The sequence below is a fragment of the Dromiciops gliroides genome, chromosome 2, assembly GCF_019393635.1.
Source record: "Dromiciops gliroides isolate mDroGli1 chromosome 2, mDroGli1.pri, whole genome shotgun sequence".
In the NCBI taxonomy this organism is placed as follows: Eukaryota; Metazoa; Chordata; class Mammalia; order Microbiotheria; family Microbiotheriidae; genus Dromiciops; species Dromiciops gliroides.
This window is the reverse complement of record NC_057862.1, coordinates 188164062-188218476: the sequence shown is the minus strand read 5'-3', so window position 1 is coordinate 188218476 and position 54415 is coordinate 188164062. Positions and strand designations below refer to the sequence as shown.

At 39.6% G+C, this 54415-nt stretch overlaps 1 protein-coding gene across 1 annotated transcript; it reads right to left on the bottom strand.

The window, feature by feature from the left end:
• Nucleotides 1-2394: 2394 nt before the first annotated feature.
• Nucleotides 2395-32045, bottom strand: FAM98B (family with sequence similarity 98 member B). The gene is given in 14 exon segments (XM_043988840.1): nucleotides 2395-3169; nucleotides 10483-10650; nucleotides 14801-14917; nucleotides 15615-15673; nucleotides 15676-15699; nucleotides 15702-15714; nucleotides 22150-22328; nucleotides 22911-23045; nucleotides 29726-29737; nucleotides 29740-29772; nucleotides 29775-29822; nucleotides 29825-29871; nucleotides 31973-32027; nucleotides 32030-32045. Coding segments are annotated over 14 exon segments (1344 nt in total). The 3' UTR covers nucleotides 2395-2731.
• Nucleotides 32046-54415: the final 22370 nt, after the last annotated feature.

Sequence of the window (54415 nt, the reverse complement as noted above, 5' to 3'; positions counted from 1 at the left end):
GTCAGGTCTGGAGGATGCTGTTTTAGGGGGAAAGGGACACAGATGACAAAAATGTCACCAGAATAAGGCTTTAGTGGAGTTATAATTTTATATACCTTTAATGCCCTGAAGCTAGGGTATTATACTTATTAACAAGGGTTTGAAGAGGTCGAGGGAAAGATATAAATGGGGGAAAAAACTTTTCCAGGATTTGGGCATGTTAGCGGTTAAAGAAACAACTTCCTTTTGGTTTTGTGTCCCCAGCATAGCACTTTAGACATAATAGCTGTTTAATGAAGTGATTGATCAAGAATAGCTAATGACATCAATTTCCCTTTTCCTTCCAATCCTATTCCAACCGCAGTTTAACTACACTGGTAAGAGAATGGCAGAGGTTATCTCGATCACTCATATTTATACTTACTCTGAACAGACACACTTAATAAACTGGAAATTTTACACCTGTAAAATCCATTAAAGAGCTGGAAGGGACCATAGGAGATTATCTAATCCAAGTTTGTCATTTCACAGATAAAGAAACCTGAGTCTCAAAGGAGTGAGTGATTTGTTCACACTAGTAAGCAAGCTAAGTACCACAGCACCCATGTCATTCACTCTCCATGCTTCCTTACCCCAGGCAGGCTTTTGATACGAAGATCTAAATTAGGCTCAACACAATTTTACACTCTCCCAGACAAACCTCAGAAAGAAGGTGTTTTAAAACTATTTGAGGGGGTGGGGCTGAGGATATTATTTAGTGATCAAAGTAACTGATTTTTTTTAAGTTATTTTTATTTTTTTTCAAGTGGTCCTTTCTGTTTTACTCAGGGTAGGTGACAACCATTTGGTACAGAGGAATTTGTCAGATTCTATAAAAATAACACAAGCGAAACTTAAAACAGTATTTTATTCAGTATTCACAGCTGTGCTAGAAGAGGTTTTCTTAAATATGGAAAGGATTTTTTCTATTGTCACAAATGAGAACTTAAGCGGTTTTGTCCATTAAATGTAAACATACAAAAAATACACTAAACAAATGCTCACAAATAACAATCAAAAAAATTCTATGTTTCCCTTTCCTCTGGAAAGTATCTTGTCTTAGAGGGTTGGCTTGAAAATATATTTTCAAGACTGCAGCATACAGAATTATCCCCTTTTGGATGTTATTACATTTCCTACCCCATTGCTTTTTTTGAAAAATCGTTCAACAAGCAATCACATCACTTCTCTGGTTAACAATACATGTTTATGCATCTATTGAATTAGAGACTTTAAAGTTGTTCTGCATATGCTAGGACACGAGTTCTACAACCTGCCTGAGAAAAACTTGTGTAGCCCAACCACATTTCTAAGGAGTGATTTATCATTCACCATTGCTCATCTTCTAGAATTGTGCCAGAAGAATTTACATTATTTTACTAATGTTCACATATTTTGAAGCAAGTAGCATGGTGTTATCATCCCCATATGATACATGGGAGATTTCTTTCTAACATATGGAGCATTTGCTCTACCCCCTCACACCCTCCAGTAAATAGTGCCAAGATTAGAACTCTGGATTCTGGATTCGGAATTCCCAGGCCATTGTTTTAACCATCAATCCAGAGGTGCCACGCTAGCACCCTGGTTAGCCATTCCAACTTGCTACAGCACCCAAACACTACAGAAAACAGTCAAGCGAGATCGTTCCTTCAGGAAGTGACACTACCCATGAAACCAAAGCAGTCCATTTGTGGTGAATCTACCGATTGGTAAATCTAATTTTTAGCTTATTTATCAACAGATAACAGTAATTTGGCCTAGAGGCCCAGCCCAATGTCTTAACTTTAAAATGTGAGGGACAGCTTGGCTTGTCTTTATATATATTCTAAGGCTAACAGTGGGGCAAAAAATGATTATTTTCTTCAAAGGCTTGTTCCCTTTCTCCCAAAGAAAGATATTTCATACTTTTATGCAGACAGTACATGTAAACTTTTGTGGATTTAAGATGATTTTCACTTGAATCTTCAACTTTGTTTTGTTAGTGAGATAAGAAGATTCCAAAGCTTTTAAACTCAAATCAGAAAATGATTTTAAAATGCTAGAGGAATTTTATGGAGAGAAAAAAACCTATTTTTTTCATATGTACAAAGTTTGGACTATAGAGAAGGAACCCTAGCAAAAATATAGATGAATGGAGTCCCTCCTGTAAAGAAGCAAAACTAGACAAACGCATTTTGGACCCCTTGACTACTTATTCCTAGGCCAAAAAAGGGGGGGGGGGAATTAACAAATACAAAGGATGTACAAAAAATACTAATGAAGCCAACAATCTATAGCTTCATGGGAAGTGGGGTCAGTTCTATGAAACAAACTTAAATAAAATATAGGAGTCTAAACTCTTATCAGGAAAATACTACAATGCTTCCCTCTTCCCATGTTCTAAGATTAGTGGTAATAAATATTTACATTTTTAAAAAGATTTTTGTTGTATTTTCTCATCGTTTTTTGTTTTTTTTTTGAAAAAAAGCTCCAACATGCTCAAAGATACATGGAGTATAGGGACCACTTCCCCTAAGAGATCAAAATCCAATATAAAAACAATGCTCTTATATATTAACCAGATTCAATAGTGATGCTATCAGGTGGTCTAAAGTGTGTATACTTCATAGAGCATATTCAAATCTGTTATTTAAAATACTATGCCTAAAAGTACCGAACACATCCTTCTACTAGAAAACAGGCATCATCTAATTTATCTATAATGGAATTTTTAATATCTCCTATATCCACCCCCACCTCCCCCTCCTCCTCCATATGGATCTCCATAACCCCCTCTGCCACCATAACCCCCTCTGCCACCATAGCCCCCTCTGCCACCATAATCCCCTCTGCCACCATAATCTCCCCTCCCTTGAAAACCTCCACCTCTACCCCCACTCCCACCACCTCCCCAACCCCCACCTCCTCCTCCTCCACCCCCACCACTGGCTCCCCAGCCCCCACCCCCACCCCCACCTCCTCTTCCACCTCCACCTCCTCCCCAACCACCCCGGCCACCCCCACCCCCACCTCCTCTTCCACCTCCACCTCCACCCCAGCCACCCCTCCCTCCGCCTTCTTGTCTCTTCTGCCAAGGAGGCATTTCAGGAGGCGGTGGTTCAATTTCAGTTGGCCTTCCTCCTCTGTCTGGAACCCTTCCCATCAGCACCTGCATGCAATTTATGATGAAAAAAAAGGAAAAAAAAATTAAACTTCTTAAGTATTCAAATATTCTGGAAGTTTTCAGTTTTAATGACACAGAAATAAAAGGCAAATATTTAAGAATATGTAGATTATGCTGAAACTTGAAGCAATATAAATTAACACTATTAAACACACAAATATGACTTCATAAATCTCAGTACAGTTTTATTTCTAAATTGTCACTTAATTATTATTTTTTTTTGTAGGGCAATGGAGGTTAAGTGACTTGCCCAGGGTCACACAGCTAATAAGTGTCAAGTGTCTGAGGCTGGATTTGAACTCAGGTACTCCTGACTCCAGGGCAGGTGCTTTATCCACTGTGCCACCTTTATTTCTAAATTGTCAAACAGAATAATTGGGAAAAATGTCTCCATTATTTAAGATACTCTACTTATTTCCTTTTCATTTCCCATTTTTTTACTGTCTCTCAAAAATGAATATTCTTATATAGTCCCTCAAGTAAGGGAGTTGGAATTGATTTCATTATGCAACCAAAAGCAAGAAAAAAAACATTTCATGGGACTTTGGGTTATTGGTTATCATAAACAAAAACTATGAAAAGCACAAGCAAAAATATAACTATGAAGATAAATGCAGCTTATGGGCCAACATCTATGATAGAGAATAAAGAGGTAGAAGAGAACTCCTAAGAGGGACCAAGTAAACAGATAGATCAATACTCTGTGACTTTAACACAAAGATGGGCACAAAAGAGGTTGATGAAAATTGGTGGAAAATATGCTTCAAGATTAAGAAACAAGAGACCAAATGTTTATAAACTACTTGAAAGCCTCATACCTTGTATCATGAAAACTTTAAGAATAAAGTCTAAAGGTACAGAACTTGGTTAGTAATGAACATCACTACAAAAAATGAAGAGGACTCTATCTTAGCAGACAAGAAATCACGTTTTATAAGTGCAAGAGTTATTTGCTAATCAACTATCTGTCTGACCAACAGTTCATTAAAACAAAGGTCAAAGTCAACACTAAGAAACTAATGATTAGTGACAGTGGAACCATCCAAAGGTGATTCAAACACCAATCTATAACCAGCATGCTATATATGAAAAATTGGAAATGAAATTAAAAACACTAAAAACCAGCTAGATTAGATAAAAGAAAAAGAGTAGAAATGCATGCTGGAGATGACAATTCTGAAAGCACTGAGAAGGATGAATTTTCAAGACATCGAAAGAGGCAAAGATATCAATTAGGAAAAAAATCCACAGTATTACTCTCCCAAAAAAGGTGACCAAGAGGACTTCGTTAACTACAGATCTATATGACTACTTTGTCATATCTATAAAAGCTTTGAAGATAATCTATACACATTCAAGAATACCTGTATAGGTAACAAGGTTTATACACATAAAGATAAGAGAAGGTACAGAAAGGTTTTTATAAATGATTTTTTTTTTGGTGTCAAGTGTCTGAGGCCATATTTGAACTCAGGGCCTCCTGAACCCAGGGCCGGTGCTCTATCCACTGTGCCACCCAGCTGCCCCTATAAATGATTTTTAAAAGCAGACCACAATTTTAAAGATGCACAACTGAATTAAAAGTGTGGAAGCCCACTTTTTTGTTATTGTTTAATAAAAAGTTTGATTCAGAAGAAGAAATGAATCCTGAATGGTGGTTCCCTCAACAAGTGTCCCCCATGCATATGTCAGGACCCTACATGAAGATGTCTTGATAGATACAATCACAAAGATAATTCTGTTCAATGATCTTCTATTAATATCAAGCAACGCATAAGACAAGGAGATTTGTGTCACAAAGTCTGTAAGAAGGATTTCACATGAAGAATACAAATGAAAAAAGGATCCTTTATAGAAAAACAGGTTCTCCAGAGGCTCCTGTTTGCAGAAGGCATGGTATAGTGATTAGACTTCAAAATACTACAGAAACTCCTCAATGATATCCACATCCATTCACAAAAGATCAGCCTAATAATCCATACAGAAAAAAAAATCAACAAAGAATGCCTATTGTCCAGGTCTACGATACCCAAGTTGGAGGGGTAGCCTACTGAAACAGTCCATCAGACATATATCTTAGACAGAACTACAAAACGATAATGAACTGCATCAAGAACCAGAAAAAAGGAAAAAAAGCTGGCTGGATTGCACTTAGGAAATTTCACAAATGAGTTTTCAACAATTCCAAGCTACTCTCCTGACAAAGAAGCCAATCTTTCTGACAATCTACAGCTGTTAATCCATGAATAAAAACTTCAGGTGACCCCAAACAACCACAGAATTAAGATGAGCTGCAGCATAATGACAATGATAACTTGAACAAAAGACCTGATATGTGCCTGGAACATAGTAGGTGCTTGTTAAATGATTAGTAAGATTTATCACCCAAGAAATGTATGATTGGAAAAGAGGGCAAGTCATAAAATAAGAATGAAGGATGACAGATGGACAGGGATAGTTCTAGTGCTTCCCTAACAAAACAGAATAGTCATAGTCAATGAACATTTATTAAGTACCTACTATGTGTCAGGCACTGTGCTAAGCACAGGATTTACAAAGTGCTTTACAAGCATCTTATTTTATCCTCACAACAACCCTAGGAGATAGGTGCTATTATCTTCACTTTATTGATGAGGCAGACAGGTTAAGTGACTTTCCTAGTCACCCAACTAGTAAGTGTCAAAGGTGAGACCTGAACTCAGGTCTTTATGACTCCAAGTCCAGCACTCTATGCCCCAGGCTACCTAGCTGCCTCAGTATGGAGAATGATAGAAGATCCCCAGATGTGCGGGGTAGATTCTATAATGAGAATTTATGAGAAGACATGGATTTGAACTGCATAGAATAAGAACACATGGATAAGTTATGATCTGCATCATGGAAGGGAGTGCTCACATGGATGAGAACAAATCTATTAAAATAATAAAATAAAAAGAGCCTTTTGGATAGTTGATAGTTGTCCTTCAAATTCCTACCCTTGGGTGGAACCTCTTCTCTTTGTGTCTAGTCTCCCTTTGTTGATCTCATCTATGATGTCTTCAATTATCACCTTTATGCATTAAAGTTCAAACGCTCATTTCCAGACTGCAAACTTTTCCAGAGCTGTTTCTATATTTCCAATGACCTGCCAGCTATCTCCGCCTAGAATGTGCTACTATATCTTTTCCCCAAAAGATGTCTTTCCCCTTAACTTCTCTATCATGGAAACACCATTCTTTCAGTCACAAGTACTCATAACCTTTGAGTCAACTTTTACTCTTCATTATCCCTTACTATAACATTCAATTAGCTGCCAAATCTTGATGATCCTGTCTCTTGAATCTGTCCCTCTTTTTCATTTCCTAGTTAAGGTTAGGCTTTATTTCTTGCTTAAACCAAAATAAAAGCCTCCTAATTAGTCTTTCTGCCTCTATCCTAATCCCCCTCTCTAATACCTAATAGTGTTACAGTGCTATTTCTTTTTTCCCCCTCTTTAAAAAAAAAAAAACAAAAAAAACCCCTTTATCTAGATTCTTCAAATGAGAGGGGCTATGCAGCTCTGAAGACATGGGGAGTGCTGGGCTGAGGGAGGGGTGACATGGTCAGTGGTGGGTAGCTGGCTGGATGCCTGGACAGGGCTTCCAATTGTAATTCTGCTCCATATGCTCAAGGCCTAAAGTCAATCTCAACTCTGGGAGGGAGTATCTCCCATCTTTGTGTCAAACTCTGCCATACTCTGGGCAAACGGGGCAGCAGAGTCGAGCAGGTCCCAGAGATCCTGGTAGATCAGGTTCCCCTCGGGCCCCTGGCCCATCCTTTGGCACAAATCAAGGAGATCTGCTGGGATGGAAATCTCTGGGATGGAGACAGGTCTCAGATGGGCAGCTGTCTCCACCTGGTTTCCAAGAGACTGTCAGGAAAATTTGGGGTGCATGGATGGCTTTGGCTGGGCACTCTGTCTTTTCTCTTCCTTGGAGGCCTCCTCAGGCAGCCTGTTGGCCTCAGGCTTGCCTGTGAGAACAGTGATCAGTTAGAGTTTCTCCCTCAGCTGGGAGTCCTGAGAGTCTTGGCTGTTTTCTTTCATGTCACTACGGGAGGGTCTTGATGGTTTTCTTGTGTTCATCAACTGTTTTCGCACAGCCTCCACACCAAGACAGATATTGTTTAAGGTGCTCCTGATGGAGGCTACGCTCTTCTCAAGACCCTCAACGGATGCAGGCAGGCTGATCAAATCCGAAGCCAATCTGAGGTTGGCTTTGAGGTGGTTCACCATGGAAGTCAACAAAGCAATCTGTTTGGCCATTTCTGTGATGTTTATCCAGATTTTGCTCAAGCCCAGGTCTCCAGATTCAATCTTCTCCAGCTGCTTTTGTTTGCAGAGGAATTCTTCATTTAGTTTGGGGATCTCTTGGAATGAACTTTTCTGATTAGAATCCAGGATCCTGAACTGCTCCTTGAGGGCATACCCTGCATTCACATCAGGCCCATGCAGGCCACCACACACTTGGCCAGAATCGCAAATGCACACGGGGTAGTAGTAGACCTTGCAGCAGCAGAAGTAGTCTCCTCTGGCAAAGCCTGCGGGTGCCTCCCCAGCCACTGCTGCCTGCTCTTCCTCATCTTCGTCGTTGTCATCTTTGTCCTCCGAGCTGGACAGCTTGGTGCACAGCAGCTGGCAGCCCATGGCACCATTCCAGGCCCGGCAGCTGCAGCTGCGCCCATCACCAGGGCCCAGGCATTCAGCTCCTTGCGCTTCTTCATCTTCGTGGACGTCGTGAGGGGGCTGCCCAGGGCCAAAAAGCCAGCTGCCGGGTTCCAGTGCACATTGTAGTGGGCCTTGAATGTCACATCGAGGCATTAGTCAGAAGCCAATGAAGTTTATAAGTAGAAGAGTGACATAATCAGAACAATAATTAGAAATAGCAGGTCAGGGGTGGAGCCTGAGGCCGGCCGAGACCAAACCAGAGCCAGAGCCCGAGGCACCGGGGGAGCAGAGCGGCTGAGCAGCCCATGCCATCCCTCCATGTCCCCATCTGTGCCCACATTCCCCCGGCCAGGCTGCACTAGCCAGGCATATCTCACACTCTCCTTTATACCATATTACAGCAAGTCAGTATCAATCTCTGTCCCATTCCTATCCTGTCCTCTTCTACCTCCACGTTTTTTACTAATATTGCACATCCTATAACAGTCTCTCTTCCAACTCCATCTACTAAAGTCCTTTCCTTCCTTCAAAGCTCAGATGAGGTACCACCTCTTCTGCAATGACTTTCCTAATAATCCCAATTTAGTCCTGGGTGAAAGACTAAGGATCTCTGAGTTGGAAGGAACCTCAGAAAGTATCTAAATGTACCATATTCCTAACAAAGAATTCTCTTTATAATATACATAAGTTGTCAACTATCCTCAACTTGAAGAGTCCACCAGACCCTGTCACAGCCCATTCTATTTTTCACCAGCTCTGATTGTTAGAAAGTTTTACCTTTAAACAAACAAACAAAAACAACCTAAATTTGCCTCTCTATAGTGGTTATATGGCCCTCAAGTCTTCTTCCTCAAGCTAAATATTCCCAATTACAACAAATCCTCATTGTATGGTGTCTAGTACATGACAAATGACTTCACACCATTCACTGTATCACCTTTATTTACGTACATTATCTCTTCTATCATATTATAATCTCCTTATTTTGTCATATTTACCACTGTATTTCTAGCCAATAGCATAGAGGCTTGGCTTAACAAATACTGAAATTGGGGGCAGCTAGGTGGCGCAGTAGATAGAGCACCGGCCCTGGAGTCAGGAGTACCTGAGTTCAAATCCAGCCTCAGACACTTAACACTTACTAGCTGTGTGACCCTGGGCAAGTCACTTAACCCCAACTGCCTCACTAAAAAAAAACAAAAAAAAACCCAAATACTGAAATTACATAAAAGAATTCTAGATTATTTTAAGTAGTTAACTTTGGATGAACCATGGTAATGAATTCAATTCAAGATATTTATTAACTCTATACACAGAGCACTCTAAGAACTGATGGAGACATACAAAATTTAGATGAGATTCCTATCTTTATGGTCTAGCAGGTGGAAATGAGACAAAGTCCTAGATCACTAAAAACAAACAGAAGACCCATTCTGTTATTACAGAATAGTTCCTGATGCTTGTGGATATAACAGATCAGAAAAACAAGAATAGTGACCATGAACACCTACACGCCTGCCTCTTTGCCTTTGCTTAAACCTTTCCCTGAATCTGGAATAAATTCTCTCCTCCTTTCCCCCATATAAGGTGTATACATCTTTGTATACCAATTTGAAAACCAATCTGAAGTTCTATTTTCTCTGTGAATACTCCCTTGACCAGCCTAATATCTGAAACATTTGCTACCTAAAGTACACTGCCTGTATGTGTTAATTATCTTTTTAATGTGTATTTACCTTGCTTTCTCCTAGACTTTAAGTTCATTGAGGGCAAGGCCCCTGTCTTGTAAGCCTTTGTATCTCCCACAATTCTTAACAGTGTCTTACATGCCTTATACATGGCAAATATAAAAATATTTGTTGAAAAATAAAAAAATTCTAACCATAAAAATTTATTTTTAAAAAGTCTGAATCAGAAAAGAAGGAATAAATTTAGACGAATTCCTTTTCCACTAAGATAAAAAGCATATCATCAACATTAAGAAACATTAAAGAAAAACAAATTATAATAATTTTATTTCTGATTTAGCCATAAGGGTAAAGTAAAATAAATTATTTAAAATTAAATTAATTTCAAAATTATTTTAAGTTACTCTAAAACTTATGCATTAAAGTATCATTAACACAACAAAAAAGTAGTAATTTCTTAACCATTTTCCTATATCAATAGCTTTTAAAAAGGAATAAAATCTCCATTGTGAATGCATTAAGGAATGCTCATTAATTATGTTTATCACAATATCTATGAATTCTTAATCATGAGACAATTCAATAAATGCTAAGCTATTATAAAAATAATTGTTTTCTTGACCATAATGCCAAAAGAATGGAAAAGATCACTGAAGTTCCATCTGCTTCTGCCACCACTACTCAATCTCTTAGGGAGAGAGAGAAGGCCATAACTGGAAAAGTATCAGCAACTCTTTAGTGACACACAACTGATCAGAAAACATTTCTATCCAAGCATAGATGTGATGAAGCACTTTCTTTTCCGGAGTCAAAAGTGGGCTTTGAATAAAGAAGAAAATTTGTGAACATAACAAAAGGACAAAAACTTCCCTCAAACACCTGCAGTCTAGAGTCTACATTCAGCAAATCTCAACTGAAAAGCAAACCTTATTGATAGCGCATGTGGTCTTCTCCCGGGTAGAACCACTGCTTGTTCGTATAATCTTAGACAGATCTTCACGAGCAGCAAGAAGATGAGCCAGTGTAATTGTTGTTTTGGGTGACAATGCATAACGCTTAGGCTGGTATATTCTTGCTATATCATCTGTTTTTACCTAAATGACAAATGTTAGAAAAAAAAATGTCAACCAAATCAAAATAATACAATTATCAAATAAGAAAATTTATATTAAAGGAAATGGAAAAAAAAGTAGAAAAATGCTTGGGAACAACTAAATCTGAGATAAATTAAGAGGTGCTAAAGGAAAAAAAAAAAAACCACACACACACACAACCAAAATAAACGATCTAATTTCCAAAGAACTTTACCATTTGCAAAGCAATTTTCTCCTAACAACCCTATGAGGCAGGTAGGACAACTATGGGCTTACAAAGGAGAAATCTGAAGATCAGCATGATTAAGAGACTTAGTCCAATAAACAGCACAGTTAGTAAATGTCAGATCTTAGGATTATAACTGATGCTTCCTGACTCCACCCAGAGCTTTCTGCTGCTGCTGTTGTTGTTTGCCCTTCATTCAAGCTAGGCTTGAACATCCCTCAACAATTCCTTCACCTGAATTGCTGAGCAGATCGTTAATATTTATTAAGTGACCACTATGTGCCAGGCACATTCAGAAGCCTCAGTTCTACCTCTGGCACACAGCCAAGCATTAGTAAGTAAATTCCACAGAGCTGAAAGAATTTCCAAATTTTGTGCAATTTTGATAGAAGCTCTTAAACCTGAGAGTTATTTGGAAACTGATTCTACTTTTAAAAAGTGAAACAAGTGGGACAGCTAGGTGGCGCAGTGGATAGAGCACCGGCCCTAGAGTCAGGAGTATCTGAGTTCAAATCCGGCTTCAGACACTTAACACTTACTAGCTGTGTGACCCTGGGCAAGTCACTTAACCCCAATTGCCTCACTTAAAAAAAAAAAAGTGAAACAAGTTATACGTAAGATACAAAAAGTATGAAGGATGTGGGAACCAAGCTATCTTTTTTCTTTTTCCAAATACAAGATCATGGTCATTAGATTATTTTAATTTACACCAGTTCTACTATTATTTTTGGTAATTATTTACAGGTAAAGTTTTGATGCATTTGTTCAGTAAAAATAGAATTTTCATGTTTTTAACTATATGTTACAGAATTAAAAAGTAAATTTCAAATGCCATCAAATTCTCTTAACATTCAGATCTGATAGAGCATTTATTAAGAAGTATTTACGGGGCAGCTAGGTGGCTCAGTGGATACAGCACTGGCCCTGGATTCAGGAGGACCTGAGTTCAAATCTGGCCTCAGACACTTGACACTTACTAGCTGTGTGACCCTGGGCAAGTCACTTAACCCCAATTGCCTCACCAAAAAAAAAAAAAAAAAAAAAAAAAAAGAAGTATTTACTATGTGCCAGATAGTGTGCTAAGTAAAAGAAATACATATGGCAGTGAAGGGGGAGAAGGCAGTCTGAATGGGGGAAGGAAGCTATCCAAGAAGGAAGGTCCAGAGAATTGCATTTTAAGTGAAATGAAGCTTTATTTTAATTCCCCATATATTTTGGATATCAGACTATTACAAGACATCTGACACCAAGTTGTTTTTTCCCCAATTGATTTCCTATCTTATTCCAGCTGCCCTAACTTTATGGAAAAGCTATTCAATTTCATATAACAAATTATTTTATGCTTTATGATGATGTTCTTCATACTTGGTTAAGAATTCTCTCTCTAGCCATAATTATGAAATGTAGTTGTTCTTGTTTCTCTTCTAATTCTTTTATGGTCTAGCTTTTATACTCTAATAGTCACATATCTCTTTTAAAGCTCTATCCTAGCCTTTCTTCCATAGCACTGATTTCTTTACCAATTTTTTCTAGCACTCTCTATTTCACTTATACAAACATTTAAAAAAACTTTTTAATTCTTGTTTCATCTCTCCCAGGATTTGTAACTGAATTTGTGCTCAATCTGTTTGTTTTGAGACATTCTTTAAAGATACTTTGGAGTCATTTTCTTCTGGATTTGTCTTCAGTGTTCCTGTTACCATAATGGCTCTTTATGGTGTAATTATTTTTTTATTTCCTCATTCTTCCAGTCTACTTCCTTACTCTGGACTTTATGCCAGGGCCAGGCTGTGTGGACTTTTGGAGGGAACATCTGGGTTAAACTTGTTTAATCTTGAATCCTGATGCTGCTTTCTTGGGACACTGAGTGTTGTTATTCCAGAATCTCAGGGACAACACAAACTGGTAACCTGCAAGCTTTAAGTGTGCCCAAAATGATCTAATCTGGGGCAAAAAGGTCTGATTGTAGCCCTCTAGGTCTGATGTCTGCAAGTTCCTGACCTGGATTGAGGTCTGAACAACACATTTGTGACCTCTTCTCTGTTAGAGCTCCGTTAAAATTGTTTCTGGACTCAGCCACTATCAGATTCAGAGTGATAAAACTATAGGCTCCCCTTTGTTCTGGGATTCCTGTCTTGGTTATTCTGCTGTAGGTTTCAAACTAGACTAGAAACTGGAACTGAGATCATACTCTGTTCCTAAAGTCAGTCACACAGCTATTGCTTGTGTCTAAATCTGCTCTGTACACAGCCTAGTGCTCATGACAATTCTTCATTGTAGAACTCTACTGCTGAGGTACAGGTCTCCTCTCCTCAGCCCACCCTGCATCTGTGATCCAGAAGTAGGGATGAGCAATTAAGCTGCCAATTGGTACCTGTTCTTGTACCCTAAATAGTCAGGAACCCATGTTTGGGTCTGAGACCTCTTCTTGACCTCATGTACAAGCTCTATCATCTTTTGGTTTCTGTACTGGTAGGCTCTCTGCATGCCACTCCTAGCTAGACCCCATTCCCAATGTCTGCAGATATGTCTGTTTTCCTTAAGATGACCCAAGTTGGAAAAAAGAACTCAGCATGATTTTTTTTCTTTCTGATTTCCTAATCAGGAGTTGGCCAAATGTGTTTTCTAGATCTTTTTGAAGTAGTTGTAGGGGAGAGAATGAACATATTTCCTGCTAGTCCATTTCTGATTTTCCCTTGTCTAGTCTATTCCCCATATCTTCTATTTTTAAATCAACAACAAATGGTCTGATGACTGCTACTTTATAACTTAGTTTATTATCTAGATTCCTGTTCAACTTTCATTCCCTACTTTTTCAATATTCCCTTGATATTCTAGATCTTTTGTTTTCTCCAAATGATATCATTTTATCAAGATCTGTAAAGCATCCATTTAATAGTCTTATTTTGTACAGCATTAAAATTATAAATTGACATTGGCAATATTGTAATGTTCCTTCCTTCCCTCAGCAATAGGTTCTCTTTTCCCCTCTAGCTGAGTGCCCCCAATGCTGGCTGTCTACATCTTCTGTCCTTATCTAATTACTCTACCTTTCCTTTGTGGTGGTTGAACAGAACCAGTGTCTGCCACCTCTGGCGGAGTAAAGGATGGTTCCAGGTGAAGTAACTGTATGGGATGACTGGGAGAAACTTCCACAGCTGGACCTTTTAGCACAGCCTATGAGACTGTTTGTACTGTCTAGATATGGAAAACAAAGTACGTTTGAGGGGGAGAGGGAGGGGAAATACAATCTCTTAAGAATTTGTTCTCCAAAGTTATTTTGTGTTATTCCAAATTACCTTGTACAGGGTTGGGGAGGCAGAGGGGTGCAGTGAAAAGAATGCTGGATTTGAATCAAAGGAATTAGGTGTGGATCCTGGCTCTGCCAATAGTACATTATGGCCATGGCCATGGCCAAGTCACTTAACTCTTCTACAATCATAGAAGCATCTTTAATATATGAATTCATCTTTAGTTATTCTATCTTACATATATTCATCTCACCTTTTAGAATTTTTTTTTTGTAATTAGGTTTTTGTTTTTGAGCAGGGTGAAGAAAACAACTACTTCAAAACACAATCCTCTGGGGGGTAGCTAGGTGGCACAGTAATAAGGCACTGCCCTGGATTCAGGAGGACCTGAGTTCAATCCAGCCTCAGACACTTGATACTTACTAGCTGTGGGACCCTGGGCAAGCCACTTAACCTTCATTGCCCCACAAAAAAACAAAAAACAAAACAAAAAAAACAGTCAAAAACAAAAATAAAAGGCAATCATCATAGGATTTAAGAGTCTGGCCAGCTGGTGAATACAAGCCAATTTTGTTAGCCTTTCAATGAAATTACACATAGACCTTACATGTGACTGCTTAGAGAACTGTTACAGGTTGCCACCATACAGGGTACTTTGAGAAAACATTGTTACCTTGGCTCTATCAGACCATCCAAAGGACTGAACTGTCACATCTAATCGCTTCATTAACATCCGCCGCCGGCATTCATATTCACGGCAGAGAGCAGCATTGATACTTTCCAATCGTTCCTAAAATATTTAATTATAAAAATGACAAGTTTTAAATGGGAATAAGTAAGAAATTGTAAGAAACAATTCTGGACTGATTCACCTCACTTTATGTCCTGCTTAATGCCCTTCTCTAATGCCATCAAATAAGCCTTGAAGATAAATCACTTAACTAAGTTGTATATAAAGCATCCTGGCTTTGGGGTCACAGGACTTGGGCTCAGATCCCATCACTCATGCAGACTGCCTGTATAACCATGAGTGTCCCTTATCCTCCCGGGGTCTCACACTCCTCATTTGTAAAATGAGATTAAGATTAGATAGCCCTGAGGTCCCTCCAGGTCTAGATTTATGATCCTATAACCTAAGGACTGTGCAAACTATTTCTTTTCACTGGTGTTAAATCTATCTTTGGTCAAAGGTCTTAAGGCATGCAAAAACTGGCTTCCTATGTAATCTACAGAAAGAGCGAAAGCAAAGGCATTTTTTTTTGTTTGTGTTCATATAGTGTAATACCAGTACTATAACTTTAGGAACTATAAAAATGCTTCAAGGACAAGGTGTTTTAACTAACAATTGACCTCATGAATAAAATCCACTACTTGAAGTCTCTCGATTTAATTTTTACTCACCAAAGTCATATAAACATGTAACACTTTAAAATTTGGTTGACTATTTGGAAAATTACACTATATGTACTTATTTAATTTGCATAAACCCAAGAGGAAAGGGACTTACCGCCTTGTTCTGGACTTAAATCCGCTTTCAGCAATGGTTTCCTATGTGGTTATTTTGAACTTTGAGAGAATATCCTTCATCTGAAATATACAAAAACAAGTTCATTGTGAAAAATAAGTCCTTACAATTCATAATGATTTTGTTCTTATTTCATGGTCTTCTTCTGAAATTAGACAAGTTTAATAAAATGTAAATTAAAAGTCTGCTTAACTAGAGGAACATTAAAAGGGTGCTTTTAAATTTTATGAAAACTTATCACTGTAATATAATGTGCTTCCTTCAAAGAAATGCTAATTTATTTTAAGACTACAGGCTGTCATCTCCTCTATATAAAAAGAGATCATTTATATATACAACTATAGAAACACCTGAGGGAACAGACGATGGCAATGTATAAAATTATAGAGTTTATAAGGGTCATTAATTAAGATCATTATTTTGGATTTTTTAAGTTTTTAAAATCATATACTTTACATAATACTTGAATCCCAAGTGTTTACAGAAACTTCTGACAAGTAACCTTTCCTCCCTCACTAAACATAATCATATACATCAAACATTCAGCTTTCACATTTCAATAAAAGGAATATAGAATTTTAACCACATGGGGGAGCCCTGCATATTGACTGTAGTCTTTCGGCCTATATGTTAGTTGTTTTTGCCTGGGGTCACTGAATACATGTTAGAATTTTGTTTTCGAAACTATAAAACGCCAAAGAGGTCTTATAGCCACTGATTCAAACTATGGGTGCATTTTCAGTTTGGCAAAACAGGAAATTAGGCACTCATTTTCCTTTAGCAACACTAGGGGATGCGCATAGCAATCATAATTCACATAAAGAAACATGGCATTGACAAATGACAGCCTCTGCAGGGGCTCCCCCTCCTTTTAATTGTAGACTTTGAACATCTAAGGGAAACCAGTGTTTCCAAAGCTGCAAGAAATGTTTACAGCCAGTTAGTGTACCCAGTTTGCAAGGATACTAGAGAAGAAAGTGGTCCAATTATCAAATTATCACTGGAATGAATGAACGCTATCCTCTGTGCTTAGCTTCCCATTTTGTAAAGCTACTCCTACTCTTTGAGGAGGGAAAACTACCTCCCATTCTTATCTCATAATATCACAGCTGACTAAAAATGTTAAATGGAAGGGGGACTGCAGCACACCTACTTATTTTCCTATAAGTAACACATTGGGTTTTGGTTCTCCTCAAGAACTCAGTTATGACTTCCAATTAACATACATTTAGATCTCTATTTGGTTCAATGTTGTAAAGTACTGTAGTTTCTGTTTATTACAAGAGAAGAAGCAATTGTGGTATAAGAAAGACCATTCTATTAATATTCAGATATAAAGGCTATAGTTTATGACCACTCTTCATATCAATTAACAAACCTATATTAAGCATCTACATATGCCAGGCACTGGGTACATGGGCAACAATGACAAAAGTGAAAAAGTTCCTGCCCTCAAGAAGCTTACATTCTAGAAACCACATATGTATATATGTATGTGTGTATATACACATATGTGTGTATAAAGCTGATTAATTATTAATGAATCAATTGTTTGAATCCAAGGTGATTTTGTAAGTCACTAGCAGTCAAGGAGATCAGCAACAGCTTCATGTGAAAGGTGGCTTTAACAGAGGGGCAATTAGGTAGTGCAGTGGATAGAGCACTGCCCCTGAAGTTGGTAGAATCTGAGTTCAAATCTCACCTCAGACACTTACTAGCTCTATGAGCCTGGACAATTCACTTAACCCCAATTGCCTTAAACATGTGGGGCCATCTCCAGTCATCCTGATATATATCTTGCCACTGGACCCAGATGGCTCCGGAGGAGACAGTGAGGTTAGTGACCTTCACAGCCCTCCCTCACTTAAATCCAATTCAGTGCAAACCATGACATCTAACCCCGATGTCCATGGTCCTCTTCGGGAACAAGGACAAGCTAAACAGCCCTAACAGAAGGTTCACTGAACAAATTGAGGCCATTTGATGAGATCTCTCGCTTCTCTGTCCCCCTCATCTTACATTAATCAGATGATTTCCTTATTTCCTGTCCCAAAGGAAGAGGTGGCCTTTTTCCTGTGCCAATGGTAACCTTTTGGGGGCAGCTAGGTGGCGCAGTGGATAAAGCACTGGCCCTGGATTCAGGAGGACCTGAGTTCAAATCAGGCCTCAGACACTTGACACTTACTAGCTGTGTGACCCTGGGCAAGTCACTTAACCCCCATTGCCCCGTCAAAAACAAAACAAATACAAAAAAAACCCCACTATGGTAACCCTTTTACATGAGACCTCAATCCCATTTCATCTTGGCTTTTCAACAAATTGTTCCTCTCAATCACCCCCACTCTGTCACTAATTTTCAATCTCAGTATCTACTGGCTGCTTCCCTATTGCCTACAAACACATGCATGTTCCCCATCCTGAAAAAGCCCTTGCTTGGTCCAACCATCCCCACGCAACCAGCCACTGTCCTCTATTTCTCTTCCCCTTTAAGACTAAATTCCTTTGGAGGTCATCCCACCATTGGTGGCTAAACTGTACTCCTCTTATTCTCTGCAGTCTGACCTCTACTGAACCGGCTCTTCCCCATGACAGAGGTGCTTTTAACGGCCGGATCCAACAGCCATCTCTCAGCTCTCCTTTTCTGATCTCTGCACACTGTCTGACACTGTCATCACCCTCTTCTTGACTCTTTTCCCCTCTAGGTTTTCATGGCCCTCCTCTTTCCTTGTTCAAGTCAAGTCAACAGTCATTCATTAAGTGCCTACTATGTGCCAGGCCCTAAGCTGACTTTTGGGAACACAAAAGGCAAAAGACATGCTCTTGAGTCGCTCACTGTCTCTGAGGAGAGAGAGAGAGAGACAACATGAAAAGAACTACATACAAACATACAGGCAGGATAAATTGGGAGCAGTTTCCATGGGAAGGCACAAAGATTCAGGAAAAGCTTCTTCTAGAAGGTGGGACTTGAGATTTGAAGAAAGCCAAGAGGAGGAGCTGAGGAGGGAAAGAGTTCCAGGCATAAAGCAGAGTCAGTGCAGAAGCCCAGGGCTAGAAGATGGAGAATTTTATATGAAGAACAGCCCAGGAGATCTCAGAGTATGTGGTGAGGAACAAGATGTAAGATAAGAAGACTAGCAAAGTAAAAAAGGACCCAGGCTAGGAAGGGTTTTAGAAGCTAAGCAGAGGATTTCGTATTTTATCCAAGAGGCAATTGCAAGCTACAATGACTTAATGAAAGGGGAGGAGGTAACACGGTAAGGTTTGCGATTAAGGATGATCAATTTGACAGCTAAGTAAAGGACACACTGGAATGGAGGTCTCTAGAGAAGCACTCTAGAGAGTGCCACCAGCACACTATTGCAATTGCCCCGGCCTGAGGTGATGAGAGTCTGTACCAAGATGGTGGCAGTGTCAGAGAGAAAGGGGCAGATGAGATGTTGCTAAGGCAGAACTGACAGGACTCGACAAGTGATTGGATATAGAAAGTGAAAAAGCATAAGAAGTCAGGGCAGCTAGGTGGTGCAGTGAATAAAGCACTGGCCCTGGATTCAGGAGGACCCGAGTTCAAATCCAGCTTCAGACACTTGACATTTACTAGCTGTATAACCTAAGGCAGGATATGAACTCAGGTCTATGTTCAATCCACTGCACCACAGGCCCTGCTCCTGACATAGCCCCCACCCTGAGTACATTATCATTTCCTGTCTCAATTATTTTTCATGGGCTTCTATTTAGTCTTGCTGCTCAAGTCTCTCTCTATACCAATCCATGCTCTGCTCAGCTGCCAAATTGATCTTCCTAAAGTGCAGGTCAGATCATAGTACATCAACCTTTGTGCCCCCCAGCAAATTCAAATGGTTCCATGGCACTTTGAGGACCAAATATAAAATCTTATGTTTGGCACTGAAAGTTCCTCATGACCTCGCCTCTTACTTTCTGATTTTATTACCCCTTCTCCCCACTTCTCCACAATCCAGCAACACTTGTCTCCTTACTGTTGGTTCTCCCAAGACACTCCATCTGCAGACTATTCCTTTTCACTGGCTGTCCTCACTGCCTGAACAAATATTTTAATGTACATGGCTATTTGCATGTAGTCTCCCCCATCAGAATGTGAGCTCCTTGAAAGGCAAGGATTCTGCCTGTCCCTAGAGTTAGCATAACATCTGGCTCTTGGTAAGCATTTAGTAAATGCTTGTTGATTTGACTTAAATTGGAGGGCCAGAGGGAAGCACTCAATGAGGGAACATCAGTGTTTTTCAAGAGCTGAAAAATACCAAGTCATATGGTTATAACCATCTTTAGGCATTGCCCTGGGGCCACCTCCGGTACCTGGTCCAAGCAACACCACCCACCTCTCACTTCCTGGCCTCAGAAGCTTTCTCCATTGCCAGTCTGTCCCAGGACAAGATCCCTCTGCCTTCTGTATGGATTCCTCTTCCTGCCTGCAGTGAGACAGTCCTCCTGAGGTTTCACAGGGCACATCGCCATCTGCCATGAAGCTAGACTTCAAACAATATAACCACACATGTGTCTCAATGACCTTTCTCCAATCAGGAATAAACTTCTTGGGTTCACTCTTGTATGGTTAGTGTATTCAAATGCCTGTATCTTTTCATCCTAGTGATTTTGAACCCCCTCATTCCCACTGCTGATATATACCAAAGTCATTCCCCATCCCAACTATACATCCTCTTCCTCCCTACCTCCACACTGTCCTACTCCTAATCTGTTTGCCCCTTCCACTGCACCTTCTGGAATGACTGCTTTATAAATGACAAAGTTCCTTTCCTCTTAACCCTCTTCCTTTTTCACTCTCTCCATCTTCTGTGCAAGTTGGCTCCCTCTGATGACACTGCATCCCTGGCCATCCTTTCCAGGACTATCTATCTTACTCCCTGGCCCATCAAGAAATAATGGGGGAACTGAAATAATCTTTGTTCCCTACTGCCATTTCCAGCTTCTCCCTCTACCACAACTGCTCAGCAGCTTCTCCCCATCTGAGGTTCACACTATCCACACTGTTTACCCAATTCCTACTCTGATTCAATTTTCTATTGGAGCCCCAGAATTTTCTTCTTCCTCTCATCCTCCAGTTTATGCCCTTATACTCAGGCACTTCAATATATGTATTGATGCTCTTTCAAATACTCTAATTTCCCAGTCCCTGAGTCAATTTAATTCCCATGACCCACTCCTCAACACCACCTCAGCTACACAGAGATGGTCATACCCTTGATCTTGCCATCACCCACAAGTCTTTTACTTCCATAGCCATGAACTCCAAAATTCTTTCCTCTAATCACAATCTTTCCCTCTACCTTATGCTCCTACAACTTTTCTTCAACCTCATTATGACCTCATCTCCCTTAGTTATTTTCTGGCTTCCCTGCACTGAGCTACACTCTTCTCTCCTCCCTATATGGACCCTTTAGGGAACACCATGTCCAGTCTACACTATCCCGTGCTCTTGGATCACCTGCCCCCTTGTCCTACTGCTAATCATACTTAGTCAAAGCCCAATCATGGATTACATCTATCTCCTTGGCTCCTATTTATGTACTGTTGAACAGAGCTGGAAGAAATCAGGAAAGTCTCCATTATAGCAAGGCAGTCATTCTATTCCTCTCCCATTAACGGATTGTCCCATTCATCCCAGTGACTTTTCCAAAACTTTTCATTCCTCCCCAAGCCTCCCACGGCACCTTCTTCCTCCACCCTTTAAACTGAGAACCTTGTTTCCTACTTCACTGAAAGCTCTCCTTTTCATTGTTTCACATCACTCAGACATACTCCCCCACTCTCTCCTCTATCACTACAGGGACGGTAAATAGAAAGCCCTCTGTTTTGACATTTAAATCCCTTCATTCATTCCCAAGCTCCTTCCCACCTTTACATCCTTCTTACACTTTACTCCTCTTTATACACTCTACAAACCAAGGACATTGGACTGCTTGCTGTTCTCTTATCTCCTTTCTCCATGGCTTTGTATTGGCTGTCTCTCGTGCCTAGAATGCTCTTCTTCCATCTTCAGAGGCCTTTTAGCTTTCAAGACTTGGATTAAACCCATTTCTCCCAGCTGTTAGTGCCTTTCCCTCTAAGATTATTTTCTATGTATTCTCTATATATCTTTTATGTGTTGTCTTCCCACGTTAGAATGTAAGCTCCTTGAGAATGAGAACTATATTTTGTGCATACATTTGTAATTCTAGTGCTTTGCACAATACCTGACACATAGTAAATACTTTATAAATACTCATTAAGTTATCTATCTAAATGAATTTGTATAAACTTACAGGGAAAGTAATGTAGGGGAAAAAAATACTGGTTTGAAAATTCCATAGTCACAGTAGAAGAAATGATTATTAAGAAAGAAATCAACAGAGATGAGATCTCTATCGGTAAATCTCTTATCAAACTATATAAAATGAAATTTTAAATATAAATAGTTGGATTTGCCCCCCTAAAAACTTAAGAGAACTACTTAAAATTAATACCTTTGATTCCACATGACTTAGCACAACAGGAATGTCAGAAGTGGTTGATTTTGGTAAGCACAGGGTATCACAGATAGCTTGTACTTCCTGGTAAATTTCATTGTTTTTGTCCAATTGTGAACCTTTGAGCTTCTTCTTCTGCAAAATCCTTAAAGCTTGAAGTTCTGTACTCAAAAATACTAAAAGGAAAACATAAAAATGTGAACTTTCTGTTCCTTAAAAATATTTTACTTGAGGTGGAAAATTTTCTCAAGGGGATCAAAGAGTAATCCCAAAGACATTTGACTACTTTGGAAACAGAGTAACTTATTTAAGACATAAAATTTTGAAATGAAATTATTGCTATTATATTGTTGTTGTTGTTTGTCCTTCATTCTTGAAGAGGACCATTACATTGAGAAGTGATATCCTGACTTGCAGTGATACCAACACATACATATATCCATAAATGTTTTAAGGATCTATGATATCATCTGTGGGGGTAATGTTTTCCACCAAAACAGACCACAACTCTTCTATAACTTTCACCATTTGGTAGTTCACCTTTTGGCTTAAACTCTATCCTTGGACAACATACAGTAAGTCCATCTCTGGCCTGTACTCAAATGCCCTCCTGTAAACCCTTTAAGAAATACAATCACTTCTATACCACTTAACATATGTCTGTAAGTGAAAAGACACAAAAAATGCATGTACACATATAATTAATAGGTTAAAAACAATACAGATTGATCAAATACATCAAGCAAGATATAACTTACATAAGAGTTTCAAACAATCATCTTTCTTTTTTAAACGATCTTTAATGTCTCCTGAGATCAGTGTTGAATAGGGACAGGACAATTCTTTCAGAAAACCACTTATCTCAAGCTGGAAGCTCTCTATATCTTCACTTCCTTTAAAGAAAAAAAAAAGGATATAAAAACAATTCATCAAACACAGAGAACCACTGCTCTTTATTTAAGCAAGAGGACTGACATGCTCAGACACATACTTTAAGAAAATGTATGTGGCAGATGCGTATGTGGAAGATAGAATGGAGAAGGGAGAAATGAGGGAAGAAGACCAATAATCTAAGCAAAAGATCAGATGAGAGACTGGACTAAAGTAGTAGCTGTTTGAACAGAAAGAAGAGGTCAGACACAAGAAATGTAAGACTTGTTAATCATATATTGGGAAAGTATGAGGGAGAGTTGAGTCAAGGAAGACTTGAGTTACAGACCTTAGCAACTAAAAGAGCAGTGGTACCCTTGAGTAAAATAGGCAAGTTCATAAGATCTGTGGGTTAGGGAACTGTTTTGCACATGTGACTTTCAGATATGTATGGGACATCCAGTTTGAAATGATTAACAGGTAGCTGGTGATACAGGGCTCAAGCTCAAGAGAGAGCAAGGGCTGGATAAAGAAATCAGGGGAGACATTTGAATAGAGATGAAGGTTAAATCCATAGGAGCCACAGTCACTCTATAGAGAGAAAGGGGCCCAGGACAGAACCTAGGGGAGATACACAATTACAGGTAATGACATGGATGATGAGGCTAGCAAAGGAGACTAAAGAGGAGTTAAGGAAGAGAACCAGCAAAGAACAGTGTCAGAAAAACCTAGAAAGGGAGAAACTATCTAGGAAGACCAAGTAGTTAATGTCAAATGCTACAGGGAAGTCAGCAAAGGATTGGGAAATGATCCATTATACTTGGCAATTAAGAGATCACTGGGTAACTATGGAGGTACAAGGTAAGGGCTATGGAGATAGCTGGAGGACATAGTAATGGGGCCTCTGAGGTTTTTTTGAGAGAGACTTCATATGTTTTTTGAAGGCAGGGACATTGAAAATTGTTGTGGGGGAGTGTGGGAGGAGATCAGGGTTGAAGCAGGGAGTTCAGTCTTTATTTTCTTTCAAAGCCATCTCTTTATCATACACTGAAATAAAGGACAATGGAATAAGATGATTATCGAGAGGTTTTGAGATTTAGAGGGAAAAGAGAGCTTTAAAAAGACCTCTATTTTCTCAGTAAAGGATAAAACAAGGACCTCTGCTGAGAGGGCTGGGGAAGAGGCAGTGTGGGAAGCTTGAAGAAAAAAAAGAAGGTTTAGAATAGCTGCTGTTGGGAGTAGATGTAAAAGTATTGGCTCACTGCACCAAGGTACCAGCTGAGATTAGATAACCAATATGTAGTACACCTGGACAAGACAGTTTTAAACATGATTTCCTGTAAAATCTTTCAGCAATACCATAAAAGTAGAAGCAGAAGAATTAGACAGTGGGAATAATCTAATATTAAGACCTGACAAGAGATAAGAGGGGCTAAGATAAGTAATTCAAAAATAGTGGACTACTTTACAGTTGAACTGGTTAACTGTAGTGTCAAGTTTGGGAGGAAAGGTAAGTGAAGCAGGAACAAGGATGAAAAATGTTCTGGAGAGATACTAAGGGCTGGAGGGACTTGATACCATAAAAAGTATACAAAGATTTAGGAGTACGGCAGGGGATTATGACCGGATAAAGGATTTTGGATTCTTGGCCATGGAAACGGAACTATCCTGCAGATGGTATAGCATTCAAGGACATGGCTACTCATGTGGGGTGAGGATGAATAAAAGACAGGATTATGGTATTAAGAAACTGATGAACTTGGCCCTAGGACTCACCAAACACAAGTATTCTACTCTAAGAACAAGAATTTTGATGCATGTAAACAAGAAAAAAGGGTTGAGGTGGAGAAAACAGCGAGGCAAGTACTCGACTACTTTGCTTCTGTCAGGGAATACTTGGTTCCTGACACATATACAATGTTTAATAAATATTTTTTGGCTGGTTGAAACAGGAAGGAGAATGACCTGGGAGCCAAAAGACAAACACATAACATACTGCCTGCTTCATATACTGCAAATGGGTTCCCCAGGTAGGCTTTACCCCCAAGGGTGTGGCAGGTCTCTTGGCTTTTTGTGCTGAAAATTTAAAACATTTGGAAGTAAGAACTGCAGTAATGCAGCATTTCATTCTACTAGTAAATTCTTTTGTCAATAATGTAACTTAGAAAGAACACTGAACTGGGAACTAGGAGACCTGTTCCAGATTCTATTCTACAACTAACTCACTTTGTAACCAAGGGCAAATCAGGCAGGCCTCTCTAGCCTGAGTTTCATCATCTGTAAAAAGAAAAGGTTGGGCTAGATAAGTTTTAAGTTTCTACCAGCTCTAACATTCTATGATAATGAATAAAAGTAGTATAACTTAAAAAAAAATTTTTTTAAGTGAGAAGTCCCACCATAATCCAGGCCCAGTAATACCACATCTAAATATTGTGTTCATTTTTGAGAATCACTGACAGACACGAACATGTTCAGAAGACAACTAGGGGTTTAGAAGCACATCATGAGAATGAGCTGAAGCTACTAGTGGCTGTTTCCCCAGGAGCAGAAAAGATCTACTGATGCCCAGCTATTTTCATGTATTTGAAAGGTTATCATGTGGATAAGAGATCAGACTGCTTTCAGTTTCACTCCTGAGGACAAAACCAGGTACAATGAAGGGCAGAAGCTATAGAAACAAATGTCCAAGAAGTAAATACACTGCCTAAGAGAGGGAGTTCCCCATCTCCCGAGGTCTTCAAGATGAGAGTTGGATATGATCCCTGTGTCAGGGATACTAAAAAGGGAATTCCTTTCAGACTGGGAATGGACTAGACTTAGTTCCCTTCAAATTCCTGAAAATTTTTCATAAACATAAGGCAGCTATTACCTATGAAATGTAAAGATAGTGTCAGAATGCTTAGCTCAAAAAGAGTTTGAGGTTGAGAAGGGAAGCAACTTAAAGAAAACCTGGAAGAAAAATGAAGTCAAAGAAGGGGTTAGGTCCTTTGCTTAGGGTGGACACAGGGGGAAAAAAAAGAGATGCTGAATATTTACTTTGTTTCTTAGGCAAAAAAATGACTCATACTGAAAAGGGCATTACAAAAATGACTGAGAGAGCTGATACCCAAGATGAGTAAGGACATAGTAAGAGAGCACCTAGCTATCCATGATTAAATTCAAGTCATTTGGCGCAGATGAACTACATTCTCAGGTCCAAAAAGAGGTGGCAAACATGACTGCTGAGCCACTGTAAGTGATAGCTAACTCATCACAGACACAGAAATGGTACCATAGATTGGAGAAGTTCTAATTTCCAAAAAGTGGAAAGAGAACAGCCTGCAAACTATAGGCCATTAAGCATGACTGATTCCTGGAAAATTCGAGAAGGGATCATTAAAGGGATGGTTAGTAAATATAGGGAAGTAGTGATTACTAAGAGGAAAGAAAGGTTCACCAAAACTAGTAATGCCAAACTTAACTTAGTTCCTTTAAGACAGGATTACTAAATTAGCAGAAGGGAATGCTGTTCAAGATAGTTTACCGAGATTTTTTAAAAAGCTTTGTGAGATTTAAAATTGATATACGAGCATTAAACTCCCCCTTTAACTTTCCCCTTATATATCTCCCAGACCACTAAGAAAAAGAAGCCTCAAACTTCCGTTTTTTTACCACAGCTTTTGATAAATATCTCATATTATTCTTGTAGATATCTATCATCCATCCATCTATCTATCTATCTATCTATCTATCTATCTATCTATCTATCTATCTATCTATCTATCTACCTACCTACCTACCTACCTACCTACCTACCTATCTTGTAGAAAGATATAGATCAAACAATAATACAGGGAAATACATTCAGGATTGATTGAATGGTCAAAGAGGAGCTTTTAATGTTTGAACATCAACTTGGCAGGAGGACTCCAGTGGAGAACTCCAGGGATCTGGGCTTGGTCTTCTGCTGTTGAACATTTTTATCTATGATTTGGGAAAATGTATAGATGACCTACGCTCACAAAATCTTCAAACAACACTAAGCAGGGAAGGCGTAGCTAACATACTGCATGACAGAGTAAGGGACAGGCATTAGGCTGAATCTAAAAAAATGAAATTCAAAGGAATAAATATAAAGTATTGCACTTAAGTACCAAAAAAAAAAAAAAATCCAGTTAACAAGCATAAGAATGAGGAGGCATGATTAGATAACAGTTTTTCTGAAAAAGATGTGGGAGTCTTGGTGTACCACAGACTCAGTAAGTCAGCAATGTTATGGAGCAGCCAAAAGAGCTAACTCAATCTTGGGCTGCAATAAGAGAAGCAATGAAGAAAGATGATAGTTTTCCTGTACCCTGTCCTGTCAGACTTTAACTGGGGTATTTTCCAATTCAGGATTAGCTGGAGTGTATCCAGAAGAAGACAACCAGCATAGTTGAAGGGCCTTGAGAAACTGGGGCTTTTTAGCTAAGAGAAGACTCAAGGAAGAACATGATAGCAGGTTTCCAATAATCTGAAGGGCTGTACTGTACAGGAGGAATTAGATTATTCTGTTTGACTCCAGAGGGAAAAATATAGAGCAATAGGTAAGAAGGTCACAACAATCAAGATTAGGCTGTGATGCCAGGAAAAGATTACTAATTTTTTGTGTCATTACAGTCATGTCTGACTTTTTGTGACCCTTTTTGGGGTTTTCTTGGCAGATACTACAGTGGTTTGGCCATTTCCTTCTCCAGCTCATTTACAGTTGAGGAAACTAAGGCAAACAGGGTTGAGTGAATTGCCCAGGGTCCACACAGCTAGTTCCTGAGGCCATATTTGAACTCAGGTCTTCCTGAATCCAGGTCCAGTGCTTTATCTACCATGACACCTACATACCTGCTAAACTAATTAAAGCAGTCCAAAAACAGAATAGATTGCTTCAAAGGATGATGCGTTCCCTCCCTCCTTGGAGGTCTCCAGGCAGAAGCCAGATGACCATGTGCCTTTGCTTCTTATAGTGAAGATTTGGGGATGGGGTCAGTCTAGAGCAGGTCTCTTAAACTTTTTCCACTCACAACCCCCTTTTTTACCTGAGAAATTTTTACCAGGTATACATGTATATAAAACAGGTATACATATTCTTTTACTGTTGCCAAATTTTTCAAGACCCCCACATTCAGTTATCCACAATTTTAAGAACTAGACTCTAGATGGCTGCTGGAGTGTCTCCCAAGTCTCAAATTCTGTGAGTCCTGAAAGAAGCCTCATATTTAATTCCAAATTATTAACTTGCATTTTTTCCCCCGTTTTCAGTTATATCCTCATGTGCATGTATGTATGTGTAAATACATACATACATATATATATATCTATATATATATATATATATATATACAGCATACATACCTATTATATATGCCACCCAAGATTAGGTAAAAGCAACTGAAAATTTTAAAGTTTTTTATCTCTTTTTAAAAATGACTAGCCCTACTAACCTGGGCAAGTTACTTAACCCCAACTGACTCACCAAAAAAAAAAAAAATGACTAGCCACTTATCTTGAGACAATTTAAACAAAGGACATTAATTTGATATGTCAAAGCTAATGAACATTTTTGATAATTAAATCACTAATTTTTTTAAACATGCAGCAAACTTTTCTGTATAAAAGATGATTTGAAAATTTTGTCTGTCACCATGTTACATAAAACCAGGCATGACTGCCATCACCTATTCACTGGACTTTACAACAAATTAACACTTCCATCCTATCTGTGTGTATATTCAGTTGGGAACAATTCTTGTCAAATAGCTTTTATCCTGTGGTTATATGATAGCAGACTGTTTTGCTGCCAGTAGTACTTTAAATTCAAGGTTGATTCAGAAAGCTTTCTACATGTAATCAAGAGAATAGACTCTCTAGACATGTGATTCAATTCTATATACAAACAGTCCTTCTATTAAACATGATATATACAGAGCCATGGTAGATGCTGTTCCCACTGTCACTGAAACTTGGAACTTTACTGAACACATGAGTTCAAGAGGCAATGAAGTATAAAAAGTTCAAACAAGCTAGCAATCTGATCCCTGGGAAAGACTGGCCAAAGTGTCAAAAATGTTACAAAATTTTCATTTTATATTGTCTAAAATTTAGAGATTCCAAACCAATCAAATTTTTTAAAAAGGATTAGGGAAGGGGCAGCTAGTGGCACAGGTGGATAAAGCGCCAGCCCCTGGATTCAGGAGTACCTGAGTTCAAATTTGGCCTCAGACACTTGATGTTTACTAGCTGTGTGACTCTGGGCCAATCACTTAACCCCCAGTGCCCCACAAAAAAAAAAAAATTAAAAATTATTAAAAAGGGACTAGGGAAAAAAAAGACTTTGAATTAACATGTTCAGATCATGTCCCTTTTAAAAAATTAAAGATCAAAAATGACATCTAAGATATCTGAAAAACATTACTTTGAATTATAAACTATAATGAATTTTGGATAAATTTAAATTAGATTAACATAATTTTGATGTAATTTTTTAAAACCAAAACACCATCATAATCAATAGTTAAGCTTCTTCACATTTTCCAATCAACTAAATTTATTCCAAATCACCCAAATGCTAAAAATATTAAATAATGACTTCTTGATATATCAAGAATAAAGCTAAGGAAACAATTTTTTAAAAGGTTTTAACTACATATTACAATTGAACATAAAGGTAAATGAAGTTCAATGGAAATACCAGCTGTTGAAGGATGCTTTCTTCTAAGTCACATAATGGTTTTATCTAGATCCTAACCAAATGCAGAGCTCTGAAAATTCAGGTGAGGATAGGCCACTTCTACTGCTTTGCTAAGTGCTTGTTCTTCTAAGAGAGGACCATCGTACCTGAAATAAAAGAATAAAAAAAAGTAAAAACTAGAGCAACATCATTCTGTGTGATTAATACTTGCCTTGACTTTTCTTACAAGTCTGCATTCAGCATAACTTGAGGAATCAGGTACGGTTAGGCCTGGTTTCTTATTAATGGCCTTATTTCAGTTACAAATATATTCCCACACCTAGTGTACTGATAGAAGGATTGAGAGAGCATTTATCAAGGCTTTACACTGTACCAGGATGCGTACATAGCTGGGGAATACAAACATAAGCAAACAAGACAGTTCTTGCCTTCAAGAAGGTACTTTTTTTTGGGGGGGGGGGGGGAAGCAAATGAGGGTAGTGACTTGGCCCAGGGTCACAACAGCTAGTACATGTCAAGTGTCTGAGGCCAGATTTGAACTCAGGTCCTCCTGAATCCAGGGCTTGTGAATCCCCAGCCAGCGGTTCAGGTCGACAAAAGGCTCCCTGCAAAGACCCAGAGAGAAAAAGGCAAAGCAGAGCTTTTCCCCAAGGGGAAAGTTCCCAAACACCACTGTGCCACCTAGCTGCCCCCAAGAAGCTTACATTCTAACAGGAAGAAAACAAATTAAGGAAACTGTAAAGGGGTGCCAGATAGTAGGAAGAGAACCAACAGGAGAAGCAGGTATGAATACTGTCACCAAACCTTGGGAGGAAAGAATGTACAAAAGATAAAAGTAATCGAGAGCATCAAAAGTTGAAGACCAGGGTCAAGAAGGATGAGGACTGAGAAAGGGCAATTAGACTTGGCAATTAAGAGATAATGGATGGGGGCAGCTAGATGGCAAAGTGTTAAAGCACAAATCCGGCCTCAGACACTTGACACTTACTAGCTGTGTGACCCTGGGCAAGTCACTTAAACCCTCATTGCCCCCACCAAAAAAAAAAGAAAAAAGAAAAGATAGCTAGAGGTGGTTAAAACCAGGGGTTTTTTTTAAGGAAGGGGGAGACATGATATGTTTGTAGGGCAGCAGGGGAAAACCCAGTAGATAGGAATGTTTGAATATGAGTGGAGAAGACAGTAGAGACAATTTCTAAAGAAGCCAAAAGGCATAGGATCAAAGGTGCTAAGTGTCAGTTATTACCATTATTGTTATTATTGGTTGAGTCTTTTTTGGAATTGTAGATGGAGGGCTGGCATACTGTTCTGGAAGACTTGGGGATGAAGTCCCAACTTCTATGTAACGTACAGCATGTCTTTACGTTAACAAAAAAAAACATTGGTACAAGGAGTTTCCTCATCTAACCTTCCTATACCAATGAAATTACAGGCTCAAACCCTCCTCAAGTAAACTAAAGGCCTCCCTAAAATTTCAACCATTTGCTCCTGCAGCTATGTACTAAATTGTTCATCTTCTACTACTTCCCAAACGAGTGCATCCTCTGTGACCCAGGTGAAGGGACCCGACCAGGTCCCTCAGCTTGTAGCTCTGAGGCTGGGTTCGAACTCGAGTCTTGGGGACTCCAGGCCCAGCGCTTTATCCGCTGGCGCCACCTAGCGGCCTCGGGAAAGTTTCCACTGGACCGTCCTTCGCAGGGCCCAGAGGAGGGGGAAAGCGTAGCGGGTTATTCCGCAAAACCCTGACCTCCCGCAAATCCCCCCCACCGCCCACCGGAAAGTCTCCGGCGGGAGGCGTTCCTGCTGCCCACTCCGCCCTTGCGCAGAGGGGGCCGCTAGGCCGCGGGCTCCCGGTATGACCCTATCGTCCCCGTTGGACAAGGCGGCTGCTCGCGGCGGCCGGACAATGGGGTCGTAAAGAAGGACGGACGAGAAAAGCGGGAGACCCGGGGAGGAGGGGTGTCAGAGGCGTTCGGGATCTGCCCCCCTCCCCTCAAAAGAAGAAACACACCCCCGTACACACAACAATGCTCCTCCCAGCCTCGGTCTCGGCCTCAGCCTCACTCTGGACCCCGGGGGGGCCGCCGGGACCCCTCCCCCCTCCCCATTTAAAACCCCCGTCGACGCTGTTTCCCGCTCAGGTCCGCAGCGTTCAACCCCCGGCAGCGGTTCAGACAAAAAGCTCCCTGCAAAGACCCGGAGAAAAAGGCATGCGAGCTTTTCCCCGAGGGGAAAGTTCCCCAAACACACTCACCCCAGGCCTCAAGCGTATCCAGCACATCCCCCTCCATGCTCAGCTCCGGCCTGGCTCCGGCCTTCTCATGGTCCCGCCGGCTCCGGTCGGTGCACCGTTCTGAAAGGCCCGGCCGGAGCCGGCGACTGCACTCTCGGGTTCCGGGTTCCGGGTTCCGGCCCATCCCACAGTCCTCAGAGTGATCGCTAAGGAAGACGCTACTCTGGCTAAGGATTTGAAGTATTCCTTAACGCGCCTGGACGCTGTACATGATTCCCTCCACACTACAACAATAATCGTGAAAGGACTTGTCTTGTCTTAGTGACGCTGTAAGTTCAAAGCACGTCAAATGATTGCAATCTGTTCGAACTCCACAAACTTTTGGGTTTAAAGCAGGAAAGGACTTCTCTTATTCCCCTCATTTTACAAATGAGGAAACAGGCTGAGAAAAAGCCCATGGTCACAACTAGTAAACAGGGCTTTCAATCTGTCTAGGGACTACTCACACCCATGAATCATGGATCATACAAAGTTTTTGAGTATGGCCTTGCTGAAGACAGTACAACAACCCAAAAGAATGGTAGGAAATTCAGGTATCGGGGCAAGTAGATGAATTTATATCGAGGTATATTTTTTTGTAGGGGCAGCTGGGTGGTGAAATGAATAGAGCACTGGCCCTGGAGTCAGGGGACCAGAGTTCAATATGAACATAAGGTTTTCTTTTCCCAGGCCTGAATGGTGGTAACGATTCTCTCTATCCATAGTCCAAATGATGTTTTATGTAGCTGATAATTTTTATTGTTAGTGAGCTTAAGTAATGGAATGGACACGGCTATTGGACTAGGTTCCTTCTCAACAAAATACTTGTTATGCAAAAGACACAGATAATTAATAATTAGTAAAACTATTCATCCAAGCAGATAGCAAACAAAAATCAGAGAAGTTATACAGATTATAATATACCATACAAACAAATAGTGTGAATGATCTAACAAGTGAGAATGGGACATTTCAGTTCAACATGGAGACAGAATCCCTAATCCACCCCAACAAGAAATCTCCAAAATCTCTGTTGGAAGTATGATAGGACTAATAACTGCCAGGGTTCTCTCTTCCCCTCACAGTGGGGTTAGGCTGGTTTTTCCCTAAAAGGCAAAGTTGGATTTGATTGGCTTTGGGGGTGAGGAAAAAGCTCAAGCTGGTATTTCCCTTAATGCAGCTTCTTGGGTAGCCTCTGGCCATATTGATTGGCTTCCTGATCACCTAAAGATATAAAAGGTCCACTCTTGTGGGGTGAGGGCCTTTCAGGACTTGAAGGATATCCCAAGGCCACAAGAGTCACCACACTATGCCTTGCTGACTAGATGCATTTCCAAATGGAGATGTTCTACCTGAGCTAAGTGCCAATTATCCTTGTTTGAATATCCTTTACTATGTTAGCACTAAGTAAACCTTTTTCAAAAAAGGAAAAAAAAACAACTTCAATGACCTACAAGTTAACTCATTCCATATCAGTATCAAAGCTGGTATGGGAATGAGTCAGGCCAGCTCCTAAAAGGAGGCAAGTTGGAAATCAGGAACTAGTTAAGGCACTGAGTCCTTTACATGTCTTTTTAATCTTTCTTTCCTGGTTTCTCCCTGAAAAGGATCTAGAACTATGTTTGTCCTTTCTCAAAAGAGAAAGGAAGTTCTTTCCTCCCAAGCTCTTGAGTCAACTCTGCCTCTCACACAGGCACAGTATTGAATCATTCTCTCCACCAAGAGAAGAATCTTACATAAATGCTCCCAGCCTAAACCTAGGGTTACATATCATAGAATCGTAGAATCTCAGAGTTGGAAGAGAAATCCTAGGCCATCGTTTACAACAACCTCAATAAATAGACATTTAACCTTTTGTTTGAAGGCTTACACTGAGGGGGAACCTACTATATTCTTTTGGGGGGGGAGGGGGAGCGGGACAATGAGGGTTAAGTGACTTGCCCAGGGTCACACAGCTATTAAGTGTTAAGTATCTGAGTCCAGATTTGAACTCAGGTCCTCCTGAATCCAGTGCTTTATCCACTGTACCACCTACCAGCTCCCAATCCTCCTGTATTCTAATGCAGCCTATCCCACATTTGGATAATCCTTATAAAGTTTTTCTCATATCAAGCCTACATTTATGTCTTTACAATTTCTAACCCCCTGCTCATATTTCTATACTCTAGGGTCAAACAACATGTCAGATCACTTCCAGGTAACAGAAGACACACTTCTCCCAAGTATACTCTTTTACAGTCTAAATTTCCCTAAGTCTTTCAGCTGATGGCATGAACTTGAAGTCTTTCACCATCTCACTTCTCTTGAATGCTTCCAACTAATCAATGTCCTTTCTAATATGTGGGCCCCAGAAATAAAATACTCTAGATGTGATTCTGGCCAGAAGAAAATACAATAAATAGCAAATTTGTTCTTGATAGCATGCCTCTCTCTCCTTAGCTCCAGTACTTCTGATGATTTTCCTTTGGAGGTGGTTCCTTTCTCATAAGTTTCGGGAAAGTATTAAAATTTTCCCCTGACAAGGAGAAAGAGAGGACTTTGATCTTGATGGCAGTGGAGATGAGGGACACTATCTTTCCATTCGTTCATTCATTCATTCATTCATTCATTTTCACTCACTCATTCATTTGTGGGAACCAAGAAATCAGTCTCAGTTGATCAAATTAAGAGGAAAGGCCAATGCTGGTGAAAATGAATCTCAAATCAAGCAATCTCGTAATACTGGACTTCTTGCTGTTTCTTACATAAAACATTCCATCTCCAGACTCCAAGCTTTTTTCAATCACTGTCCCTCTTACCTAGAACTCTTTTCCTCATCATCTCTGCCTCCTAGCTTCCTTCAATTCTCATCTAAATTTTCACCTTCATCAGAAGCCTTTACTAATCATTAATCTTAATTCCTTACCTCTGAGACTACTCCCAATCCAGGCGATTAATTGGATAGAGCACCAGGCCTGGAGTCAGAAAAACCCGAGTTCAAATAGCTCTCAGACACTTACTAGCTGGGTGACACTGGCAACTCATTTGACCACTGTTTACCTATCCACTGAAGAAGTAATGGTAAACCACTTCAATATCTTTGCCAAGAAAAACCCCATGGACAGTAATGGCATGCATGTTCCACAGGTTACAAAGAGTCAGATACAACAAGAAATTGCTCATTTTGATCCAGTTTACCCTTCAACAACCGTTTCTTTGATCCTTTTTATTTCCATTAGTCAAAATTTATTGTGGTTTACAGACTCCAAATAAGGTACCAAACATCTAAAACCATCCACATAGTCCATGAACACTAGCATCACCATTTTTCTGCTTCTGAATTCTCTGATCCTTTACCCTGGTCCTCACTCATACAGAAACTGCTTATTGCTATTTGCTATTTACTAAGTGCTTTGGTATATTTGGTGCTACTTAGCATACAATGTATTATTATGACCACAAGCCTATTTCTGCTTTCCTTCAATATTGTTATTCCTTGCATTTTTTCCGGTAATAGAAAATTCACTCATGCAAAATTGTATAACTGTTGTCCCCTTTAGGCCCTTTGATAAAAATGTGTCTATCTTATTAGCAATCCTAACATGCATTAAAAAACAAAAGAAACTCTCAGAATTATTAGTATCTGATTGAACCCCTTGTCTCAGAAGGAAAAAAATGTGGTTATCTTGGTGAAAATAATGCCTGTAACTTTTACTTTTGAGTTTTTTGAAAGCATGCTTGCTTTACACTCACAACTTGAAGGCCTTTCACTGTTCTTTCAGACTTTGGACGATGGCTATTGAAACTGTTGCTCTGACAAAGACACAGAAGCTAATTTTCCCAAGGGAGTATGCTCCGTGAAACCTCCCTGAATATTTTCTCAGTATGAGCAGATGCTGTAAGTACACCCCGGGTGCCCGCATCAATTCCTCTTGCTTAATCAATGTTGGAATCTGGTTATGGCTCTCCTTTTGTTTTCCTGCTTAATCAGGGCCTGAAACCACTCATTATCTGGCCCCATCCTGAGAATCATCACAAGTCTTCTCTGGCTGCCCAGAGATTGCTGACATAAACTGGCAGAGTGGCTGACAGATTGGTCTTTCTCCTTTTCCTTAATCAGTGCTTTATTAAGAACGAGGCAGACTTGTCCCGAAATGAAAAGGCATTGTAGCCCCTTACAACAAAAAGCCAGTGTCAGGTCTCAGATTATTCTACAGACCCTGACCTTCACTTTTGTAAATTCCCAATTGGAGTTGGTAGGAGTTTAACTCAACCCTTTGACAGAATCATTTTACTAGGGCTCTTCCAATTTGGTGTGGGTATAAATATTCAGATGACCCAAAATTTCTGCTATATTTCTCAGGTATGAGAGATGGGCTCCTTCTAAGAGCTGCATCATCCAGGGATGAATCCAAGAAAAAAGGATCCCTCCTTTCCCACATTGGTATTCCTAGGCCAACTAGGCTACCTGCCCACCTGAATTCAATAACCTGAATTCTAGGTAGCAGATATGGTTTCCCCTTCCGGGTCATGCTAGTAATTGTTTAATAACCAGCTCTTAAAAAAGAAAAAAAACTATGCACAACACACTTTTAGTGTTAATCTACATTGATAACATTTTCCTCCATAACTTTAAATCTAGATCGTAAAAAAAAATCAGTGACAATATATCAAGCTTTCAGTGTTTGCCAATTTCTGAAGTGTACATGCTCGCACAGAAAAATTACAATCAGCTCACCCCACTGGAGCTGGCTCCAGCACATCCCTGTGCCTTCCCTCAACTCCCTATTTCAACAACTCCAACCTCCAACCTAGCAGGGGAATTGATGGCCTCTATCTTCCTACTCAGGGTCTCTAGCCATGTTGGGAAGGCCAACATTGTCCCTTACCTTACCAGATAGGAAGAGTGACCACTTCAGTATCCAGCCCAGCTGTGGCCCATAGCATCTCATCTCTTGGTCTCCTTTCTCTAGCACCTAAATAAAAGATTATTTTATTCTAATTGTATGTGTGTGGTAGGGTGTAATTTTTTTTTTGGTGAGCAATTGGGGTTAAGTGACTTGCCCAGGTCACACAGCTAATAAGTGTTAAGTATCTGAGGGCCACATTTGAACTCAAATTCTCCTGACTCCAGGGCTGGTACTTTATCCACTGTACCACCTAGCTGCCCCTGACCCCATTCAATTTAGTCCCCTACTTAGCTACCCTAGGCTCTAACTGCTTGTGGATCAGAATCCTCTTTGGATCCTTTTTCACAAGTGCCCATCCATGTGTTTTACTTTCACTAGTCAACTATAGGGTATGCTTATCTCTAACAAAGACATTTTAATTAAATAGTGTTAAGGGCTAAAATTCTAGCTAGTCTGTCTAAAATATCTAATGAGTGGTCGCCAATAAATTATAAGGCTTTAGCAAGAGTTAGACTTTTAAGCATTTGTTAAGTGAGAATAAGATTTGGTAAAGAGAGAGAGAAAGGCCTACATTCATCTATCTATTAAAGGGAGGGTGTATTCTAGCTTCCTTCTCCATCAGAGTCCACAGGAAAGAGCCCAAGTCAGAGCACCAGGCTCTCCCCTTCTCCCTCCCACAAGCAAACATCACTTTCTGACGCCAAAGAAAAGACTCCTGGTCTTGCCTCAAAGACCTTCACATCGTGGCGGAGCTTTTCTACAGTAAGTCTCCAGCAGTGGTGTCATTCCAATCGTTAACAATAGCAGTATAAAATAAAGTAAATGATAAGAGTTCTTCCTCTCAATTCTATACTCCAAAACAAATCCCCTAAAATCATCCCCTCCACACTCTCTCCTCCTTTGCTCTAGTTTCAGAGGAAGGCCCTTTTCCTTGCAAATGACAGGAGTTTCACTTGTGACCTTGATTCCTTTCCCTCCTGTGGTTTCTGCGAAGCATGCCATCTGCTCTTCCCCTGACTATCATATGCCCTCTTCTCTCCACCAGGAGAGAGACTATTCCCCCACCCCTAACCCCCTTCCCTAGAGAATTAATTCATTCAGGTATAGGACTCTTCCTTGACACTGAGTTGTTGTAAATGGTGAGTGAATGAGTAAGCGAAATCTCATTTAATCCATTATACCTAGTTGGCCCCCTGATCATTCACATCATCTTCCAACCATCTGCCAATGAACCTGGGCCTCATCTACACTTATGGTGACCTAAATTTAAGCTTACTCCTCCCACAGAAGCTGTATTTGTGGAAGAAGCAAACTAGGTTCTTAGGAGAACATTTTGTATTAAACTGTCTTTACCATGTATCTGAGAGTAGTAGTCACTGCCCCTCTGGTGTTCTCCCTTCCCTCCTTTTCCTTTTTATTTATTTTATTAATTTTTTTCCCCAAGAAGCTGGGACAATTTACTTTTGTCCTGTGTGGTTTTCATTTTTGATTTCTGGAAATATAATATTTTAAATGGAGCTACTTCCACTCCATTTTAAAACCCAGATCACTCTGACTTTCATTGAATAGCCAATAATAGTTCCAAACCAAACTTCTGTGACTCATTTTTTAGGTTTTCCATGGCTTAGAATGAGTGTAAATAGTAATTGTTTTCTATTCTGGCCAGAAATTCTGAGGGTCTTCCCTCTCAGACTGATATTTTTGTGATGTAAATTAAGCTACTTTGGTAGCTCTTAACCCAGCCCTCAGTTACTGAATGGGAGTGGCCTCAGACAAACTGAGACCTGGGAAAGTCCTTAATTTAGAAAGCCAGGTCACTCACTGCATCCTGGGCCATTGCCAGTCTTCTTGACCTTTGTCTTCTTACTAGACTTTGATAATTTGGAGGAGAAAGGAAGGCTGATGACTTGCACAGCTCTACCCACTTCATATCCAAGTCATGCCCAAGACATCTCTCTCATGAATCCAAACAACAACAATTAAGTGCTTAATATGTGCCAGGCACTATTTGGGTTGCATTCCATTATTAGAATATATGTTCCTCAAGTAACTTACTTTTGTATTTGGGGTTCTCAGTTCAACTGTCACCTAACAGTCAAAAACCAATTTTAATTTTAGGTCTTATCATACCCCCTGACTGAGGAAAATCTCACCAGGCCTCTGTTTTCTGAAACTGAAAGGAATTGAGAGACATTAAGGTAGAGAAACTTTTGAATTTATCCCAGCAGTCCCTCTGTTTTATGTGTCATGGGGAAAAATAGGGTAGGAGGTTTGGGAAGGGGATAGGGATCTGGGAAAGGGGTTGGGGGTTTGGGGTCCTTAGAAATTCCTCTTAAAGAATTACACCCTCTTGCACACAAAAGCAGTTAGAATAAGATAGTGATTTATTTAGAGGAAGGGAGGGGAAACCATAAAAGAAATCTTTGGATTTCTCATGGGGAGAAAGGCATGGCAGAGTGTGGCTCTGAGATACCAATCTCCTCGAGCAGGAGACTGGCAGGTACTTTTTCTTTTTTTTGGTGAGGCAATTGGGGTTAAGTTACTTGCCCAGGGTCACACAGCTAGTAAGTATTAAGTGTTTGAGGCCAGATTTGAACTCAGGTCCTCCTGACTCCAGGGCTGGCACTCTATCCACTGTGCCACCTAGCTGCCCCCTGGCAGGTACTTTTATAGACGACTGATAGGGGTGACCATCTGACTGTGAAAAGTTCCTTTAGTGAGGGAGGACCATCCCCCACTGGTGGTGGCTGGAGGAATTGGGTGAGGGGTAGCTGCAGACCTCTCAAGCCATCTCCTCAGGACACAAAGGAAGTGGCCTCACATAATCTTATCGCCCCAGGGTTGAGGGAGACTAGAATGAAGGGTGGGGGTCCCAGAGCTAGCTCAGTCTGATTTGGTTCCACTTATCTCTCTAGGCGTGTCTATCCTCTGGTTTAGTTTCTCAAGGAGAAGGTTCTTTGATGTACCCCAGAGAACTTCTAGGGTGCTATGAGGCCATAACATATGCATATATCAACTGCTTATCTGGTTAGAACAGGGTTTCTTAAACTTTTTCCACTCTCAACCCCTTTTCACCCAATACATTTTTACATGACCCTGAGTATATAGGTACATAAAATAAGTATGCATAACCTTTTACTGTTGCAGATTTTTTTTACTTGACCCCATATGGGGTCTCGACCCACAGTTTAAGAGGCTAAGCATTAGAGAATTTCTGATAGGCTGTTGACCTTTATCCTACCTTCCTACCACTGAAACATCTAAGTCTTTTCCCTCTTCCTTCTTTTCTACACTAAGAATATGGTATAACACCAGGAACATTTTATTTTTTATGCATCTCTCTCTAAAGATTCTCTCCCTCATAAAAACAGCAAGATTTGCCCCCCCCCCCAAAAAAAAGAATGAAGGAAGGGAAGGGAAGGGAAGGAAAGGAGAAGGGGAGGGGACAGAAGGGAAGAAAACAGTTTTACTAATAATGAAAGGGGTGGGGGGACAGACAGAAGCAGCTCTCTTGTTCAGTAAACTCACTTCTCCCCAAGGCTTTGGAACTATTCCAGACTTATTTCTGTAAGGGAGGTGATATGTGAACTCTCTTCCCCACCCCACCCCCCAAACTGAGTTGCTATAGTCACAAGATTTAGTCATAGACAATGAAGTTTCAATGTGTTAACAAAGCATTAAACTACTGTAAAGTTGCAGGTATACTATTATGAAATATGAATAAAACCTTTGAGTGAATCAGAAGGAGTAATATGATTGGTTGGGCAGAAAACTGGTTATACCTCTGAGGGCCATTAAAAAACTGAGTTCCTAGTTTTGTAGACCTTTCTAAGCCAAGAACCAGAAGTGAAGGAAAAACTGACCCCTGAAAAAGGAATAGCTCTTGGGTAGAAGACAGGTTTTCTCTCTCATATTCACTCCCTTAACTCCTTATTGGCTATATTGCTTTGAAACAGGGCTACTGACTAGTAGGAGACATTGTATCCATCAAGGAGCAGAGATAAATTCTAGATAAACACTTGTACATAGAGGCAATCACTTGAGAAAGCAAGCAGCTTCAAGGAATATGACCCCTGGCAGCATAGAAGAGAGCTGGCTGCAGATAGAAGCAGATTCTGGGAACCCAGCTGAGCAATTCTCATAGCAAAGACCCAGTGAGATTTGTGATATCTGTGAAGATAAAAGACTTACACTATCCTGCCAAAAGTAACATTCACCTTTGTGCATTTAGCTAGCTGCAGTTCCCAACTTCAAAATCTGTTCCTACTACCACCAACATCCCTGAAGGGAGATAAAGTAGGATAGGTTAAAAAAAAAAAAAGCAAAGGGGAGAATTTGCTAAAGTATATAGGAAGAATCAGCAATACTATCCTGATTATTCTGGGAGGGAAGAGAAATGACAACAAAAACAGAGTAAAAGAAGTGACAAGTAGGAATTAATTTTTTTAAAACCTAGAGGCAAAGATTTGTAGAAATAGCAACCCAATTTAATTCAATAATCATCTCTTTAAAAGTAGACCTTCAGTGCTTCATAGTGTTCCTTGGAAATAAAAGCGAGGGGGGCAGCTAGGTGGTGCAGTGGATAGAGGATAGTGGATAGGCCCTGGATTCAGGAGGACCTGGGTTCAAATCTGGCCTCAGACACTTAACACTAGCTGTGTGACCCTGGGCAAGTCACTTAACACCAATTACCTCACCAATTAATTAATTAATTAAAACAAGAGGAAACAATCCTATTCAACAGATTATGAAAACATCAAAGAAAAACTAGGGCACAACAAAAAAATTTTGCAGTATAAAAAAACATCTAAAGGATAAAGTATCTTCAGAAATGCATGATGAAATATCCCTAAAGAAGATGCAAGAAATACAAGTGGTTAAAATAAAATTGATAAATAAATGAACTTTAAAAGACTTTAATCCATCTCCTCCCATTCCCTCCAAAAAAAAAAAAGTGCAGGAGATAAAAAAACACCAACTAACAAAAAAGCAAAATAATATAGAAGAACTAAAAATGTCAGTTTTTAGTGGAATAATTGCTCTTTTGAAGATCAAAGGAAAAATATTCATAGCTTTTGAACCAAGCAATTCTACTCCTGGACCTATACTCCTAAGCAAATAAAGATAGAAAAAAAGTGTCCAATATATAGCAAAATATTTATTCTTGCATTCCTTGTGAAAGTAAAGAACTAGAAACAAAGTAGATGCTGATCAATTGTGGAATGTCTGGGGAAAAAACTGGAATATGAATGTAATCAAGTATAATTATATCAGAAGAAATGACGAATATGAGGAATTCAGAGAAACATGAGAAAATTTGTATAAACTGATACAGAGTGAAATAAACAGGACCAAAAGAACAGTATTTACAATGATATTATGAAAAGCTTACTAAAAGGCAGTTAACTCCTGAGCACTGAAAAACTATTAATGGTCCATGTGAAGAAGAAATGAAACATATACCTCCCTCCTTATGGCAGGGAGGCAGGGGACTATTAGGGCAGAATGTCATATACATTGTCAGCTTATCAGGTGTTTTTGCTTCTTTTTCTTTGCTAAATGAAAGGGATCAGTCTAGAGAGAGGAAAATGATGAATGTTGGCTGAAATGACTGTGATATAAAAATATGAGGCACCAATAAAACTTTTTAAACAATCAATGAATAGCAAATATAAAAATTAACAAGGCTATCTGCCTATTCCTGTCTACTTTGGCAATTTTTGTCCAATTAATTCCCTGATTCTAGATTCATAACTTTATTTATTTATTTATTTAGCTTTGGTAATAGCATCAGAGATCTCAATTAATCTGGGTTCCAACTTCTTTATTTTCCAGGACTATTACATTCTTTTGTATATCCATTAATTCCCTTTTAAGTATTGTTACAATTTGGGTTTATTAATAAAAGGAATAATCATTTGGCCATCTTTCTCTTGGACCAAAGAAGTATCATGGTAGTGGGCTCACAGTTTATAAGCCCTTGAAAGAGGGTGTTCCTGAGGGTACCAATCAACTCTGATTAGTTAACAATTAATGAGAAGAATGAATATTACAATCAGAGGTGGACCCATTCTAATGAAGAGCTAGGGCATGTTCTAAATTTTCCAGCTTTAAGCAATCTAATCAAATAATTTATCCCCATCCAAACCTATTGTGATAGGCTTCCCCACCTTAGATTAAATTCCTTGTAAGGTTGGGTGGGTCTAAACAAGGTTGAGGAGAGTTAATTCAATCTCATTATCAGTAATGTCCTCCAGAGACTTTTTTTTTTTAATTTTTTATTTTTTAGTGAGGCAATTGGGGTTAAGTGACTTGCCCAGGGTCACACAGCTAGTAAGTGTTAAGTGTCTGAGGCCAGATTTGAACTCAGGTCCTCCTGAATCCAGGGCCAGTGCTCTATCCACTGCGCCACTTAGCTGCCCCCTTCAGAGACTTTTAAATGAGGACTGTAAAAAAAGGGGGAACTCTGGATCTCCTCAAATCATTGGTTATTAACGATCATTTCTCTCACTAGTTAACAAGGCTAGTGCTCTAACTCCTAAGCTATGGAGACTCTACCTAAAGACATTATTTCTATCTTCAAGCATCTGAAAAGCTATCACCAGGAAGATTGATTTCATTTTTTTCCCCTGCTAGGCCCTAGTTGGTAGAATTAGGGGTAGTGGGTAGAAGGGGAAAAGAGTCAGATTTAGACTTCAGGTAAGGAAAAAACCCATAACAATTAGAGCTATACAAAAGTAAGATGGGCTAGCTCAGGAGGTGATGGGTTGATCCTCACTGAATATCTTTAAAAAAAATATGCTTCAGTCTACATTCAGACTTCATCAGTTCTTTCTCTGGATATGGACAGCATTTTTCATGAGTCCTTGTAATTATCTTAGATCATTGTATTGCTGAAAATAGTTGATCGTCATATAATATAGATGTTACTGTGTACAATGTTCTCCTAGTTCTGCTCCCTTCATTCTTCATCAGTTCATGTAAGTCTTTCCAGGTTTTTCTGAAAGCATCCTTGCTCATCATCACTTATATCACAATAATATTCCATCACAATCATATACCACAACTTATTCAGCCATTTGCCAATTGATGGATATCCCTTCATTTTCAGTTCTTTGCCACCACAAAAAGCTGCTATATCTCTGTACATATATGTCCTTTTCTTTCCTCTTTAATCTCTTTGGGATACAAACCTAGTAATGGTATTTCTGGGTCAATGTTTTATAGCCCTTTGGGCATAGTTCCAAACTGCTTTCCAGAATGGTTGGATCAGTCCACAATTACACCAATAGTACATGTGTCCCAATTTTCCCACATCCCCTCCAACATTTGCCATTTTCCCTTTCTGTCATATTAGCCAACCTGATACACATGAATTGCCATTATCGGAGTTATTTTCATTTGTATGTCTCTAATCAATGGTGATTTAGAACATTTTTTTAATATGATTATAGATAGCTTTGATTTCTTCATCCAAAATGAAAATTGCCTGTTCATATCATTTGGCCATTTGTCAATTTGGAAATGACATGTATTCTTATAAATTTAACTTAGTTCTCTATATATTTAAGAAATGAAGCTTTTATTTGAAAACCTTGCTGTAAAGAGTTTTTCTCCAATTTTCTGCTTTCCTTCTAATCTTGACTATATTGGGTTTTTTTGACATGCAAATCCTTTTTCATTTGGCATAATTAAACTATATATTTTACATCTAATAAAGCTCTCTATCTCTTGTTTAGTCATTAAATTCTCCCCTTATCCATAGATCCGAGAGGCAAACTATTCTATGCACTGAATATCTTTTAACAAAGGCCACATGTCAGGTATCTTGAGTATGTTGAGTAAGACATAGGTGGGCTTAAATGACCTCTAAGGCCACCTTCAGTGCTGTGATTCTATGCTTCTCATAGCCATTTGTAGGCAGGTTCAGGTCCGTGGTGAAGCTAAAACAGCATGGGGCAGGGCTAGTGAGTAGTTGCTGCAAAAGAACACTGTCTTGTAAAGGGAGCACCTGTATGATACAAATGATCATTTTGTGCACACTTCATGTTTCTCCCTTTTGTGGAGCTTTCCCTGACACATACTCTATGCATAATTCTCCTTTCCTCACTCTCAATTTTGAGCAATGGCTACAAACTCCATCAGGATTCCTGCTTAGCCCTTTGGACTCATCTACCCCTGTAAACTCCAATTTGACTCACAGTTTACCCTCTTGGACTTGTGGTAAAAAGTTTCCTATCAGTCAGTTAGTGAATACGGAAAGACACCAGTTTTTTAAAGGACCACCCTTTCGGGGAGGAGACCCGACGGCCAGCCCGGCTGTTAAGCACTCCACTTCCGGGGTGCGAGCTTAAAAGGCAAGGAGAGAACAGAAGTGGGATCTCTTGCCTGCTCTCCTGGTCCAATGACTGGCGAGACACACAGACAGACGCGGACTGGAGTTGGATGCGGCCCGGCTCGCCTAGCAGCACGTGCTTGACTCGGTCTCTCTCTCTCTCCAAAGGTGGCCTTGGGCTTTTGGTGAGTTTTATATGGAATATAGACTAAGCTTAGACTTAAGACTATTTGTTTTGTATTTCTACTTTCCTATCCCTCTAATCAACATCACCTGGCAACTACCACACAATAAAAGCTCTAACTAGAGACCAGAAGTTTCTTCCATTTACTAGTCTGGGAGATAAATTAAGGGAAAGGTTAAAGAGGGGAAATTAATGCTCTAGTAACCAATTTTAAATCTCACAGTTTACAACTTAGTCCATGTACTTTCCCCTCAAGAAAATTTTTCTCTCTCTTGGACCCTGCTAACCACTCTTGAATACATTGGCCTGAAGACATTGGACCCATTCCTATAGTAGAAGTGGATCTGACAAATGGGCTTGAAGTGGGCATGGATTTAGTTGATCAAATTGATCATCAGGTGTCCCAAAGAATTACAAGACTCAGTGACTCAGTTTCCTAAGTTTTATTAGAGGACTGTGAATCACCCAAAGGAGAAAGGTATCTCAAATAGGGAGATACAAATGGTTATATATATATATATATATATTTATGCTTATATTTATAGTAAAAAAATGTAGGTTACTTCCTCATTATCTTAGTCTCCTCCTTGTAGGAGGTTCACATCCTATTTTGGAATTCTTAGGGTGCTAAGACGTCTCCCAAGGCAGGTACCTTTCTCACTAGGTGTATGTTTTTGGCATTTAAATGTCATAAGGTGAGCTTAAAGACACATCTGATCTTTCTGCACATGTTCCTAAAACATGTTCAAACTTGTCAGAACCCAAGGGTCTCTCTGTTTAGGATATTGCTCTACTTTAAGATCTGGTTTCTAGGTGCAGTTTCTGTTTCCTGTCATCTAGGAATATTAATGGCTATTAATGGTTAATGGTCCCTGGTTACTGTCTCCTTAGGCTTCTGTTGATAGTGTTGGTTGATAGGGACTCAAACCCTCTGGTTACTGTACTGTTGATAAGATCTCCAACCTTAGTTTCTCTGTTAACCATTTTAGCTACTATTGATCAAGTCTTAGGTTATTTGTTAACCCTTTTAGCCTCCTCCATCATACTGATATTTCTATTACAAAGAAAGGTTCAAGGGCAAAATCTACATAAGGCTTTCTCAGCTCTTTCAAGGCACACACACCCTCCCTTCATGGAGCTGAAGTCAAAGCTAGCCTAATAAGAGTAGGATAGGCACAATGATTAGGCTTACTTTATGTGTATTTAAAAGACTCTTTTATTGAATGTTTACATTTACTGATATTTATCTCAATCTATCTCACTTTCAAGTTGTCCTCTTAGCAAAATTGCTTAACTACATATTTGTTTAACTGTATATGTATTGTTCATCTGTAGGTACCTTTGTCTCAGTCCTATATCATTGGGTCCAAGAGTATGCACAGCTTAACAGCTTTTGGAACATAGTTTCAAATTGTTTTCCAGAATGGTTGGGCCACTTCACAGCTCTGCCAACACAGACTGCCTTATTTTTCATTCTCCTCATAAAGAAGCAATCAAGGAGGGGTGGCTAGGTGGCTCAGTGGATAGAGCACTGGCCCTGGAGTCAGGAGGACCTGAGTTCAAATCTGGCCTCAGACACTTAACACTTACTAGCTATGTGAACCTGGGCAAGTCACTTAACCCCAATTGCCTCACTAAAAATAATAATAAAAAAAAGAAGCAATCAAGGTTTCCCCTCATGAAATCCTGAAATTTCCAGTGGGCCACAAACTGAAGATTGAAACATACCATCAAATTTCTTTGCTAAATACAAATGAAAATCCCTGCCCTCATTTACAATTGGCTATATTTTTCTTCATCCTCTCACTCACACCACCACTGTCCATTTCAACTCAATCATTCATATTAAACATTAACTCTTTATCCTCTAAATACTCAAACTCCATTTTACATTTAAAAAAAAACAGGAGGCAGCTTCCTAACATGCTATAATGACCCATCTATGTATTATAAAGGAAAATGTATGGGACAATTGCCTCAGTTTACCCAAATAATCTGAGACCACCAAGTCAAGCTGAAACAGATTTATTTCATTCTCATGAGAATGGGCAACCTCATGCAAGGAATAAGGAGCATTCTGATGGGCTCATGAGTTGGGTTTTTATGGAAGTTTGAGGGGACAGTCCCCTCGTGCACAGGGTAAGCTCACAATCTAACATCCAATTCTGTCTCACCCAAATTTGTGTGATTAGCTCATGATCAGGGTATGGAGGCATGCTCAGCTAGGTTCAAGAACTGGGGGGAAGGGGAGGGGGAAAAGTTTAAACCCCTCCACCAGTGTAAGGAGGGGACAAGGGGGAAGAAGGGAGAGATGGTACTAGGAGCTGGTACCAGGAGCTAGGGCTTAGGAATGCAAAAAGGGAGAGGTATCATCGAGGTGGGTCTACACTAACAGGAGATAGCTCTCCTGCTTGGCCACAGAACAAGGGGGGAGGGAGGGAGAGGTGTGTTTTAGCAATGGGATGGAATATGGACAGAATGGTCTAACAATAACAGGGACTGGAGGCTGGAGACTTTCCAGACCCCAGCCTCAGAGTCTAAACTGACTCAAGTCCCACACAATCACCACTTTTTCTTTTGCTCCGAGAGCACACACTGGACTTGAGTCACTGGCTCGTTTTCTTCTCCCAGCAATTGTCAGCCTGCTGGTCTAAGTCCAGATTATCATTGGTCTCTCCTTTCTGAAGTTTCAGGATCAGGGTCTTTTCTCCTTTCTCCGTGAACTGCTGGGTTACTGTCAGCTGCATCTGTTGGATTGTACACTGTATCAAGCCTATAAAGCAAGGGACTAAACAGGGAAGTATGAGAAGGACCAAAAAATTACCATCACTGTGGAGATCACTCTAGATCAAGGACCAGAAAACAAAGAGTCTAACCAACTTGTCCAAGTACTTGTATCCACTCCTGAATTTCTACCCAATTCTTCAGATAGGGTAGTGAGCCCTCTCAGTGCTTGATCCCCAGTCGTGTCTATTTTTCCAGGCCATATGGCTGGTAGCGTCCAGTTGCTAAGACATGCCTTTCATGACATCTCTAGTATAATTTATAAACCTTTGACCTCCATCCCCATTCTTCTTCAGCTACCAACCAAGCTGTTCACATCTAAAACTTGACCAGCATACAAAGCTTATTCCATCTCCAAGATCTTGAACTCTGAAATATATTTTTTCTGCTTTTCAGCCTCACCATGATGACCTTGTTTTTTTTTTAAACTCTTCTCAATTTATCCACATCAATACTATTCTAACTTTACTTTCCTCCCTGACCAGTCATTATTCAATGGTCAGATATTTTAAAGATACATTCTTGTCCATCCTGGAATCCCTCAACCACTTGACTTTCTACCTCACTAACTAGCTCACTAACTCCAAACCTTAAATGACTCTTATTACCACATTCTAGTCTAGAGTGCCAAGGCCTATAACCTTGATCCTATTTTCTCCTGCCTTTCCTTTGCTCTGTTAGTTATAATCCCCCCTCTCCTACATATTAAATGTTCCCTCTCCACTGGCTCCTTTCTCACTATATAAATACATATTCCAAAAACAAAACAAAACACTTTTTCCTTGACTTTTTCTTCATCTTAATCTACCTAAAATGGGCATGCTACCTGTACTACTGATATATGAAGTGCTCTTCCATCACTCTGCCTCTGGAGAACAAAGTCTGGCTTTATTTTAATGCAGGGACCTATGTATGTGGAAGAGGTCAACAGAACTGGCCTCTACTCTAACAAAAGAGACAGGACCCCTGCACATTTTATTAAAATGTGATCTATAAAAATACAAACAGTTGAATAGAGAAGTATGCTAGTCAAAAATTGGAGTACTTTTGTTCTAATATTGACTCCTTATTAACTCTTAGGTCAGATTTAAGCATTCTAATCTCAGAATTATGATAATTCATTTGCATTACACAACAATTCCCTGAGTGTGGTCTAAGGAACAATGTGGGTCCCCTTGATTTTTTCAGGGGGTCCATAAGATCAGAATTATTTTTAAAAACAATAATAAGACATTTTAATTTCTAATATGGCAAATATCAAGAAATCTAACCCACATAAACAAAAGCTCCTTGGGGGAATCATCATCATTTTAAGAGTAGAAAGAGATCCTGAGATCAAAAAGTCTGAGAACTCCTGGCAAAGCACTTTGAGGCTTATGAAATGTTTTCCTTATACCTATCCAGTGAGCTAGATGGTACAAGTATTGCTTCACTTTACAGATGAAGAGTCTGAGCTTCAAAGAAATAAAAGAATTTACCCCATTTCATATGGCATGGTTTATAGTTCTTTCCATTTTAATAAAATACACATTTGTTTTCTCAAAAGATTGGGTTCTAACTATAAGCGCTACTCACTAATGATTAAATGTACTTGATTCAAATTGACAAGATATATTCAATTATAATATTAAACTAGAAAAAGGGGGGAAACCCACCAAGACCTAGAAAGTCAAACTCATCTAATCCAGAGTCCAAAGTTTTCATTGCTCTCTAGGATGAGCTAGATGTTTTTTAAAAATAAAAATTTTGTTTAAAGTGTCCCCAAAAGACACGACTCAAAGGACTCCTTGCTGGAGTGAATCATCACTAGAAAGCTGTTTTTAGGAACCAAGTAATTTTCATGTCATCTGAAAGTGCATACTAAGAAAAGTTCATTGTATTAGAATCAGATTTAGCACAGTTGGAAATGAAATGATCTATCAAAACAAGACTCATAATGTGATCATCAAAAAGAGAAAATGTTGTTGTGTAATTGACTTCCAAGTGTTTCCTTCTTCTGTTCTTTTCAGTGCCATTTGTTACAGATTTTCAATGAGTATATTTTCTTGATCCACTGAAATAGAATTTGGCACTATTAATTACAGTGATGAGGCCCTTCTGCCTTGTTAAAATAGCTGAAAGGAAATAGTGCGATGCTCTAGAGGAGATACACTGGATACTGAATTGCCAAATTGTTAAATTTGAGCATTAGAATTTGAGCATTAGAAAGAGCATTAGAGATCAATTTGTTTCCCCCATTTTATAGAAGAGAATACTAAGGTATAGAGTGACAAGTTGGTCCCCTTGCTCACAGTGAGGCCTACTTGATGATATAGCTGAGGCTAGAACCTAGGCCTGCTGATATTTATTCAATATTCTTTCATGTGGGGAATGAGCAGCATTCCAGAAAGTGAAGGTATCACTTGTGTTGTTGTCACCCAGTTCTTTGTGATCCCACTGGAGGTTTTCTTAGCCAAGATACTGAGGTAGTTTACCATTTTCTTCTCTAGCTTATTTTACAGATGAGGAAACTAGGACAAACAGGGTTAAGTGACTTACCCAGGGTCACGCAACTAGTATTTGAGGCCAGATTTGACCTCAGGAATATGACTTCAGGACCATCACGTCATCTACTGTGCTACCTGGTTGCCCTTGTAAGAAGGAAAATTATTCTTGTGTGTTCCATAATTTCAGTCATGTTCGAATCTTTGGTGACCCTATTTGGGGTTTTCTCGGCAAAGATACTGAAGTGGTTTATCACTTCATTCTTCAGCTCATTTTACAGATGAGGAAACTGAGACAAACAGGGTTAAGTGACTTTCCCAGGATCACATAGCTAGCAAGTGTCTGAATCCAGATTTGAACTCAGGCCCAACACTCTATCCACTGCGCCACCTCACTGCCCCAGGAAGGGAAATTAGAGCCTATGTATATGTTCTATTTGGAGAAGAGGTGGCAGCAAGCAACAGTCTGTTATATTCTCTTCTGATTCTTACTGTATCAATGTTTGTCCTGCAAAAGTTTTTAAGGGAGAGGCAATGCAGCTTGGTGCAGCAGATAGAAAGCTGGCCTTGGAAAAAGCAAGAATGGAGTTCAAGTCCCACTTCTGACATATACCATCTGAATGACCCCAGGCAAGTCACTAAACCCCTCACTGTTCCAGGCAACTAACTATAAATTACAGAACTGTGCTAAAATTCACTGAGAGATTAACAATTAAGTCACAGGTCTGGTTAAAAACAACAACAACAACAAATGTTTTGTACAATTGAAATTATTTTGTCATTTGCCATCTTCTTTATATATAAATTCTCCCCTAATCATAGTTGTAAAAGGTTAACACCTATATATATATATCTGTGATCTTAACCCCATCCTTCCCCATCTTCCTGAAAACTTGTTCCTTACATTATCCACTTTCATCCTTGAATGTTTAATTGTTCCTGCTCTATATACCCTTTTCCCTCTGATTATAAACATGCTCAGCCCCCCCCCTCAAAAAAACCCAAAACCAAGCCAAAAACAAATGAAAAATCCTTTCTCGTGAGTAGGGAATAGTTTTTCTTCCTATCTCAAAATGTTTTGTGAGGAAAGCACTTTGTACAATATTACACAGTATCCTCTTTTATGCACTCTATGGGTCAAACCAGACTAGTCTATTTGCTGTTTCTCATACCCATCATCCCATCTCTTGCCTCCTCACCATTCCACAGGCCTAGTACATACTCGTTTCTCACCTCTGCCTACTAACCCACCCCCTCCCTTGTTCCTTTGTAACAAGTACATATGTTCAAGCAAAAATCAACACACTGGTCATATCTGAGAACCTATGTCTCATTCTTTAATAATTAGTTTTCCCATTTGTCTCAGCTCCTTAGAATTTGGCACCCTGAAGAAATCCTAGCAACCTGGCCTGGACTTTTGGGTTTCACTTATAAGGATCCGAATTCTGATTTTACTTCTTTTCCCAAGAGGAAATTGCATTTGCCCCACATTCAGTTTACTTAATCACTGGCCTGTGACCTTCCTTCCCTGGGAGGGATTCTACAGAAAAGACCAGAGTGTTTAGGTGGAACTGGTGTCACAAAACTAAGAGATACACTGGAAGTTTTCAATGGGAAGTTTATCAAATGCAATAGATAAGTCTGGTTTATACAAGGATTGGCTAATAACTAACTCTATGCTCACTAGGAAACTTTATCACAAGGACAATTAGGGAGGAACCTAACATAGACAAGTGCCAATTGGGCACTTGAAGAGGGCAGGACCATTGTTTAAATCTTAAAGTCTACTGATGCTTAGCTCTCCACACCTAAAGGCAAATGCATGTCTGTCAGTGGGAAATTACAGAGACTGAGAGTGGGAAAGATTGGGTAATGAAGAAGTGGAAGGCATAATGGATAGTGTGCCAGACTTGGAGATAGGAAGTTCTGAGTTTGAAGTCTACTTCAGATTTTTCCTAGTTTGTGACTTAACCTCTCTCATTCTCTGTTTCCTTATCTGCAAAATGAGGATAACAATGGCACCTGCCTTACAAGTCTGATGTAAGGATCAAATGAGATAAAATGTATAAAGTGCTTTGCAAACTTTAAAGAGCCATATAAATGGTAGTTATTATTATTACTGTTATTACTTATTATGAAGTGGCACCTGAATGAGCTTGTGGGTGGTAATTAATGTTGCATATGGAAGGGTGGTGCTTATTAAAGGCAGAGTGAAATTGTCAAAGGCGGCAAACAGTACTTTCCTGTAAGTGGTGGAAGATCAACAAGCCCACCTCAAAGGGCGGGTGACAGTTTTTACAAACCCATCAGGACTTGTGCAGAAAAGGAGAGGGCAGAATGAAACAGTCAAGGAATTAGACATAGGCCTCATTACAGAAGGCAAAGAGGTGATGGTAGAATTCGCTAGACAAATATTCAGTGTATTAAGTACTTACACATGTAGACACAGGCAGTCTCTGCCTTCATGAAACTTACAGTCTAGGGGACAGCTAGGTGGTGCAGTGGATAAAGCACTGGCCCTGGATTCAGGAGCATCTGAGTTCAAATCCAGCCTCTGATACTTACTAGCTGTGTAACCCTGGGCAAGTCACTTCATGCTCATTGCCCTGCAAAAACAAACAAACAAACAAACAGAAACTTACAGTTTAGTAAGGGGAGATAAGACAATAACAGATGTTGTTGTTCAGTTGTTTTAGTCATGTCCTACTCTTCCATGACCCCTTTTAAGGGTTTTCTTGGTAAAGATACTGGTGGGGTTTGCCATTTCCTTCTCCAGCTCATTTTACAGATAAGAAAACTGAGGCAAACAGGGTTAAGTGACTTACTCAGGACCACCCAGCTAGTAAGTGAAGCTGGATTTGAACTCATAAAAATGAGTCTTCCTGATTGCAAGCACAATGCTTTATCCACTGTGCCACTTGGCTGCCACTAACACAGATACCTATAATACTCAACATGTTAAGTTCATAAGTAATAATATCTGGCATTTACATAGCACTTTAGGGTTTGCCAAATACTTTAAGCATGCTGTCTCATTTTATCCTTAGAACAATTATATAGATTTTATTCCTTCTATTTCATGGATGAACAAACTGAGAAGACTCAAAGATGTAATGACTTGCTTGTGGTCCACAGGGCTAGTAAATATCATAGGCTGCATTTGAACCCAAGTCTTCCTGATATCAAGTACAGCACTTTAAATGCAATACCATGGATCTTCTAATTAGAGAAGTTATTACTATGTTCCCCCAATTATTGAGACTCTCTCCCTCTTGAAATTACTTTTATTATTTTGTATTTATTCACATAGATTATCTTATGTGTATTATATTCTTCAATAGAATTTAAACTCCTTTGAAGGCAGGGACCAGTTTGGTCTTGTATCCCCAATTTCTAGCACAGTATCTTGTACATAGTAGGCATTTAATACATATTGAATTAAATTGAATTGAATCAAATTGAATTGGAGATATTACTAAACAATATGCTATGTAGAATGGGATGTTTATTCTGTTACCAGGTTAAGAAATATAAACAAAGGACAGTGGAATTCAAAACTCCAAGAAGGGTGAGATTTTGGGAAGAAATCGCCCACAGACAGAGGAAGAGGATATGTCGGTTCTCACGGTGTCCCTGGGGGACATACAGGCTTGGGAAGCACACACACCCACTCCCAGGAAGTGCCAATACAGCAATCCTATAGGGCAAGTGTGGGAACAAGGTCGCAGGCTCCCCTGGGAGATAGA